This window comes from Rhinoraja longicauda, chromosome 24 (assembly GCF_053455715.1).
Source record: "Rhinoraja longicauda isolate Sanriku21f chromosome 24, sRhiLon1.1, whole genome shotgun sequence".
Taxonomy (NCBI): Eukaryota; Metazoa; Chordata; class Chondrichthyes; order Rajiformes; family Arhynchobatidae; genus Rhinoraja; species Rhinoraja longicauda.
The window spans coordinates 19,843,499-19,914,115 of NC_135976.1; the positions used below are offsets into that span (position 1 = coordinate 19,843,499).

Below are 70,617 nucleotides of genomic sequence, written 5' to 3' on the forward strand. Positions count from 1 at the left end.
AGGTGGGATTGCGGGGGGAGATGTGGGCCGTTGTGTAAACGGGGAGAGGGGCCAGAGCGCTGGGTGTGGGGGGGAGGGGGGGGGATGTGTGGTCCCCAAACCTCAGAACAGAGGTTAGCATGGGGCCAGCGATGGTTTTTATTACAGAGGGAGTTGGTCAGTGTCAGTACAGGGGACAGGGTGTGGGTGAGACCTCACCTGGGGCACGGTACACACTGCTGCTCTCCCTCTTGCAGGGGAGGGGTGGGGGGGGGGGGGCACGCATTGGGGGCAGCAGGGAAGGCTGAGCGGGTCGATCCCAGGGTGAAGGGGTGGTCTGTTGAGTCGAGGTTGGCTGGGGTGAGCGGGGCTCGCTGGAGTTGAGAAGGAGAGGCCATCTGGTCAAATCCCAAGATCATGAGGGGTCCTCAATCGGGGAGATGCTGAGAGGATGTGTTCCCCCCCCCCTCTCCCAGTGGGGTATTGAGACTGGGGGTTGGGGTCTGGGAATACGAAGCCTAGGACAAGGTCAGGCAGCGAATGGGCAGCAGGTGAGAGGGGCCTCTACACTGCCCCATCACACACTCCCAGGGCACGGGTCAGACACAGGGTGAAGCTCCCTCTACACTGCCCCATCACACACTCCCAGGGCACGGGTCAGACACAGGGTGAAGCTACACTGCCCCATCACACACTCCCAGGGAAAAGGTTTGGCCGGGGAGTTTGTGAGTTTTGGACACCCCTCCTGCTCATGCTAGAGCTTCAGCGTGGAGTAAACAACCGAGAGGAAGGCTGGCACAGTGGTGTAATGGGTAGTGCTGATGCCTCGTAGTGCCAGAGACCAGGGTTCAATCCCTACCTCGGGTGCTGCCTGTGTGGAGTTTGCATGTTCTCCCTGTGACCGTGTGGGCATCTCTGGGGTGCTCCAGCTCCCTCCCATGTCTCAAGCACATCGCGATCATGGGTTACTTGATCGCTGTAAAGACCCCAATGTGTGGGTGAAGGACAGGCCTTGAGGTGTTGATGAAAGGGAGGGTGAATAAATGGTATCAGAGTAACATTAGTGGACATGTGTTGTTGAAGGTTGCTACAGAAGGTTCCTGCAGCTCAATAAATCTATAGGTTTAGGACCAGAGGCGGGAGAGAGGGCATGGGAGTGTGAAAAAACAACAGGGAGAGGGAGATAGAAAGATGCATGCAGACAGACAGACAGACAGAGAGAGGGAGGGAGGGGGTGTGGGGGAGAGAGAGGGAGAGAGAGAGGTGCAGACAGACAGAGGAACAAAGAGAGAGAGAGAGAGAGAGAGAGAGAGAGAGGGGGGGAGCAGACAGAGAGAGAGTGCGGAGTGGAGAGAGAGAGAGAGGGGCAGGCAGACAGACGGACAGATAGACAGTGAGAGGCTCCCACACTGAGAGCTGACATCACTGTGCCTGCGGTGGATGTGGAATGGGGTGTGTCAGCGATTTAGTGACACACAGGTTTCCTTCAAGTCTTTGTTCCTTTGTGTTAGTCAGGATGAGGTGGGCTGCAAATGAACCCACCACAAAGTCATTCCCCAATTACCAGTCCCACAAACTCACCTCAAATCCATTTTCAGAACACACAGACAGTTCAGATAATCCAAGCACAGATCTCAACACAGACCGTAAACATCTCTGCAGTGCGTGTGGGAAAATACAGCAGCAGGCAAAACAGCACAGCCTGCAGAAACACAATCCCTCTACACTGTTCTGTCTCACACTCCCAGGGCACAGGTCAGGCACAGGGTGAAGCTTTTACACTGTTCCATCACACACTCCCAGGGCACAGGTCAGGCGCAGGGTGCAGCTTCTACACTGTTCCATCACACACTCCCAGGGCACAGGTCAGGCGCAGGGTGAAGCTTTTACACTGTTCCATCACACACTCCCAGGGCACGGGTCAGGCGCAGGGTGAAGCTTCTTCTACATTGTTCCATCACACACTCCCAGAGTACGAGTTAGTCTGAAGAGGCTGCTCCTCATTTTGGCTGCCTTTCAGACCCACACTGCTGATATCTCATCACCCAATATGGAGGGGGGGGGGGGGGGTGAGGGTCGGTCGTTTGGGTGGCATGAGGGGGAGGGGAGAGAGAGAGGAGATTTCCGGTCTGTTCGCTCGTGGGCCTGGCCAAGATGGTCATTGAAGGGTCGTCAGGGGTTCTGCCCGAGTTGACTGTCTGCCCCTCGTCCGGGCCTGCTTCGGTGCCCACGTGTCCCTGGAGAGGGAACACGCGATCTCCACGGGGTCTCTTCCTTGAACGATATTTGCCGCGGGGGTTGAGTGCATAGAGAATAGGGACGACAAAGTTGTACTTTGATGATTGATTGTTGTTTGCAACTGCTTATTGGCAGTATTGATCTTTCCAGTACTTTCATACAGTGATGATGTAAGCTGATTTACAGCAGCAACAGCAGTAAGATTTTGATTCATAAAGTATTGATAACCTGGTGACACTGGCGTGGCAGTAGAACTACTGCCTGACCGTGCCAGATTGCCGGGTTCGATCCCTGATTACGGGTGCTTGTCTGTATGGAGTACGTTCTCCATGTGACTGCGTGGGTTTTCTCCGAGAAGTTCGGTTTCCTCCCATACTAAAGACGTACAGGTCTGTAGGGTAATTGGCTTGGTGTAAATGTAAAAAATTGTACATACAGTGTGTCGGGGAATGCTGATGTGTGGAGATCGCTGGTCGGTGCGAACGCAGAGGGCCGAAGGGCCTGTTTCCGCACTGTATCTCTAAGCTAAACTAAACCTTTGAGTCATGGCGGCATTTCAGACCGATGCTCGTGATATTTCGTAACCTAGTACTGAGGGGTGGTTACTGTGGGAGAATTTCCCCCGTTGTCTGCTCCTGGGCCTGGCGAAGATGGACATTCACGGGTCTGGGCAGCGGGCTGTCGAGGATCCTGTCCGAGTCGACTGCCTGCCCCTCTTCCAGGCCTACCTCAGTGCCTGCGAGCACCTGGAGATGGAGAACACGGTGGCCATGTGGACTCGAGATGGCTTCCCTCAATACAAGTTGCTGCGGAAAGTAAAGTGCGTAGTGAATAAGAACGAGGATGTTGTAATTTGATGATTGATTGATCGATGTTTTCCAAATGCTAATTGGCAGTATTGATCCCTCCAGTACTTTGTTGCTGTCATTATGAAATAGAGTCTCATTTTTAAGGAAACAAAATGGCACGGGTCAGACACTGAGTGTGCTCCATCTACACTGTCCTGTCACACACTCCCAGGGCACGGGTCAGACCCAGGGTGAAGCTCCCTCTACACTGTCCCATCATGCACTCCCAGGGCACGGGTCAGACCCAGGGTGAAGCTCCCTCCACACTGTCCCATCCCACAGTCACGGGTTTATCATATCATATATATACAGCCGGAAACAGGCCTTTTCGGCCCACCAAGTCCGTGCCGCCCAGTGATCCCCGTACATTAACACTATCCTACACCCACTAGGGACAATTTTTACATTTACCCAGCCAATTAACCTACATACCTGTACGTCTTTGGAGTACGTCTTAGGTTTTAGTTTAGAGATACAGCACGAAAACAGGCCCTTCAGCCCACCGAGTCCGCACCAACCAGCAATCCCTGTGTATTAACACTACCCCACACACACTTGGGGCAATTTTACATTTACACCAAGCCAATTAACCTACAAACCTGTATGTCTTTGGAGTGTGGAAGGAAACCGAAGATCTCGGAGAAAGCCCACGCAAGTCACGGGGAGAATGCACAAACTCTGCGCAGATATCACCCATAGTCAGGTTCGACCCGAGTCTCTGGTGCTGTAAGGCAGTAGCTCTATCGCTACGCTACATTGCCAGGTTACAGAGAGACACATTGCCCTGCAGGACTGCTCCTGAGGTTTAAGGCACATGGGATCCAAGCTGAGCTGGTTAATTGGATCCATGGTAGGCTTGGTGATAGGAGGCAGAGGTTAGTGTTGAAGAAGGGTTTTCTGACTGGAAGACTGTGAACAGTGGTGTACCACAGGAATCAGTGCGGGTCCAGAGGAGGTAGTTGAGGCTGGCACTATCCCAATGTTTAAGAAACAGTTAGACAGGTACATGGATAGGACAGGTTTTTTTTTTTTTTAGGGATATGGACCAAGCGCAGGCAGGTGGGACTAGTGTAGCTGGGACATGTTGGCCAGTGTGGGCAATTTGGGCCGAAGGGCCTGTTTCCACACTGTATCACTCTATGACTCTATGACCTTTGCTGTTGTGATGTACATTAGTGACTTGGGCGTGTATGTCAGGTGTAATTAGCAAATTTGCAGTTGACTGGAAATCTGGGCAACGAGGGATGTTGTCTAAGACCACAGCAGGATGTAGATCTGGAAGGTTTGGTGGAGCTTTAGCAGATGGAATTTCATCTGGACATGAGTGAGGTTGATGCACTTTGGGAAGTCATACGTTGACTCTTCTATATATATAAGAAAATAACTGCAGATTTATTCACAAAATGCTGGAGTAACTCAGCAGGTCAGGCAGCATCTCGATCACAGAGGGGGAGGAGCGAGAGAGCATGTTGCTAAACTCTCGTCGAAGAGAGGAGGAGAACTTCTTCAAAGTGGACATACCTCGAAGAGAAATCGCAGTGGAGCAACCAGTAGTATAAGAAAATAACTGCAGATGCTGGTACAAATTATCACAGAGGGGGAACAGCGAGTATCGCGAGCAGCGACTCTTCTATACATTGGGAGGGCATACACAGTGAATGACAGAGCACTGGAATATGGGGTGAACAAAGAAACCTGGGGTTCATGTCCATAGTTCCCTGAAAATGGCAGCATGCGTGGATGGAGTGGTGAAGAAAGTGTAGGGCATGTTCGGCTTCATAGGTCAGGGCATAGAATATAACAGTTGGGAGGCTATGTTGTAACTTCACAAAACACTGGTCACGCTGTGCATGGAATATGATGTGCAGTTCTGGTCACCACACTATAGGAAGGAGGTGTTTATTTGTTTTGTCCTGAACAAAGAGTTTTTATTCCAGAGTCACTATCAACATAGTGTTACATTAGTCAAAACAACTATTTGTCTAGTTTGCAAACAGCAAATGACAACATTGTCAGTTGTGTCCAGCACGCCATCAAAGCCCGTTGGTGCACACTGTTCTGGGAAGCCTCCAAAGCTCTGCGTGCTCCCTCTCCATGGACGCACGGACGTAGGAAGGGCAGGCAGTTGGCTTAGAATGGTCGTCTGGCCAAGGAAGGGTGTGATTGTGCTGGAGGTACTGTGAGAGGAAGTGGTCGAGGGGGGGGTCCATTAATACATTAGCAAGACAAATTAAAGGGCACGCATTTAAGGTTGGAGATAGCGGGTTTAGAGGGGATCTGAGGGGTAGGTTTGTTTACACAGACTGGTTGATACCTGGAACGTTGTAGAGAAGGGGGTGGAATTGGATGCTGACATTACATTTAAGAGGCATTTAGTCAGACAGTTAAATAGGAAAGGCATGGAAAGATATGTAAGCAAATGGTATTGGTGTAGAAGGGCAAACATTTCAACATGACTGCGGTGGGCTGAAGGGCCTGTATATGTGCTGGTCAACTCTACACTATCCCATTACACACTCCCAGAGCACAGGCTCGACATAGAATGTAGCTCCCTCTATACTGTCTCACAATGCTAGGGTTGCTGCCTTGCAATGCCAGAGACCTGGGTTCGATCCTGACTGTGGGTGCTGGCTGTACAGCGTTTGTACATTCTCCCTGTGACCGACCGAGTGGGTTTTCTCCGGGTGCTCCGATTTCCTCCCACATTTCTAAGACGTACAGGTTTGTAGGTTAATTGGCTTCTGTAAATAGTCCCTAGTGCGTAGGATAGAAATGGTGTATGGGTGATCATTAGTCAGTGGGGACCTGGTGGGCCAAAGGGCCTGTTTCCACACTATGTCTTAACTAAACTAAACACACCGGGCACGGGTTAGACACAGAGCGAAGCTCCCTCTACACTGTCCAATCTCACACTTCCAGTGTTAGACACAGAGTGAAGCTCCCTCTACACTGTCCAATCTCACACTTCCAGTGTTAGACACAGAGTGAAGCTCCCTCTACACTGTCCAATCTCACACTTCCAGTGTTAGACACAGAGTGAAGCTCCCTCTACACTGTCCAATCTCACACTTCCAGTGTTAGACACAGAGTGAAGCTCCCTCTACACTGTCCAATCTCACACTTCCAATGTTAGACACAGAGTGAAATTCCTTCTCCGCTGTCCTGTCACTCCCTGCATTGCAGCTAATTGCAGCGGTGTCGACACTGGTTGAACCTGTTCCTCCAGTCACTGAACGGCGTTGTTTGTCTTGGCTCTGGTGTGCAATGAGGGTGTGAGGTATGTGCGAGCCTGGCTCCTTGTTTCCTGCTCTCCCACTGACAAGTGTGACTCACGTGGACACTCCCACCAGTTGTATTCTAGTTTCCTGTTTGCACGCCTGCCCAAGCCTGCTCCTCGTTTGTTGGATGGGGCTGGCCACTCCCCATTCACCCGGGGTACCCCACAGCCTCTTGCCCACAGCTCTGTGCCCACAACCCTCCTGCAGAGAGGGGCTCACTACTCATCCCCACCCCTACAAAGTGCAACCGTGAACACGGGCAGGTGGACAGTGTATGTTGTAGCACGGAACAAGCCCTTCATCCCCTCTCACCCATGCTGATCATTCTCCCAATTGAACCAGTCCCACCTGCCCATGTTTGGTCCAAATCCTTCCAAACCTTTCCTATCCATGTATCTGTCCAAATGTCTTTAAAATGTTGCAATTGTCCCCAGCTCTGCCACGTCCTCCAGTAGCCCATTCCACCACCCACAGACACAGCTTTGGAGTAACTTAGCAGTTCAGGCAGCATCTCTGGAGAAAAGGAATGTGTGATATTTTGGGCCGGTACCCTTCTTCAGACTTAAAGTAGAGGAGGAGGGTGGTGGGCGAACTGGAGGTAGGAAAAGACCAAAATAAATCAGGGCTGGCAACAGATAACCAAGGACCCTCCACCACCCTCTCTGTGAAAACCCTGACCTCCAAGTCCCTTTCACTCTTTCCCCTCTCACCTTAAGCACGGTGGCGCAGCGGTAGAGTTGCTGCCTTACAGCGAATGCAGCGCCGGAGACTCAGGTTCGATCCTGACTACGGGCGCCATCTGTATGGAGTTTATACGTTCTCCCCGTGACCTGCGTGGGTTTTCTCCGAGATCTTCGGTTTCCTCCCACACTCCAAAGACGTACAGGTATGTAGGTTAATTGGCTGGGCAAAAGTTGTAAAAAAATTGTCCCTAGTTGGTGTAGGATAGTGTTAGTGTGCGGGGATCGCTGGGCAGCATGGACCCGGTGGGCCGAAGGGCCTGTTTCTGCGCTGTATCTCTAAATCTAAAACAAAATCTAAAAAAATCTAAAAATCTAAACCTGTGCCTTCTAGTTTTGGACCTGCCTACCCTGTGAAAATGACAGCCCCCCACCTTTATGCCCCTCATGAGTTTGTAAACCTACGCTCCTGGGGAAAGAGTCCCAGCCTCCCCTTGTAACTCAAACACTCCATTCCCAAAACAACCTCATTAACCTCCTTTGCACCTTTCCAGTGTAACGACACTGTGCCTTGTGAGGAGTGCCCCCCGGACCTGGTTCCAATGAGCATTTCCTGCTGAGCAGGGGTCAGCCTGGTCAAAATCCCCTCAGACTCCGCTCCCTCACCGCCCTACGTGACGGGGCAGAGAGCGACTTTGGACAAGAGCCGCAGTGACATTCTGCACGAGCCTCCACTGTCTGACTGCCCACATCGCTCTGATTGGTGTCGGTGAATGTCCTAGACTCTGACTACGTTCTGGTGAAAGACTGTTCAGTTTAGTTTATTGTCACGTGTACTGAGGTACAATGAAAAGCTTTTTGTTGCGTGCTAACCAGTCAGCAAAAAGACGATACATGATTACAATCAACCCATTTACAGTGGCAAGATACATGATAAGGGAATAACGTTTAGTGCAAGGTAAAACCAGCAAAGTCAAGGACAGTCCGGGGGATATCAAAGAGGTAGGTAGAAGTTCAGCACTGCTCTCTGGTTGTGGCAAGATGATTAATTTGCTTGATAACAGCTGGGAAGAAACTGTCCCTGAATCTGGAGGTGTGTGTTTTCACATTGCTCTCCCTTTTGCCTGATGGGAGAGGGGAGCAGTGGCCAGGGTGCGACTCAACCTTGATTATGCTGCTGGCCTTGCTGAGACAGTGTGAGGTATAAATGGAATCGATAGAGGGGAGGTCGGTTTGTGTGATGGCCTGGGCTGCAATTATGGAGCTGTTCCCAAACCAAGCTGTGATGCATCCTGATAAAAATGTTTTCTGTGGTGCATTTGAGGAAGTTCGTGAGAGTTGTAGGGGACATGTCAAACCTACTAAGCCTTCTAAGGAAGTAGAGTCGTGGCTTCAATATGTATGTGTGCACAGTCCATGGGAGTTTCAGAGGCCTCTGAGAGCCGGGCTCGCGGACATCTTAGATAGGGATGCCCACGCTTTAATTTGAGAATGTGTGGAATTCTCTGCCACAGAGGGCAGTGGAAGCCAAATCACTGGATGGATTTAAGAGAGAGTTAGATAGAGCTCTCGGGGCTAGTGGAATCAAGGGATATGGGGGAAGGCAGGCACGGGTTATTGATTGGGGATGATCAGCCATGATCACAATGAATGGCGGTGCTGGCTTGAAGGGCCGAATGGCCTCCTCCTGTACCTATTTTCTATGTTTCTATGTAACCATCCAAATAGTCTCAAAGATTTTGAAAATAATTTTATTTGCATAAAATCAGGCAGAACACATCAGTCACTGACACCTCTCTCTCGTCCCCTCCCTCTACCCCCTACTGCCTCTCTCTCCACCTATTTCCACCTCCATTTCCCACCTCCCCCAAAACATCCCCACACCAACCTCTGTATCCCCCTCCCTATTACGTCCTCCTCTTCCACCCCATTACTCCTCCCTCTCCTTCCCCGTTCCCCCCTCTCCCTCCCCGTTACCCCCCTCTCCTTCCCCGTTCCCCCCTCTCCTTCCCCGTTACCCCCCTCTCCTTCCCCGTTCCCCCCTCTCCTTCACCGTTCCCCCCTCTCCTTCCCCGTTACCCCCCTCTCCCTCCCCGTTCCCCCCTCTCCTTCCCCCGTTCCCCCCTCTCCTTCCCCGTTCCCCCCTCTCCTTCCCGTTCCCCCCTCTCCCTCCCCGTTCCCCCCTCTCCTTCCCCGTTACCCCCCTCTCCTTCCCCGTTCCCCCCTCTCCTTCCCGTTACCCCCCTCTCCCTCCCCGTTCCCCCCTCTCCTTCCCCGTTCCCCCCTCTCCTTCCCCGTTCCCCCCTCTCCTTCCCCGTTACCCCCCTCTCCCTCCCCGTTCCCCCCTCTCCTTCCCCGTTACCCCCCCTCTCCTTCCCCGTTCCCCCCTCTCCTTCCCCGTTACCCCCCTCTCCCTCCCGTTCCCCCCTCTCCTTCCCGTTCCCCCTCTCCTTCCCCGTTACCCCCCTCTCCCCTCCCCGTTCCCCCCTCTCCTTCCCCGTTCCCCCTCTCCTTCCCCGTTCCCCCCTCTCCTTCCCCTTTCTCTCCCCCCCTCCCCCCAGGTGTGTGCGGGCCGGAGCTGCAGCTGGACGTGGGCACGGAGGCGCCGCTAGGGGGCACAGCGCGGGCTGCGATGCCGGTACACGGGGGGCGGCGCAGGTGACGCAGGTGACGTGGGACAAGCTGACGGACCTGGGCCCGCAGATGGTGGCGGTGCGAAGTGACGCACACGGCACGCGCACGCACCCCTTCTACGGCGCGCGCGCCCGCTTCCAGCGCGGGGACGAGCACGGCGGGGGCGCGCTGGACGGAGACGCCTCGCTGCTCATCCACCAGCTGGTGCTGGCGGACGCCGGGCGCTTCCGCTGTAAGGTGTTCACCTTCCCGGCCGGCAGCTTCGAGGGGCGACACCGGGCTCACCGTGCTGGGTAGGTGGTGATGGGGGAGCGCCGGGGGGAGCGCCGGGGGGGGGGGGGGGAGCGCCGGGGGGGGGTGAGGGGGGAGCGCCGGGGGGGGGGGGGGGAGCGCCGGGGGGGGGGGTGAGGGGGAGCGCCGGGGGGGGTGAGGGCCGGGGGGGGGGGGGGGAGCGCCGGGGGGGGGTGAGGTGAGGGAACACCCGGGGGGGGGGGTGTGGTGAGGGGGGGGGGTGGTGTGGTGAGGGGGGGGGGGTGGTGTGGTGAGGGGGGGGGGTGGTGTGGTGAGGGGGGGGGGGGGTGGTGTGGTGAGGGGGGGGGGGGGGGGGGGTGAGGGGGGGGGGGGGTGTGGTGAGGGGGGGGGGGTGGTGTGGTGAGGGGGGGGGTGGTGTGGTGAGGGGGGGGGTGGTGTGGTGAGGGGGGGGGGGGGGTGTGGTGAGGGGGGGGGGGGTGGTGTGGTGAGGGGGGGGGGGGGGTGTGGTGAGGGGGGGGGGGGGGGTGTGGTGAGGGGGGGGGGGGGGGTGTGGTGAGGGGGGGGGGGTGGTGTGGTGAGGGGGGGGGGTGATGGGGGAGCGCCGGGGGGTGGGGGAGCGCCGGGGGGGGGTGAGGTGAGGGAACACCCGGGGGGGGGGGTGTGGTGAGGGGGGGGGGGGGTGTGGTGAGGGGGGGGGGGGTGGGTGTGGTGAGGGGGGGGGTGATGGGGGAGCGCCGGGGGGTGGGGGAGCGCCGGGGGGGGGTGAGGTGAGGGAACACCCGGGGGGGGGGGTGTGGTGAGGGGGGGGGGGGGGGTGGTGTGGTGAGGGGGGGGGGTGATGGGGGAGCGCCGGGGGGTGGGGGAGCGCCGGGGGGTGGGGGAGCGCCGGGGGGGGGGGGGAGCGCCGGGGTGGGGGGGGAGCGCCGGGGTGGGGGGGGAGCGCCGGGGTGGGGGGGGAGCGCCGGGGTGGGGGGGGGAGCGCCGGGGTGGGGGGGGGAGCGCCGGGGGGTGGGGGAGCGCCGGGGGGTGGGGGAGCGCCGGGGGGTGGGGGAGCGCCGGGGTGGGGGGGGAGCGCCGGGGGGGGGGGGTGAGGGAACACCCGGGGGGGGGGAATTGAGGGAGTGCCCGGGGGGGGTGTGGTGAGGGGGGGGTGGTGAGGGGGGGGTGGTGAGGGGGGGTGGTGAGGGGGGTGTGGTGAGGGGGGGGGTGTGGTGAGGGGGGGGGTGGTGAGGGGGGGGATGTGGTGAGGGGGGGTGGTGAGGGGGGGGTGTGTGGTGAGGGGGGGTTGGTGAAGGGGGGGGATGTGGTGAGGGGGGGTGGTGAGGGGGGGGTGTGGTGAGGGGGGGGGGTGTGTGGTGAGGGGGGGGTGGTGGTGGGGGGGGTGTGGTGAGGGGGGGGGTGTGGTGAGGGGGGGGGTGTGGTGAGGGGGGTGGGGGGTGAGGGGGGTGGGGGGTGAGGGGGGTGGGGGGAGTGCGGTGAGGGAGGAGGGAGCGCCAGGGGGGGGTTGTGGTGAGGGAGCGCTGAGCGGGGGGGGGGATATCTGGCTCAGGGAGGGTGGTGAGGGAGTGCCTGAGGAAGCGCCGAGGGGGGCGAGGGAGCGCCTGTAGGATCACCTGGCTCACTGTGCAGGGTAGGGAATGCCAGGGGGAGGAGGGGTGAGGGAGTGCAGGAGATAGGGGGCAGTGAAGGTGCATGGCTGGGAGTGGTGGAGGGGCGGTGAAGGAGCGCCCTGCGGGGGGAGAGGGTGGAGGGAGAGAAGGAGAGAATAGGGTGGGGAAGGAGTGTCAGGGTGGGGGGGGTGGGCTGAGGGCAAGGATGGCAGTGGTGAGGGAGTACTGCAGGAGATCTGTGAGGGATCCATATATATTATACCCATACCCCTCTCTCTCTCCCCCCCCCCCCCTCTCCCCAGTGCCCCCTCAGGTATGGCTGGTGCCGAGCCCACGAGCCCTACTGGAGGGAGACCGCCATGCGCTGGTGGCCACGTGCATGGTGATGGGGAGCACGCCGTTGCCCCAGGTGTGGTGGGACACGGCCGTGGAGGGGGAGCAGGAGATGACGAACACGGCCAATGCCAACGGCACAGTGACAGTCACCTCCAGCCTCTACGTCCATCCCGAGCGGGACATGAAGGGGAAAGACGCCGTGTGCACCGTCAACCACTCCAGTCTGGCCCAGCCCCTACACGTCCCCTACAAACTCAACGTCTATCGTAAGTACCCTACGCAGCCGGAGCGAGTGGCACTCGTGTGGAGGGAGCAGTATAGGGGGAGATCCACTCTGTATCTGACACGTGCCCAAGGAGTGTGTGACGGGACAGTGTACAGGGAGCTTCACTCCGTGTCTGACCCATGCCTTTTTTCTCTTTTCAAGGAGATTCTATTAAATAATCACAGTTACAGATTACTAGAAAGATCAAAACTGCCCAACAGTTTGCAAATGCCAATCAATCATCAAATTACAATGTTTTCTTCCTTGTTGATGATGTACTTGACCCTTTGCAGTGACCAGCGTTCACGGAAGGCCTCCAGAGACCCTGTGGGTGCCACGTGTTCTCTCTCCAGGGACACACAGGTATGGACTGAGGCCTGGAAGAGGGGAAGGCGGTCAACTCGGCCAGAACCCTCGACCGCCCGCTACCTGTTGGCTTGAATGGCCATCTTGGCCAGGCCCAGGAGCAAACCGACAGGGAAAAACCCGCACCAGCGACCGCCCCTTTCCCCTCCAATACTGGGTGACCGAACATGGAGAGTATGGGCTGAAATGCAGTCACGGCTCCACAAAGGTTATCAGTACTATATAATCAATATTGCTGATTTTGCTGATGTAAATCAGCGCATTCCAAGCATTTAATAAGTTTACATAAACACAGTTAGAAAGTACTGGAAGGATCAATACAGCCAATTAGCAGTTTGCAAACTCAATCATCAAATTACTCCATTGTTCTTATTCTCCACATACTTGACCCCTGCATGTCAACTAGCATTCACAGAAAGCCTCGTAGACATAATGTGTTCCTTCTCGAGGGACTCGCAGGCACTGACATAAGCCTGGGAGAGGGGCAAGCTGTCGACTTATTCAGAACCCTTGACTGCCCACTGGCTGGACCCTGGACCATCTTGGCCACCCGTGTCCTGGGAGTGTGTGACGGGACGGTGCAGAGGGAGCTTCACTCTGTGTCTGGGAGTGTGTGACGGGACAATGTAGATCGTGTTTTGCAAATTCTCCATCCTTCCTTCACCTTTTAGACGTTCCTGAGGTGATGATAAAAAGATCCTCTGAGAATTGGCAGGCGGATATGGAAGGAGCGGCGTTACAATGTGAGGAAAATGGGAATCCACCAGCTACGGGCTTTGTGTGGACGAGGTATGGAATGATGTAACTTCTGGGGTCTAATCAGGTTGAAAGAATCAAGTGTGGGCAGTGTGAGTGAATGGAAGGGTGGGTCTTGGAAGTGGAAGGGATGGGATCTGTGGGCTATGGAGTGGATGGGTTTGAAGGGAGGGGATGGGGTTTGTGGGGAGTGGGTGGGTGAGTGGGAGGGGGAATCTATGGGCAGTGGGATTGAATGGTAAGGGTGGGGTCCGTTCTGATTGGAGAGTGGGGAATGGTCGCACTGGTTTGTGTTTCACATTCGCCTGTAATTGGTGGGCAGAATGGGAGATCCCCTCCCCAGCAACCTCACCCAGGACGGCAGCAGGCTGTTATTCACCAAACGCCTCACCATGGAAGATTCTGGAACCTATGTCTGTGAAGTTTCCAATGAAATTGGCAGCCGGAGTGCAAAGATGAAAATAACCATTTCAGGTTGGTGACATTTGTCGTGAGCTTCCCTGCTCACATTACCTGCTGGATCGATCCCAACCTCCTCAGCATCACAGTCATATCCTCACACCTCACAGGTGTAGGCCCTTCGGCCCATCATGTCCTGGCCAACCATCCAGTCCCCATCTACACTAATCCCAGTTACCAGAACTTGGTCTGTAACATCTGCCTTGGTGATTTAAGTATTCATCAAGATACTTCTGAAATGTTGGCAGTCTCTACTTCCGTCATCCCTTCAGCCAGTGCGTCCACCCTCTGGGGGGAAATTACCCCTCAGATTCCCTCTAAATCTCATCTCACAAAGCTATGCCCCCTGAGAAGTATTCATTGAAGACCTTGCACATGCCCAGGCTCTCTGCATCAATTGCCCCTTGATCCCTGACGTTCCCTGGTATCCCCTTGGAATGCTCTGGCTCACCCCTACAATCCTAAAATGTTTGTAGAATGCCTTGGGATTCTCCCTAATTTGGTGATATTTCCTGGTCCCTTTTCACCCTCTAATTGTTTTTGTCAGCACTCTGCCAGACTCTCTCATCACTTCGGAGTGCTTCTGTTGCCAATCATCGCTACCTGTCACTTGTTCCCTGTGTCCAGCGTTCCCTGATCTTGCCATCCTCCCCCCTCACCCTCATGGGAACATGGCTCTGAACTCTCACTTTCTCCCTCTAAAAAAGGCTACCACTTGTTGGGGGGAAAAAAAGAAAGTGCTGGAATAACTCTGTGTGTCTGGCAGCATCCCTGAAGAACATGGATTGGTGCCGTTTTGAGTCAGGACCTTTCAGACTGATTATGAGGGAGGGAGGGGGGAAAAAAAACCCGAAGACATGGGGAGCAGGACAATGTCTGACAGGTAATCGGGGAACAGGCAAGGGGGTTATTAGACAAAAGGATTGAAGAGTTGAGCTCGGTCTGCCAAGGCCTACTGGATCTCCCAGTTGCTCACTACATTAACTGCAATTCCCATTCCCATAATGACTAACGGTATGAAGATTGAATTCTCCAATTTTAGGTACCCTCTAGCAACACCTCCTCCCTTTCTCCTCCCCCACCCCTCTTGCCCCTGTCCTGTGACTACCTAGATGGATCTATTTCTCTTCTCACCCTCGCCATGCACCTTCATTCTTTCCTCTGGCTTCATAATTCACAACTCTTCAATCCTTTTGTCTTGCACCTTTTTTAATCTCTGGCGTTTGGTCAACCACCTGCCTATCAAACCCCACTCCCTCATGTTCACCTATGACCTGCCATGCGCTGTCCTGCCTCTCCGCTCTTCTAGCTTTCTCCCGCTCACCCCTACAATCTGAAGAAGGGTGTGGACTTGGTGGTCCGAAGGGCCTGTTTCCGCACTGTATCTCTAAACTAAAACTAAGCTCTCAGTTCATCAGTCTTTTGCAGTTAGACCTCTCTGTTCTGTCCAGCCCCCATCTCCTCTGCCTGCTGGACTTGCACTGTACATTTGACTATCTGCTGTACATCTTGTTCTGCATCTCAACCCCAAACCCACCAAGTTATTTTCAACCTCCCAGCAAAAATATTGGACCTGTTCAGGTGCAACCCATCCTGGTTATACAGCATCCATCATCCCGAGAACCAGTCTCAATGATTCAAGTATCGGAAGCCCTCCCTCCTGCACCAGCTCTTTGCTACTTATATATCTGCCCCGTCTTCCTGTCCCGAGATACTGATTGGAGGCTTGTGACCAGGGGTCGGTGCAGGATCTCTTATTATTTGTCATCTGCACTGATGATTTGGATGAAAATTTAGATTATGTGATTAGTAAGTTTGGAGATGACACCAGAATTGTTGGTGTTATCTAAGGTTACAACAGGATCGACTGGGACAGTTGGCAAGGAATGGCAGATGGAATTCAACTCTTACATTTGTGAAGTGATGCATTCTGTGAAGTTAAACCAGGGCAGGATATGAAGTGAATGGCAGGGCTCTGGAGAGTGTTGGAGAACAAAGTGACCCTGGAGTACAAGTACATTTGTATAAACGAGGGACTGCAGATGCTGGTTTACACAAAAGGACACAAATTCCTGGAGTAACTCAGCATCGTTACTCCAATATTTTGTGTCCTTTAATAAGTACATACTTCCCTGAAAGTTGTGACACTGCCAGACTGGTAGAATAGGTGTATGGCATGCTTGCCTTCATCAGTCAGGGCATTGAGTACAACAATTGAGAGGTCATGTTACAGCTGAACTAGACGTTGGTGTAACCAGACTTGAAGTATTGTGAGCTGTTCTGGCTGCACAGCTGCAGGACGGATGTGGTTTAGTTCGAAAGCGTGCAAAAATGATTCACGATGATGTTATTGGGACTGGAGAGTGTGAGTTTTTAGGCAAGGCTGGATAGGTTGGAACTCATTTCCCTGGAGCAGAGGAGGCTGAGGGGGTAACCATGTAAAGATTTATAGCATCTTAAGGTGTGTAGAAAAGGTGAATGATCGCAGACTTTTCTCCAGGGTAGGAGAGTCCAAAATCAGAGGGCATTTAAAGTGAGAAGAAAGATTTAAAGGGGACCTGGAATGGATTTTATAAATCTTTTTCCACACGTTGGAGGGGAGTGGGCTGCCAGGGAAATAGTCGAGGCGGGTACAATAACAATGAATAAAAGACTTTTGGTCAGCTTCATGGACAGGAAAGGTTTGGAGGCAAGTGGGTCAAATGGGACTAGGGCAGGTCGGCACCTTGGTTGATATGGATGAGGGGGTGAAGAATCTGCTGTGGCTCGATGACTACATTCAGATCGTGGCACTGGTTGTAATCTCAGGATTACAGCCTCGGACGTCCTGTTGTTTAATCTGCTCCTTAAATTCCGGTTTTCGGACCACCTTTCCCTTATCACCCCAAAAAAAACCACACGCTAAGTGCTGGAGTATCACAGCAGGTCAGGCAGAATCTCTGGAAGAAACGGATAGATGACGTTTGTAGTAGGGGGGAATAAACTTGAAAAGGGGCAGGAGCAGGAACAAGCCTGGCAATGTGGATGCAGCTGAGGAGAAGTTTGATTGGCAGATGGGTGGACAAGGCCAGAGATGATAAGGAGACAAGTCTGTGAGTTAATGAGAAGTGAAATGTGAAGGTAGACACAAAATGCTGGAGTAACTCAGTGGGGCAGGCAGCAAGCATCTCTGGAGAGAAGGACTGGGGGACCTTTCGGGTCGAGTCCCATCTTCTGAAATGTGAAGGCTTAAGGAGGGATACAGGTGGATGGAGACAGGGTGGAACGGGAGCGGGATAGTTGACCAGACGAGCGCTGAACACTAGCGCTTGGTCCGCCTAGATTGCGGGACCTCCCGGTTGTTAACCTTTGTAACTCCCCTTCCCATTCCCGTACCAACCTTTCCATCCTGGACCTCTTCCATTGCCAGAATGAGGCCACGTGCAAACTGGAGGAACAGCACCTCATTCCACTTGGGTAGCTTACAATCCAACAGTATGAATATTGACTTCTTCAATTGTAGATAACGACCCAATCCCCCACTCTCTCCCTTCGCTGTGCCCCAGCTGGATGTGTTTCCCGATCATTGCAACTCGTCTCGTCCACTCCTGCACAGCAGGGCCAACCAAGTCCCACTATCAACCCTGAGCCCCCCTCCCCCGGTCAGTGCCAGCCATGGTATGTGTGTGTTGGAGGCGCACACAGGGGATCCCTGCACCCCCTATCTAATAGGATGCTCCCCAGCGCTTCCCTGTTTGTGCAGCCATTGGTAGGTGTGGCCAGCTGCTAAATTCAAGATTCAAGATTCAAGATAGCTTTATTTGTCATCCAAAAAAACGAAATTCAGTCACCCACAGTCCAACAATAAAAGCATTAAAATAGGCAGATTACACAATGAAGCATTAAAATAGGCAAATTACACAGCCCCAAAAACACACAAAAAAAGAAACATCCATCACAGTGAGTCTCCTCCAGTCCTCTCCTCACTGTGATGGAAGGCCACAATGTCTTTTCCCTTCCCCTGCTGTCTTCTCCCGCGGTCAGGTTGTTGTGGTTGCAGGCCGCGCCGGACGGTCCGCAGCGGGCCGACCCAAGCCCCGCGATCCGGGGCGGGCGAACACGCTGCCGCTGTTGCTGCACGTCGGGGCGGTCGTGGCTCCCGACATTGAAGCCCCCGCCCAGCAACGTCCTCTTTGTTACGGATGCTCCAGCTGTGTTATGATGTCCCTTTTCCTGGGTGTGTGTGATGGGGCAGTGTAGAGGGAGCTTCACTCTGTGTCTGACCCTTGTCATGGGAGTGTGTGGTGGGGCAGTGCAGAGAGAGCTTCACCCTGTGTCTGACCCGTGCCTGGGAGTGTGTGACGGAATAGTGCAGGATGTGAGGTGGGTGAATGCCTGTGCTGACCCTGTCTGTTCCCCCTCCACAGATCCTAACGTGGCAGAGATGAGCCTACTGACCCTTGCCTTCGTGGCCATCGGAGTGGTGGGCCTGGTCCTTGTGCTCATCTTCATCGGCGCCATGATCGCTGTGAACCGCTCGCACCGCAAGAAGACTGAGCAAATGGTCTTCAAACTGTAAGCAGGCGATAGGACCCATGAACACGGGGAATGTCTTGGGAACGTAGGGAACACAAGAGGATACGGGATGTGGCAGATACGTCGAAAAACATGGGACACACAAAGAGACGTGGGAACACGTGGGACATGGCAGACACGTGGGAACATATGAGAACACGAGTGATCATGGGAGGCACAGAACATGGGACATAGGACATGATAAACACAAAATGCTGGAGTAACTCAGCGGGGCAGGCAGCATCTCTGGATAGAAAGAAACCAGCATCTGCAGTTCCTTCCCACACAGCAGATGATGATGGGTGAACAGTTTGGGGTGGGGTGAAAGGAGCAAGGAAAAACCTTGGAGTCATACAGCATAGAAACAGTCCATGCCAATGAGATGTCTACCTGAGCTAATCTCATCTGCCTGCAGTTGCTCCATCAATCTTTCTTATTCATGAACCTGTCCAAATATCTTATAAACATTGTACTCTTACCTGCCTGAACTAGGTCCTCTGGCAGCTCATTCATAGCTCATTCTATGTACCACCTTCTATGTGGAAAAAAGTTGACCCACAGGACTGTCTTGACTTTCCTTATTACTCTAATCCTCCATTCCTGGTAATATCCTGGTGAATCTACTGTGCACCCTTTCTAGTTTAATGACATCCTTCCTGTAGCTGGGCGACCAGAACTGTGGTCCAACAGTCCAAATGTAGCCTTGCCATGTCTTGTACAGCTGAAGCATGTTGTTCCAACCCATGTACCCAATGACTGATGAAGGCGGACATGCCAAATGTTAACTGAGCATCCCGTCTACCTGCGTTGCCACTTTCATGAAACCATCATTCTCCAATGCTACCCGGGGCCCCACCATCTACTGTGCTGGTCCTGCTTGCTTTGGGAGGAGAGAGGGGGTGGGACGGAGGGAGGGGGAAGGACGAATGGTGGACGTAGATGAGATGTGGGGGGGGGGGGGGGCGGAGATGGAGGGGAGGGGAGGGGATGGTGGTGGAAGAGTGGGGTGGTACAGAGGGAAGGCTGGATGGGGGTTAGACAGAGGGAAGGATGGGGGGGGGGGGGGGGCGGTGGGGGGAGTGGGGTGATGTTGATGATGTGTGAGGCACTGGCTCTTCCACTGACTCTGCCGTCTCTGCAGGGAGGAGATCTCCACCATGTCCCGGCAGCCCTCCATCCGCCGCTGTAACTCCATGTCTGCCTCTGTTGACGTCCGCCTGCAGGAGGCAGGTGGCAGTCGGGACATCGACGTGAGTGGTGGTATGGGTCTCAATACCAGGGTGGGGGACAGGTTGAGAGGGTGGGGGCGGTGTGGGATGGGTGAGGGAGGTGTGGGAGAGGCATGGTGGAGGAAAGGGGCTGCCGGGATCAGCTTGCCTTTCCCAAGAAGCCAGCACACGTGTTGAAACAGAAAAGGGAGAGTTCCTTTAGCCCCTCATTTCTGCTACCCATTTGGTGAGAACACCACAAACTGTTACCACAGCCCCACTTTCCCGCACTAACCCCATATCCCTTGATCCCTCAACATCTGTATGGAATCTCCACAGTGACTCTGGGGAAGAGAATTCCCAAGAGCCCCCCAGTCAGGACAGGGGAGACGTTTCTCCCCGTCTCTGCCTTGAATGGCCGACCCCTCACTCTGAGACGGGGACCCCCTGGTTCCAGACACCCCAGTCTGGGGAAACCCCTCCCCACTCCCAGCCTGTTGAGCCCTGGAAGGAGTTTGGAAGTTTCAGTGAGATCTCCTCTCATTCTAAGCTCCAGAGAGGACGGTCCCAGTCTGCTTCCTCTCTCCTCCTGGGACAAACCCCCCATCCCGGGAATCGATCCGGTGACCCTTTGCTGCACTCCCTCCGGCACCTGATCCTCCCTCAGGTGGGGAGCCCAGACCTGTAAACAATATTCCAGGTGCGTTTTATATAATTTTAGTGAGAAGTCTCCTCCTACACTCAACCCCTCTCGCAGTGAAGGCCCACGGACCGTCCCTCCTGACTGCTGCTCTCCCTGCAGGGGAGAGTCCAGTGAGTGGTGTCCAGGGACTCCTAGGTCCCTCTCCACACCAACACCGTCCCGTCTCTCTCTGTCCCTGTATGTGGGGTCAGTGGTGACTGGATCAGTGCCTTCCTCTCCCTAAACCAATGTCCTCGCTCACCTTACACCCTCTTCCATTCTGCTCCCCCCACCTTAGATTGGGGCCCATGTATCCTGGGGGGGGGGGGGTTAGTGGCTGAGTACTACACCCTGCCGGTGGAGAACTGCTGGTAATGGCGGACAGTCGACCTGTGAGGGTTACAACTGGAGCCTTGTACTTATTGAGGTGGAGACCACTCCTGGGTCAGGACAGAAATATGATAAATGAGCTCAGTTAGTGGTGATTGGGGAGGGGACCCCAGATCCCCCCCCCCCCCAATGTGGTCCCGCGACCTCGGTAGCTGAGGGGGAGGCTGATCAAAGCCAAGGCCTGGGGTTAAACGCCTGTCTGTTTCTGGGTGGCAGCAGCTGGAACTGGAGCCCATGATGGAGGAGATGGTGCCACCGCAGAGGAGCAGCTCCAGGGACCTGCTGGCAGTGTCAGTAGGGGGCCAGGTCCAGCCCCTGCCCCTGGGCACCCATCGCTACAGCCTGCGCTCCACGACCAGCGAGCCCAGGTACTCGCCTGCCTACCCGTTCGGCGCCTACAGGAACAGCCTGCCCAGCAACCAGCGGCACAGCCTGAGGGAATGGGTGTTGAACCACAGCGAGCGGTCGGGCTCACCGGGGGATGTGCCGGAAATCAGCAGCCGCGAGCTCACGGCAGCCCTGGAGCAGGTGAGTGAGTGGTGACCACAGTGAAGCTCTCTCCGCACCATCCCGTCAAAGATTGGTTGGGAGATACAGCACAAAAACAGACCTTCAGCCCACCTCGTCCATGCTGACCATTTGCACTTGGGCTTCGCCCCATTTTATTCTTTCTGAATCGCCCACCACTCCCCGCATTTTCTCCAACTCGCCCATGCAATTCACAGCAGCCAATTCATCCACCTTGGGGGCATGGGGGGGGGGGGGGAAACCGGGGGAAACCGACACACAGAGACAAGAAGCAAACTCCACACGGACAGCGGCAGAGGTCGGGATGGAAGCTGGTTTGCAGGGGATGGAAGGCCGATGCTCCACACATTGCCCCACTGTGTGGAATTCTGCATTATATTAATGGTATTTCCTGGAAATTTGTATCTAAGTCCCTTTTTTTTTCTCCTTCCCTCCTCCCCCCCCCCATCCCTTCTCCCCACCTTTCTCTCCCCTTTCTCTCTCCATTACAGGTGAGCTCGCTCTCGCCCCGGCCCCTGACGCCCTCCCCGTCGGAGCAGGGCTCTCAGACGGAGGATGAGGAAGAGGTGGCTGACCGCCAGAAGTCAATCCACGCTGCCATGGGACACTTCTATCCCCACAACGGCACGCTGCGCGCCAAGCCGGGCAGCAGCACCGTATACATTGCCCGCAGAGAGCACTGTGTGTGAGGGGGGTGGCGTCCGAACCCCCACCTGCACCCGCACGGCCTCCTCACGATCCCCTGGCACTGTCTGTATGGGACAAGGACATGGGAGTGCAGGGACCCGCGGCACTGTACAGAACACGCACACGCCAGAGTGCATGGACCCGCGGCACTGTACAGAACACGCACACGCCAGAGTGCATGGAGCTCGCGGCACTGTACAGAACATGCACACGCCGAGTCCGACGGAACTGTCTGTATGGGATGTTGGACTGCAGGGACCTGCGGGTCTGTACAGAGCGCGGACATGCCAGAGTACATGGACCTCGCGGGACTGTACAGTACACTGGCACACCAAATCTCATGTGTCCCGCACACACGGGATTACAGGAACCCCATTGGGATATGGCAACCATGATTTGCTATTTTCCCTGAACCACCGACAGTGGGCATTAGTGACTCCTGTACATTGCTGGATCCTGCACCACCGACAGTGGGCAGCGCGAGGCAATGGAGAAACACCATCAAACTACAGAAGTCCACTGCACGGATGGCACTGTGCTGTCCCAGGCTGATAACCCCAGCACTCACACCCGGTCCCGTCCACTGGTCAGACCATGTCGTTCACAAGGTCAACGCCAGGCTCCCCAAACACCAGCCGTCTCCCCAGCTCCACCACCAGGTGGACAGAGGGAATAAACTCAAGGATTTGTTCCCCTTGAAGAAACACAACGTCCCGCTGGCTCCTGGCAATCCCTGGTCCAGACCGCTCTCGGGGGCGGGAGCATTCGGGATGGGATTGGAATTAGGGGCGTGGGTCGGGAGATCCTGTGTGAATGGTCGAAGGAGCAAAGCATCTCAAAACCCCCCGCTCACCCGTCCCGTCAAACACCTGCCCCATGCGTTGATGAGTCTGTGGGTCCCACGCTGACATCACAACCCAGGACCCAGTGTGACCTGGAGTGGACGTGTCATCCTCGATCCCAAGGCACGGACTAATGCGGAGAGGGAGGGGTGTACTTGAACCTGATGGCAAGTGAAGCCAGGCCAGACAGAAGGCTGAAGGGTCTCCTGTGTTACAGGCTGGATAGACAGACTGAAGGGCCTGCCGTAGTGTGTAACAAGCCAGATAGAAGGACTGAAGGGCCTGCTGTCCCATGTAACCTACTCTTTGTCACGGTGTGTGTGGGACTGGGTTGTGTTCTCATTTGCTCGGGTTGCCTATGGTTGACGCGTGCTTTGTACACTTGTATATTTGTACAGACATTCTCAGTAAAGCACCAGGCTATTGTATCGAACAGGCAACGACTCTGAATTGATTGCAGTCGGAGAGAGCGGGTGTTTGGGGAACCCATCTTTGAACTTGTAAAGGACGTGGTCTGACAGCCTCCACCAGACTCCCATCCCCATTCGGGCATCACCCCTCCCTGATACAGTACAAGTAGCAACACTGGGCAAGGGCAGGATCTGAGCACCCACCTGGACCCACGACCCCCCTCCCTCTGCCCCTGCAGACCCCCCACACCTCCCTGTCTAATCCCGGCAACCCCCTCCCCCTCGGACCCAGGCAACACCGCCCCTTCTCTGCCCCTAGCGACCAACCCTTCCCCCCCCATCTCCCCCTTTACTTTTCTTTCCCCTCCCCCTGTCACTCACTGTCCCCCCCCCCCCCCCCCCCAGTCACTTTCTCTCCCAAGCGTGCCTCTCTCCCTCCCCCTCTCCTGCCTCTATCTCTGCCCTTCATTCTCTCCCTCCAGCACCTCCACTCTCACCACCTCCCCCCCTCTATCTCTCCAACGTACTCTCTCCGCTTGGTGGAACAGGACGTGGTTACCCGAGTGCCGGGCCTGCTTCCTGATGGCGACGTGAAGCGTCCGTTTGCCACACGAGCCTGTCACTGCCTGACCTGGATCGTGCCGGGAGGTCACTGGCTACACCGGGGAGGGGGGAGGAACACTGGACCCTCTGCCTCCGCACCCTCGCTCTTCCTCTATCACTCTGTCCCACCCTTCCTCTCGCTCTACCCCTCCCTCCGTCACTCGCTTCCTGCCAAGGCGGAACTGCAGCAGCCCTCGGCCTCCTCTCTGCTCTGCTCACTGCCCTCGCTCTCTCCTCCAGCCCCTCCGCAGTCCGCGCACCTCCCCCCACCCCCTCCACGGCCACCGCAAGACGCAGCGGCCCAGAGACCGGACAAGAAAGCCGTGGCCCCGAGGGCAGGGCGAGTGAGGAGCAGCCAGGGAGAGCAAGGGGTGGGGGGGGGGGCCTGGAAATGGCAACAGGTCGGTCCCAGGCTGTGGGGCCCAGCTGGGACAGGTAGGCCACAGGCTGGCCTCTACTCCCCTCAGTCACAGGGAGGGGCAGACAGGAAACCTACCACAGCAAGAGAAACAACAGGCCAGACATGAAACGCCAGAAGGGGAAGAAGAAAGGGCAAGCAAAGGAACGAGTATTCGGCTGTGATCTGGTAACACACCTGGAGGGGAGCAGACAAGACGGTAAGGTCCAGAATGTTCTTGAACCCAGTCAGTGTACAGATATACCCCTGTGAGTGAAGGACTGAGAGACAGCCTGTGAAGTGCTGTTATCATTGTTGGTCGAGAAATTATGTGGTTGCACATTGACTAGTGATTTACTTCAATGATCAGTAGTGGGACTCGTATTGTGTGAGATACATGAGGATGTACATGGTCTGACTGGTAAATGTTCTGATGACACAAAATTTGGTGGAATCATAAATAATGCAGAGCCACAGAGGAAGGGTGAGTTACTGAATGGATATTATTTGTCTGTTTACCATGGAGAAGGAGATTTAAGCTAGGTTAATCAGCAAAACTACTGCCTTGTCCTGAAATGCATCAAAATTACAATGGAGGAGGTGCTGAGTGTCTCCTTGCACAACGGTTGATGTCCCCAGGGCCTAACCCGGTGTATCCTACTACATTGTGGGAATGAGGGAAAGTGCAGAGGCCCTAACAGAGATCATCTTTAGTCACGGGTGGCACACCAGAGGAGGGCAGGGTGGCAAATGATGTAGCTTCATTTAAGAAGTGCTACAAGGAAAGGCCAGGGAACAGCAGGCTGGTGAGCCCAACATCCATGGTGGGAAAGTGAGTGGAGAAGATGCTGAGAAATAGGATCTACCTGCATTTAGAAAGACCAGGGACTGGTTAGTGATCGCACGGGTTTGTGTGTGGGAAATCAAGTTTCATAAATCTAATTGTTTTTTGGGGCAGCACAGTGGTGCAGTGATAGAGTTGCTGCCTTACAGTGCCAGAGACCTGGGTTGGATCCTGACTGTGGGTACTGTCTGTATAGAGCTTGTACGTTCTCCCTGTGTGGGTTTTCTCCGGGTGCTCCAGTTTCCCCCCACACTCCAAAGACGTGCAGGTTTGTAGGTTAATTGACTTTGATAAAATTGTAAATTGTTCCTGGTGTGTGGGATAGTGGGGATAGTGTTGGTGCATGGGGTGATCGCTGATTGACGCTGACCTGATGGGCAGAAGGGTCAGTTTCCACGCTGTATCACTATAGTCTGTAGTCTTTTGAAGTGGTAACCAAGAGAATGAATGAGGATAGGGTGGTATGGGCTTTAGTTGGTATTTATGAATTGGATGACAATATCAGTAGCATGATTAGTAAATCTGCAGAAATTAGTGATGTAGTGGACAATGAGGAAAATTATCTAAGATCAAAAGAGGATCTCAAATAATTGGGAAAGCAGGCCCAGGAATGCCAGCTGGATTTGACTCAGCCAAGTGTGAACCAAAACATTTTGGCAAGTTATACTTGCACAATAAAAGGATAAGCCCTTGGAGAGTGTTATATTTCAGACACATCTCGGAGTAGGATCATATAGCATGGAAACAGGCCCTTCGGCCCAACTTGCTCACGCTGACCAACATGTCCCATCTACACTAAAACCACCAGTCTGTGTTTGGCCTATATCCCTCTTCACCTATCCTATCCATGTACCTGTTTAGTTAAACGTTGTGATGGTACCTGCTCAACTATCTCCTCTGGCAGCTCGTTCTTTACACCCACCACTCTTTGTGTGAAATAAAAAGTTACCCTTCGGGTTCCTAATAAACCTTTCACCCCCTCACCTTAAAACTATGCTTGTTCTTGATTCCCCTACTCTGGATAAAAGACAATGTATTCTCCCTATCTATTCCTCTCATTATTTTGTACACCTTTATAAGATCATCCCTCATCATCCTGCACTCCAAGGAATAAAGTGCTAGCCTACTCAACCTCTCCCTATATGTAAATGTAAAAAACCTTTATTGTCACTACACAAAGTACAGCGAAATTAAAGCAGTCCAGATGATGCAATCACACACAGCAGACAATACAACGGATAAACCTTTATCCATAACAAGCTGAACCTAATCTACTGAATTAAACAAACTGACCTCTAATACAATATAGACAAAACAATTACAATACGGTCGAGGCAGTGTACAGTGCAATCAAGACAGCAAGTTGTTGCACAGCAATGAGAGCTAACATATTGCAAGTGCCTTTAAAAAATATTTTTTTAAATAATGTAATTAAATATAAGGTGCGGTCGGTTGTAACATGTAATAAGTTTAGCAAATGTTAAGCAATATAAGTGCAGTAGAATGTAAACGTATTAAATTGAGGCTTATGTTTTCTGACAAGTAACTGACAGTGTTCCGATCAGTTCCGTTCCTTCCATTCAGTTTTATGTGAGTGTCTGGCAGTGTTCAGCTCACGTGTGACGCTGGGGTAGAAGCTGTTCTTGAGTCTATTAGTCCGTGATGTAATGGACCTAAACCGTCTACCAGAGGGCAGCAGTTGGAGCAGCTGATGACCAGGGTGGGAAGGATCCCTCAGGATGTTGGCTGCTCTGCTGAGGCAGCGGACGGAGTAAAGTTCCTCTAGAGAGGGCAGTGGGCAACCAATGATTTTCTTTGCAGAGTTGATGACCCTCTGAAGGGCTTTCTTGTCTGCCTCTGAGCTGCTGGTGTACCACATAGAAATACAGTACGTCAGCACACTCTCGATGGTGCAACGGTAGAAAGTCACTAGCAGCTGCTCTTGCAGGTTGTTCTTCCTGAGGATCCTCAGAAAGTAGAGCCGCTGCTGTGCCTTTTTGACTGCCGCTATGGTGTTTGTGGTCCAGGAGAGATCCTCAGCAATATGCGTGCCCAGGAACTTGAAGGCAGGGACCCTTTCCACACAAACCCCGCTGATATGCTATATGTTAGGTCCTCGAGCTAATCTGATGACCAAAGCTAAATACAGTACTTTAAATATGGCCTCACCAATGTCTTGTACAACTGTAACATAACCTCCCAACTTCTATAAACAATATTCTGATGAAGGCCAATGTGCCAATAGCCTTCTTGACCAATAGCCGTATTTACCTGTGACACCACTTTCAAGGAACGATATACATGCACTTTTAGATCCCTGCTTGACAACACTCCCCAGAGCTCTGCCATTCACTTTGGAGGTCTTGGACTTCCCAAAATGCAACTCCTTGCACTTCTCTGTATTAAACTCCATTAACCATTCCTCAGTCCATCTGCCCATCTGATCAAGATCCTGCTACAATTTTTGACAAACATCCTTGCTATCTATAATACCACTCATGAGAGTGTCATCTGCCAACTTACTAATCATGCCTTGTATATTCTCATCCAAGTCATTAGTATAGATGACAAAGAGTGATGGGTCCAGCACCTAACACTGAGGCACACCACTAGTCACAGGCCTCCAGTCTGAAAAACTACCACCCATCATCACTTTCCTTCCTTCAATGAGCCAATTTTCTATCCAGTCAACTACACTAGCTCTCCTCGGATCCCATGCGATCTAATCTTCCAGAACAGCTTACCATGTGAAACGTTGTCAAATGCCTTGCTGAAATCGAAAGATACAACGTCTACAACTCTGCATTCACCAATCTTTTTGGTCACATCTTCAAAAACTCAATCAGATTCGTGAGACACTATGTCCCACGTGCAAAATCACGCTGACTATCCTTTGTCCATCTAAATGCATGTCTATCCTGTCCCTCAGAATACTCTCTAATAACTTCCCAACCACTGATGTTAGGCTCACTGGCCCATAATTTCCAGCCTTTTCCCTGCAGCATTTCTTGAATAGAGGCACAACATTTGCGTCCCTCCAGTTCTCAGGCACTTCACCAGTATTTACCGATGACTGGTAAATCTCCGCCAGGAGCAATCTCCTCTGGACTGCGAGATTTGTCTACCTTCGTACACGTTAGGGCCTTCAGCACCTCCTCAACTGTAACACTGTCTGCTCTAAAGACCCTTCCAGTGACTGCCCCAAGATCGCCCGTCCCCTTGTCTTTCTCCGCGGTAAAAACAGGAGAAATACTCATTCAGGATCTTGCTCATCTCCTGTGGCTCCACACAGAGTTGACCGCTTTGATTCCTGAGGGCCTCTATTCTCTCCATGGCTACCCTTTTCCCCTATATGTACATAAAATCTCGGGATTATCCTTGATGCCATCTGCCAGAGCTATCTCCTTTCCCCTTTCCCCTGATTTCCTTTTTAGCTTACTCCTCAGTTACCGAAACTCCTCTGGGGATGCACCTGATGCAGCTGCCTATTCCTGCCCCATGCTTCCTTCTTGCTCTTGACCCGACCCTCAATTTTCCTCGTCATCCAAGCTTCCATGTGCTCACCTGCCTTGCCCTTCACTCTAAGACATGCATGTCCTGGACTCTTGTCAGCATACTTTTAAAAACATCCCATTTTCCAGGCGTTCCTTAATCTTCAAACAACTGGGTTCCAATCAACGAGAGTGTTCCTGTCTAATACTTTAAAGTTTAGTTTAGTTATTTTAGTTTAGTTTAGAGATATAGTGTGGAAACAGGCCCTTTGGCCCACCTAGTCCACACCAACCTCCTAGTTCTATCCTACTCACTGGGGACAATTTACAGAAGCCAATTAACCTACAAACCTGCACATCTTTGGAATGTGGGAGGAACTTGAGTCTGCAGTGCTATAAGGCAGCAACTCTACTGTGCTATAAGGCAGCAACTCTACTCTGCTATAAGCCAGCAACTCTACTGCTGCGCCACTGTGCCACCCCTAAATTTGGCCGTACCCCAGTTTAGAATTTTGACACATGGGAGCGTCATTTCTCTAACCGTAACTATCTTCAACCTAATAAAACAGTGCTCTCTGGTCCCAAAAGACTCATCCCCAAACACTTCATCCACTTGTTTCTCCCAATTTCCTAAGACTAGATAAAGCATTGCCCTCTCCCGTGCAGGGCTCTCTCTACATATTGCTTGAGGAAATGTTCCTGAACACATTTGACAAATTCTGTTGTGACTAAACCTTTTACACTGTAACAGTCCTAGTCAAGGAAGTTAAAATCCTCCACTATTAGTCCTGTGTCACCTGCAATCTCCTGGCATATTTGCTCTTCTAATTCCTGTTGACTATTTGGAGGCTTGTTGTACACCCCCCCAACAAGGTGATCATCCATTTCTTATTTCTCAGCTCCACCCATATAGCCTCACATGTCGACCATCGATAATATAATTTCTGCAATTCAAACCAGCAATCCTTCCTCACTCCAGCCTCTCACCTGCCCTGGTCCTGCATAGGATCCCAGTACAAGTAAATAGCTTGCTGAAAGTGATGAGACAGGTAGACGGTGCAGTGAAAATTATGTACAGGAAAGAACTGCAGATGCTGGTTTAATTCGAAGGTAGAAACAAAATGCTGGAGTAACTCAGTGGGTCAAGCAGCGGTGAAAATTATGTTTGGCACACTTGCCTTCGTCAGTTAGGGTAATAAATTGTGTTGGTGAGACTTGTGTACAGTTCTGGTTGCCCAGTAAGAGGAGGCATGTGATTAAGCTGGAGAAGGGGCAGAAAAATGTACGTTGGGGACTGGAGGGCTTGTTAGAAAAGAGACTGAATAGGTTAGGACTTCCTCCCCAGATTATAAAAGCATGAGGAGGGGCCTTTATAAAATCACGAGGAGCAGAGATAAGGTGAATGGTCAGTTTTTTCCCAGGTTTAAATGTGGAAGGCATAGTTTTGTGAGTGGGGAAAGATTTAAAGGGACCTTGAGATGCAAGATTTTCACACAGGATGGTGGACATGTGGAACAAGCTGCTAAAGGATGTGGTAAAGGCAGCTATAATTAAGACAGAAAGACACAAGTAACAGCAGTTGCTGGTTTAGCAAAAAAGTGCCGGAGTAACTCGAGGTCAGGTAGCATCTCTGGAGGACTTAGGTTGTTTTGAGTTGGAACCTTTCTTCAGACTAATTGTCGCAGGGGGAGAGAGCTGGAAAAGAGGTAGGGCCGGTACAAAACATGACCGCACTGACAAACACCAAACCACCATCTCCCAGACCGTTACTGATCTCCAACTCTGGCCATCTTCCCTCCATGGCCACCATCCTCATCATTGCCCATTTCTATCTCCTTCCCAATAAACACAGAGGACTGCCCTGCCAGTCCCATTGTTTCCGCCAAATTTGTCTCCAAAACCTCTTCTATATTGCCGCCTCTTATCCAGTTCCTTCTGATTCTACGTCCGAGACCTCTCAAGCTCTCTTCAACACTTCAATAACTTTTAATTCCTTGGCCTCCATTGCTTAATCTTTATCATTTACACCTCTATTCCCCATAAGGAGGTGTCAGACGCCTTTGGTTCTTCCTTGAACAGAAACCTAATCAGTTCCCCTCTACTCACACACTCTTTTGCCTGGCAGAGTTTGTCCTCACCCTCAGCAACTTCTGACGTCTGTTCTAAACCTACTGACACACAGCTTTCTAGACCACACGTCTTCCCACCCTTCCTCCTGCAAAGACTCTTTCCCCCACTCCCACTTCCTCTGTCTACGCCGCACCTGTGCCCAAGATGAGGTGTTCCATGCCAGGATATCTGAAATGTCCTAATTCTTTAGGGAAAGGGGGTTCCCCTCTTCTATCACAGATGAGGCCCTCACCCTTGCTCCTCTGTGTTCCACTCTTGCTCCCCCTCCCTCCCCAGTTGCAATCGCAACATAGTCCCCCTGGCCCTCACCTTTCACCCTATCAACTGTCGCATCTTCTCGTCTCCATCCCTTTCCACTTTCCGCAGAGACCATTCCCACCTCAACTTGCCGTTTAACATCCCTTCCCACACAAACCATCCCCTCCGCTGGAACTTTCTCCTGCAACCGGGGAACTCTCCTTCCCATTCCCACACTGACCTTTCTGCCCTGGGCCTCCTCCATTGTCAGAGTGAGGCCAAACGCAAATTGGGGGAGTAGCACTTCATATTTTGCTTGGGCAGTGTATAACCTAGCGGTATGAACATTGATTTCTTTAACCAAGTAACCCTTGCATCCCCTCTCACTCCGCCCCTCCCCCATCCTAATCATCATACTGTTGTTCTGTTGAGTTTCATTGTCTGCATAACTCGTTATCACCTCGCGGCCCTCGCCTATCGTCAACAATGGGCCATTGTGGGCTCCACCTTTCCTTGATCATCATTAGTTTTGCATATTGTTCATTCATTTGTTCTATATTTCTCTATATCATTGTCCATATCGCTCGTTTCCATTTCCCCTGACTCAGTCCGAAAAAAGGTCTTTACCCTAAATGACATCAATTCCTTTTCTCCAGAGGTTCTGCCTGACATGCTGAGTTACTCCAGATTTTTGTCTTTCATCAGTTTAAACCAGCATCTGCTGTTCCTTCCTATACATTATGCCCGCCTTTTTGTTGGTTACATCTTTTCATTTCATTTAATAATTTATTTGAAAAAGGGACAATGTACATTAATTGACACTTAAACAAATGTAAGTGTACTCAAGTTAGCCGAGAGGCCAGTTTTCATCGACAGTCCCTTCGCCCAATGTTGTTAGGCATCCTAGAAAAGAAATACAATACCATATGTACAATAGTTAGAAACATAATACATTACCACACAAAGCAATACAGTTAATTAAAATGAGCAGACAAAACCCAAACAGCAGATGTAAAAATACAGTGCGAGTACAGTCTTAATTTAAAGTTTACATTTTTTAAGATTAAGTTTTAAAAGTCACATTCAAGTTGGATAAAATTAGCATCAGTGTTGACATTGAAACTAACAACCCTTGTTCCAAACGTACACTGGCACCATCCCCCAACTCTTTCTCTGCTGCATGGCCAACTGCATTGGGGCTGCCTCCTGCACCCATGCAGAACTCATTGATTTCATTACCTTTACGACTAACGTGAACCCTGCTGTCAAATTCGCTTGGACTCTGGCACCTCTCTCCCCTTTCTTAATTTATCTGTCTCCATCACAGGGGCAGACTATTGACTGACGTCTACTGTAAACCCATGCGCTTCCACAGTTATTTGGATGACACCTCCTACCGTACCTCCTGTAAGAGTGCTATCATCTGCTCTTAATTTCCGTATCTCCGTTGCAACTGCTCCCAAGATGAGGGTGTCCACTCTAGGACTTCAGGATGTCATCTTTCTTTAGTAAACGTGGTCTCCCCTTTTCCTGTTTTTGATGAATCTCTCGCCCCCGTCCCCTCTGCGTCCCACACTTCTGCCCTCATTCCCCAGACGGAACATGGGTAGAGTTCCCCTGGTCCATGGCTTTCTCCCCACCAGCCTCCGCATCCAATAAATAATTCTCTGACATTTCCACCATCTTCAGTGCGATTCTACCACCAGTCATATCTTCCTACCCCCACCGTTTTCTACCTTCCTCAGAGACTGTTGCCTCCACAACTCCTTGGCTCACATCCCTTCCCACCCAAACAAAGGTGGACCCGACTTGGGGGGGACCGCCGAGAACAAAGGGGGGTGCGAGGTGGGGGAACCATTGGGAACTAAATGGAATACTTTGTAACTTTGTTGGCGTCCTTTACGTACTTGTGTATGCAAAGCAAAAAATCTCACTGTAACATGTCATGTGATAACAAAGATTCATTCATTCATTCATCCAAACACCCACCACCCCAGGTACTTTAACCTGCAACCACAGGAGATGCAACACCTATTCCTATTCCTCCTCTCACACCATCCAGGGACCACAACAGCCCTACCTGTTGACATAATGTTCACATGTACCTCCCCCAACCTCCCCTACTGTACTCTGTGCTCCTGATGTGGCCTCCTTCACGTCGGTGTGACCAAATGTAGACTAGGCGACCATTTCACCCAACGTCATCTCTCCATGTCCTCCAGAGATGCTGTCTGACCCACTGAATTATTCCAGCACCCTGTGTTTTCTTTTTGTAGGTACAATTAAAGTGGTTGAAAGACATTTAAATACATGGGATAGGAAGGGTTTAGAGGGGTCTGGACCAAATACAGGTAAATGGTACCAGCTCATGTAAGCACGGTTGGCATGGGTAAGTTAGGCTGAATGGTCTGTTTATGTGGTATGACTCTGACTCCATAGTGAAGAAGGTTGTGAAAGGATACTGAAGGAGATACATCAGCTGCAACATTCAGTGGAGTGGTGGTAGATGGAATCTCATCTAGATATGTGTGAGGGAATGCACATTGACATATGAAATAGGACACTGATCGGACCTCTGATGTGCAAAGAATCCATTGCTGAACTGTCTCACTGTGGTGCACGCACAGTTTCATCTCTCCTTTCTCTACAGCGGCCACCCTACATTCTGAACTCTCAGCAAATGGCTGAGTCCATCAGAGTATTGGCAAACAGAGGGACCTTGAGATGCAAATCCATAGCTCCCTGAAAGTGGAGTCAAAGGTGGACAGGGTGGTGAAGGAGCCATTTGATGTGCTTGCCTTCTTAGGCTGAGGCACTGAGAAGAGCGGGGAGGATTACTGCTGTGCAAAACATTCATTTGGATATATTTGGAGTACTTTGCAGATTTTTCATCACCACGTGATAGAAATTACCCTGACAGCTTTAAAAAAAAAAAGAGTGCAAAAGGTAGTCCCCAGAGTGCCCTGGTGGTGGGCTTTCCACAGCAGGTTGGATAGACTGGGTTGACCATCCCTGGGACACAGGAGGCAGAGGGACTGATTTATCAAAGTTATAGAATGATCTTGGGCAAAGATAGAAACATTGAAAATAGGTGTAGGAGTAGGAGATAGGGAAGATAATCAGACAGATATTCCGGGGCAGGTGTAAAATTACAGAATTCTGAATTCCCACTATGACAGAGACAGAGACACTAGTCAGTGCACAGAGACACCCCTGAAAGAGAGACAGACTGAGAGACACTAGTCAGTGCACAGAGACACCCCTAAAAGAGAGACAGACTGAGAGACACCAGTCAGTGCACAGATATACCCCTGAAAGAGAGACAGACTGAGAGACACCAGGCAGTGCACAGAGACACCCCTGAAAGAGAGACAGACTGAGAGACACCAGGCAGTGCACAGAGACACCCCTGACAGAGAGACAGACTGAGAGACACCAGGCAGTGCACAGAGACACCCCTGACAGAGAGACAGACTGAGAGACACCAGGCAGTGCACAGATATACCCCTGAAAGAGAGACAGACTGAGAGACACCAGGCAGTGCACAGATATACCCCTGAAAGAGAGACAGACTGAGAGACACCAGGCAGTGCACAGATATACCCCTGAGAGTGCGGTTACCTCACCAAGTCTTGCTCTCTCTCTGGACCCCGAATCAAAACGTTGCCTACCACTTCCCGCTACAGATGCTGCCTGGCCCACTGAGTTACTCCAACCACTTTGTGTTTTGTTCAAGATTCCAGCATCTGCAGTTCCTCGTGTGCCTCTGTCTGTTTCTTGCACTCTTTATCCTCTTTGCATCGGATCAACATGCGACCTTTCCCTCAGTCCCCCAGGTTTTGAAGCTGTGTGCGGAATTCATCGAACAGCACGGGGTTGTCGATGGCATCTATCGGCTCTCTGGAATATCGTCCAACATACAGAAACTGCGGTACCACTCTTTTTTGTGTTGTCTGAGTCGATGTGCCTGCGACGCTGTGATCTTGCAAGCAAGGTCCTCCCTGTATCTGTGTCTCTCAGTTATTCGTGTAGATGACAATAAACGACTTTCGATCTCTATTTCTGTCACAGTCGTCACTCTGCGTCTCTCTCCTTGGTTTTCTCCATCTTTGTACTTCGCCACCTCTCTTCATCCCTCATGCATCCTGCCTGTCTATCTCCCTGTCCAACACTAGAGGGCAGAGCTGTAAGGCGAGAGGGGGAAGTTTAGTGGAGATGTGCCGGACAAGGTCTTGTTGCACAGAGAGTTTTAGGCCAGTGGAGGCAGATATCAAAGCGTCAACTACGGCACTCTGAAGCACCAATTGCCGCTTTTCATTGTTGTGGTTGACAAACAAAAGAAAGAAAGATAGTGAGTTTTAAAAGACTTTTAGATAGGCCATGGAAGTCCAGGGAATAGAGGGACATGGATCATGTCCGGACAGACGAGGTCTGTTTAACAAGGCATCTTGTTCAGTGCAAACATTGTGTGCTGAAGGGTCCATCCCAGGGCCGACAGGAGCAGAGTTAGGACAGTTAGGACATTCGAGTCATCGCCCACTCCGCCATTCAATCATGGCTGATCCAACTCTCCCTCTCAACCTGTTTTCTCCCCATAACCCGACACCCGTACTGCCCCATGCTACCCGGTACTGGCCCGTACTACCCGGTACTGGCCCGTACTACCCGGTACTGGTCCGTACTGCCCCGTACTACCCCGTACTACCCGTACTGCCCCCATGCTACCCGGTACTGGCCCGTACTACCCGTACTGACCCGTGCTAATGGTACTGACCCGTACTACACGGTACTGACCCGTACCACCCGTACTACCCGGTACTGGCCCGTACTGCCCCGTGCTACCCCGTACTACCCACATGCTACCCGGTACTGGCCCGTACTACCCGTACTGACCCGTGCTAACGGTACTGACCCGTACTACACGGTACTGACCCGTACTACCCGTACTGACCCGTACTACACGGTACTGACCCGTACCACCCGTACTACCCGGTACTGGCCCGTACTGCCCCGTGCTACCCGGTACTGGCCCGTACTACCCGTACTGCCCCATGCTATCCGGTACTGACCCGTACTACCCGGTACTGACCCGTACTACCCGGTACTGACTCGTGCTATCGGTACTGCCCGGTACTGACCCGTGCTAACCGGTACTGACCCGTACTTCCCATACTGACCCATACTACCCATACTGCCCCGTGCTACCCCGTACTGCCCCGTGCAACCCGTACTGACCCGTGCTACCCGGTACTGACCCGTGCTAACCGGTACTGACCCGTACTACCCATACTGACCCGTACTACCCATACTGCCCCGTGCTACCCCGTACTGCCCCGTGCTACCCCGTACTGCCCCGTGCAACCCGTACTGACCCGCGCTACCCGGTACTGATCCGTGCTACCCGCACGTACCGTTCTGTTCTCTATGAAATGTGCGGGGCAAGTTTCTTGGACAGTGAGTGGCGGGTGTCTGAACGCGCTGTCACGGGTGATGGTGGAGGCAGATACCATGGTGGCCTTTGATGGTTTTTGGTGGTAGGTGAAGGGAATAGAGGGGTGTGGGTCGTGTGCAGGGAGGTGAGGTCAGTTCAGCTCGCCATCATGTTCTGCACAAACACCATGGGCTGTTTGTGTGCTGCTCTGTGTTCTATGTTCTAACTCCCCTTTTTTACCGGCACTTTCCCCTCCGATCCCCCCCCCTTTCTCCTTCACTCAGACAGAGATTGGGTCAGACTGAGAGGGCAGAAAAGGGTGTGAAAGTGGGGAGAGGAGGTTGGGGAGCGGGTGATCAGCGGGTTTGATGAGGTGGCCGTTTGTGAAAGGGACGGAGTCCGGAATGAAGTCCCGATGTGAAGCCAGAATGAAGGCGCTGTTTGGGTTCAACGTGGGAGAGGTGGGACTGCGAGGGGAGAAGCGGGGAGTTGTGTAAACAGGAAGAGGGGGCAGAGCGCTGGGGGGGGGGGGGGGGGGGGGGAGAGATGTGGGTTCACCCGCACCTGGAACACAGGAGGACAGCACGGGGGCAGCGAGTCGCCCCTAGGGCAGAGGGTGCGATGGTCTTTATTACAGAGGGTTAAGAGCGGGTCAGTGTCAGTAGAAGTGACAGGGTGTTGGTGAGACTCCACCTGGGGCAGGGTGTACACTGGTTCTCATTATCGCGGGGGGTCCACGTGTTGGGGGCAACAGGGAAGGCTGAGCCCGGGATGAAGGGGTGGGTGGGGGCTCGGAAGGGGAGATGCTGAGGATGTCTCCCCTCCCCCCGTGGGGGAATCGAGACCTGGGGGGGGGGGGATCTGGAAATGGGGTGGCGTCATTTCAGACGGGATAAGGAGTGAGTACTTGCCGTGACTGTGAATTCTCCAGTGAGGGATTGAACGAGTTCCACCGAGTGACAGGTCTGAGGAGGAGTCGGTGGGAACAGGCAGGAGAGAAGAACGGGACAGGGTCGAGCAGTGAGTGGGCCGGCAGCGGGCAGGAGGGGCCGAACGCCCGGCCGCTGTTTCTGCTTCCAGCATCTAACATGACAGCCCGTTTGCGTTGGACCACAGGCAGGAGTTCGACACGGAGAAGACGGTGGATCTGTCCAAAGAGGTGTACCTACAGGACATACATTGCGTCAGCTCGCTCTGCAAGGCGTACTTCCGAGAGTTGCCCAACCCACTGCTCATGTACCGACTGTACGATAAATTCGCAGTAAGTCCTGAACTCCCTCGACACGGTCCCGTCCAGCCCCCGACTACAGCGGCTCAGGGGGGCGGGGAGAGAAGCCAGGTAATGCCCCGTTCCCACCTGGCATTCATGAAACCCATCAATCCCACAGGTCTCCCAAACGCTCTCTCATATGGATGGGGTCTCCATTAGTCGGGTGTTCGCGGCCCAGGAAGGATCTAAACTTCAATCCCCTGGTGTCCATCAGCGAAGCAGGGGCAGTGACCGCACGGTTGGCTGCAGGTGTCGGTGTTTCCCCTCTCGTCCTCACAGTGAGTCCCGTCACACACACCCAGAGCACAGGTCAGACACAGAGTGAAGCTCCCTCTACACTACCCCGTTACACACTCCCAGAGCACAGGTCAGACACAGAGTGAAGCTCCCTCTACACTGTCCCGTCACACACTCCCAGAGCTCAGGTCAGACACAGAGTGAAGCTCCCTCTACACTGTCCCATCACACACTCAGGTCAGACACAGAGTGAAGCTCCCTCTACACTGCCCCGTCACACACTCCCAGAGCACAGGTCAGACACAGAGTGAAGCTCCCTCTACACTGCCCCGTCCCAGAGCACAGGTCAGACACAGAGTGAAGCTCCCTCTACACTGTCCCGTCACACACTCCCAGAACACAATGAAGCTTTCTCTACTTTAGAACATAAACCATTACATTTAGACCATAAACCTGTCTCCACCGCAACCGCACCCTCCATTCTCAGTGTAAAGAACGTGTTCCACACATCCAGTACCAACCTGATTTCCCCAGTGTACTTGCATATTGAAACTCCCCATGGCCACTGTATTATCTCACACGTGTTTTCTATTTCCTGATGTAAACCAGTTCTGATCCAGACTCCGGTCCCCATGACCCTGAGCCTATCATGGGGGACTTTATCAATTGGCTCACTAAAATCCACGTGGACAACGTCCAGGGCTCTACCCTCACCTGTCAACTTCGTGACCTCTTCAGTAAGCCCAGTGGTGTTTGTAGCACACGTCCCCCTGACTCCAACCTCCTTTGTTGTCAGGATGCAGTGAACACACAGCTGGAAGCTGAGCGGCTCATCAAAATACGGCACGTGCTGCAGGAACTGCCCCCATCCCATTACAGGTAAAGACCCAGAGCCCCTCTCGTCCGCGGCCCCTCGCCGAACCCCCTCCCCCTCGCCGGACCCCCTCCCCCTCGCCGAACCCCCTCCCCCTCGCCGAACCCGCTCCCCCTCGCCGATGATCCCCTCCCGCTCGCCGGACCCCCTCTCCCTCACCGAAGACCCCCACCCCTCGCCGATGATCCCCTCCCCCCACCCGTGTCCTCCCCGCTCCCTCGCCCAAGTCCCCTGACTACTCTCGCCCACCCCACCCCTCCCGCGGTGCTCCCTCTCCTCCCGCCGCGCTCTCTCACGTCGCCTCGCCAAGTGTCCCCTCCCCTCCCCTCCCCTCCCCTCCCCTCCTCTCCCCTCCTCCGGTGCTCCCTCGCTTCACCTCCTCCGGTGCTCCCTCCCCCCCCCCCAGCTGATTGTCGGTGTGTTTCCAGGACCCTGGAATACCTGATGCAGCACCTCCTGCGAATGGCGTCCTTCAGCCCACGGACCAACATGCACGCCCGTAACCTGGCCATCGTGTGGGCCCCCAACCTGCTGAGGTCAGCGCTGCCGCAGCTGCCCCGTACTCTCACCCCAGCCCTTCCCCACCTCCTAGCCCCTCCAGTGGCAGAGCGGCTGGGGGTGGGTATAGGGGGGAGGTGACTGGGTTGGAGGGAGGTGACGGGGGGGGGGGGGTGACTGGGTGGGTGGGGGCGGTGACTGGGGTGAGGGGAGGTGACTGGGTGAGAGGTGACTGGGTGGGTTAGGGCGGTGCCTAGGTGGGGGCAAGTGACCAGATGGGGGAAGACCGGATGGGTGGGGGAGGTGACTGAGTAGGGGAGGGGTGACGACAGGGCTGGAGAGGGAATGGAGTAGATGAACTGGATGTAGGGAGTGGGTGGTGAGGAGGGGGTACAGATGGAGAGGGGGGAATAGTTGTGGAGGCCTGCGGTCGAGGAGGAGTCATGGGTGGTGTGGGACCAAGAAGGGGAGAGGAGGAGTGAAGGGGAGAGGATGTGGTTGTGGCGATGGGATGGTCGACGACAGGAAGTGAGTGGGGTGCAATGTCGTGTGGATGGGTGGGTGTTGAGGGTGAGATGGTGGGGAGGGGATGGGATGGGTGGGGACAGGGAGAGAGTGCGGTGCTATGGCATGGTGGTGGGTCGGTGTTGAGGTGGTGGGTCGGTGTTGAGGCGGGGGTCTCTGCCCATGGGGTGGTCTCACTCTCTGCTCCTTCCGCCCCCCAGATCCAAGGAGATTGAGATGTCGGGGTTCAACGGGACAGCTGCCTTCATGGAGGTCCGTGTCCAGTCCATCCTGGTGGAGTTCATCCTCAACCACGTACAGCAGCTATTCGGTTCTGGCGACCGGCAAACCGACTCTGGTAACCGTGCCGTGACTGGAAATCAAGCAAATCACAGCCGCTGCAAATCTGAGTTAAAATCAGAGTGGGAAAGGGCAGAGAGTGAGCCTGGCCGGAAACACTCAGTGGGTCATGCAGCATCTGTGGGGAAAGAAACACTCAATGTTTGAGAACTCTTTTTTTTCACCACCTTGTTTTAGAGAGGGGCCAGAGAGTCCCTGGACACCACTTACTGGACGTCCGCCCCCCCACCACCACCACCACCACCACCTAATAAAGGATGTGGTAGCGTTGGGACAGTCCAAGGAGATTCCCCAGATGAACTCCTGGGATGAGAGGTTTGTCCAATCAAGACAGACTGGACAGTTTGGGTCTGAATTAATTGGAGTTTCGAAGAGCGAGGGGTGGCCTTATTCAAAGATATAAGATCTGAAGTGGGTGGTGAGGATAGATGTTGGGCTGTTTTTACTGGTGCTGAAGTGTTGCACAGGGAGGCATAACTACAAGTCTTCTCAAAGAGGGTGGTGAACGCGTGGAAGCCGCATCGGTAGATATTGATGGCGGACGAGGATAAATATGGTCAATGGAGCTTTTTGACCTCACATGTGCAAAGTGCAAAGGCACAGTGAAATTCTTCGCTCACAAACAGTCCAGTCGAGTATTCCCATACCTAAGAACAAACCCGGTGAGCAAATTATACAGAAATGAGGCACCACATTTTGGCATCATTTTGAAAGGCCAGTCCACGCTCTAGATTTTACCAGCAGTGTCACAGCAGGCGAGCCCCAGGCTGCTGAGGGCCTTCCGCCATCACCTTCCTTGGATGTTTGGATCCACCATCGAACTGACGTCCCTCTCCCTTTCTTCCCCGGGGCCCTCCCGCAGCCGACCTTGAGGCCAGACCTTGGTTCTCTCTCCTCTCCTACCGGCCTCGCTCCTCGCTGATCTTTGCCACCGGCTCGATCCTCCCGGTCTCTGGTCTTCGGGGACGAGCTCGACGGGCTCCTCCTGTAGGCCGCGGTCTGCTGGGTCTTGCGTTCGGCCGCGAGGGACCAGCTCGGCGGTTACCTCCTGTTGGCCGCGGAGCCCTGGGAGCTTTGATAGATGTTTGTCAGACGGAGGAATTAATGGCGAGGGGAAACCGGCACAGAAGAGGGGTTGAGGCCGGCAGGGATCAGCCATCTCGATTGGGACAGCCGGATCAAAGGGCCGACTGGTCCACTCGGGTCCCCGTCCTTCATTGTTGTTCTGTGCCCTCTCTACTCAGACGGAGATGCTGAGCGATGCCAGTCGCTGCCCTGCCTCAGCCCGGGGTGGGAGCAAGCACCGGGCCGTACCCACCCCTCGCAAATCCCACGCACCCTTCACCTGGGCGACGGCCCCCCCGCCATGAGGCCCTATCACTCCATCATCGAGCTACCGGAGAGCAGGTAACGCGCGGGCAAGCCGGGGGGGGGGGGAGAGAGACGGGGTTGGGTAGGGGATAACAGGTGGGGAGACACGAGAGTAAAAACAGGAGCTGACGGAAATGGGCAGGTGGGGTGAGGGTGAGGGGGGGGGGAGGGGGAGAGGGAAGAGAGGGTGGGGTAGGGGTTTCAGAGACGGGAGGAGTTGCGAAGGTCAAAACTGAGAGTGCACAGGAGCTGACGAAGAGGGGGAGGGGAGGAAGAGGTGGGGAGTTCATATATAGAATGGTAGATCCGTGCGAGGGAGATATATCAGTGGGGGTCTAATCCAGGGTCTCAAGGTTTATATTTAGAATAACAGACTGGATGGTGTGGGTTGGAAGCTGGGACCTAATCAATGAGTTTCGGAGTTTACGTATAAAATAACAGATCCCCGGGAGCGGTTACAGGCTGTTCTAACAGAGGGATTGAGGGATCGACACGAAATTCTGGAGTAACTCAGCGGGTTAGGCAGCCACTCTGGAGAAAAGAAATAGGTCGAGACCCTTCTTCAGACTTCAGACTTCTCCAAACAATTCTTCAGAGTCTGAAGTCTCGACTTGAAACGTCACCGATTCCTTTTCTCCAGAGATGCTGCCTGACCCATTAGGTTACTCCAGCATTTTGCATCTATCTTCGGTGTAAACCAGTATCTGCAGTTCCTTCCTAACAGATGGATTGGGCGTTTTGTTTTAAGATGTTCCCTTCTCTCTACATTGCAGAAGGAAAGGCTCTTTGAAAGTCAAGAAATGGCGATCAATATTTAACCTCGGGAGATCTGGGAATGATTCTAAACGAAAAGGGTGTCGGAATGAAGGAAAAGGTAAGAATGAAAGTGTGGCACAACGGAGGGGGTGGCGGGAGGGGCGGGGTGGTGGAGAGATGAGGGGGTCGCAGAGGCAAAGAGTTTAGGAGAGCCAGCCAGGAGAATGGGACAGGGCGTATAATTGGACATTACAGGAATAAAGGATTATGAGGTTTTTTTGTAAAAGCACGAGGGCAAAACGAGTTCATGAGCTATATACCTAGCAAGTAAGGTAATGGAGAACCAACCCTAAGAGATTCCATAGGGAAGGTTAGACCACGTGGGATCCAAGGGCAGCTATCTGAACTGGATCGAGAATTGGCTTCATGGAAGGAAGCAGAGGGTGATGGTGGAAGGTTGTTTTTCAGACTGGAGACCTGTGACTACTGGTGCCTCAGGGACCGATGCTGTCCATTGCCGTTTGTGCTTCATATTCACGATTTGGATGAGATTGCAAAAGGCATAATTAGTAAATTTGCAGATGACATTAAAGTCGTTGGTATCGTAGACAGCGAAGGTGGTTATCAACATTTACAGCAGGATCTTGATCAATTGAGCAAGTGGACTGATGGAATTGTTAATTGAATGTAATGAAAATAAGTTGCGAGGTGTTGCATTTCGGGAAGTCAAACCAGGGCAGGACCTTCACAGTGAATGACAGGACCTTCGGGGGTTGTTGTAGAGCAAGGACCCCGACAGTCCTTTCAGGTGAGACAGAGGTTCACTTGCACCTCCTCCAACCTCACCTACTGTATCCGCTCTTGTGGTCTTATATATCGGCGAGACCAAGCGCATACTCAGCGATCGTTTCGCTGAACACCTCCGCTCAGTCCTCCTTGGCCTAGTGATATCTCGGCTGCTAAACACTTGAACTCCCTCTCCCATTCTATACTGACCTTTCTGTCCTGGGTCTCCTCCACTGTCAGTGAGGCCCAATGCAAATTGGAGGAACAGCACCTCATATTTTGCTTGGGCACCTTTCAACCCAGCGGTGTGAATATTTCTCTAACTTCAAGTAACACTTGCTTCCCCTCTCTCTCCGCCCCTGTCCCATCCTAGTTCTCCGACTAGTTTCAAGGTCTTCCTGGTTAATTTTGCTGATTGCATGCCTTGTTGTTACCTTCCCCTCGGCTAACAATGAACCATTCCATATTCCTTGATTTGATCTGTTCTTTTCACAACTTACCCTTCCATATCTCTAGTCTCCCTCTCCCCTGACTCTCGGTCTGAAGAAGGGTCTCGACCCGAAACGTTACCCATCCCTTCTCTCGAGAGATGCTGCCTCTCCCGCTAAGTTAATTCAGCATTTTGTATCTGTCTGCGGTGTAAACCAACATCTGCAGTTCCTTCCCATCTATGGATAAACGTACATAATAAGACCCAGATTGCTGGAGTAACTCATCGGGCCAGACAGCATTCCAGGAGAACATGCATAGCTGGTGTTTTGGGTCAGGACACTTCTTCAGACTAATTGATTGGGGAGGGGGGAGGGGGGAGGGGGGAGGGGGGAGGGGGGAGGGGGGGCTGGGTCTGGAAGAGAGGAGGAACAGGACAAAGCCTGACAGGTAATATGCTTACACAGGTGAGGAGGGTTATTGAAATGCAGATGGTTAGATAAAGGCCAAAGGTGAAAGGACAGAAGGTGTGAGACAAAGGGATTGAAGAGCTATTGTGAAGCTAGAGGAAGGAATGTGGGTGAACAGGGTAGTTGTGAATTGTGAGTAGACATAAAAGTAACTCAGCGGGACGGGCAGCATCCCTGGAGAGAAGGAATAGGTGACGTTACGGGTCGAGACCCTTCTTGTGAAGCGAGTGCATAAGAGTTCCCTGAAAGTGTAGAAGAAGCACTTGGTACATTTACTAACATTGGTCCGAAGATTGATTGCGAGAGCTGTGGTGGTACCGCTGTGTAAGACATTGGTCAGATTACAGTTGGAATATTGTGAGCCTTCTGGTCATCACACTACAGGAAGGATGTGGATAAACTAGAGAAGGGTTTGGAAAAGACGCAAGGGTGTTGCTGGGACATCCAACCCAGATGTTGCTTGAGTTCTGAGGGGAGACGGGATAGACTGGGACTGTTGTTGCCGGAGCGGAGGCGGCTGAGGGGTGACTTTATGGAGGTTTATAAAATCATGGGGCACTGATAAGCTGATGAGTCTTTAGACTGCCAGGGCATTGGATTAAGGTGAGAAGGGAAAGATTTAAAGGGAACCTGAGGACCACGTTTTCCTCACAGATCCACATGGAATGTTGGCAGTGGGAGAGAATGGGAAAGGGGTTGAGTGCGTGGGGAATGTGGGCAACGGGAATGTTGTATCTGTTTGGAATGTGGGCGAGGTTGGGCATGGCTCGGGCATGGACAGTGGGAGTGAATTGGACGTGGTTGAGTTTGTTGGGAATGTGGGTGGTGAGAGAGAATGGCCAGGGGCTAGGCATGGACAGCAGGTGTCAATGGTAAGGGGTTTGGTCTGTGAAGATTGTGACAATGGGAGTGAATGGGAAGAGGTTGCATTTGTTGGAATGTGGTCAGTGGGAGTATGTTTGATGCGAATGAATGGTATGCACTCTCTCTGCTTCTGTTGAACCCCTTCCCTGCCTCCACCCATTCCATTTCAGACCCGAAGACGTCTCCCCTCACCCTGAGGCCAGCAAAGAGCATGGATTCGTTGAGCTCAGCACCCTACACCAACGACGGTGAGTCCGACAGGGCGGGTCTGGAGCCCCCCCCCCCCCCCCCCACACTGTTGTTGCCCACTTCTCTCACAGCCTCGCCTGGGCTGCTGGGGCATTATGGGAGCGCGCTGATTGTGGTTTAGCGGAGATGTGTTGCTGGACCGGGCATCTCGTTGCTCAAGGTTCCAATATCGGATGACTGGGTTGGGCAGAACCATTGCACATCACAGTCTGATCTCTCTCCTATTCTCTCTATCACCCCTCCTGTCCCTCCTTAATTTATGCCCTCTATACCTTAATCCCTCCAAGTCCACCTCTCCCTTCCCTCTTTCCCTCCTCACAATCTGCACCCCTCTTCTCTAACCCCCTGTTCCTCCCACACACCCTCCTCTCCCTTCTCTTTTCCTCCCCCCTCTCTCTCCCTCTCGCATCTTCCCTCCTCCAACTCCACTCTCTACCGGTCTCTTCTCCCCTCTCCACCCCTCTCTCCTCCCTCCTCTCTCCCTCCCTCTCCCGTCTCCCTCCCACCTCCCCTCTCTCCTCTCCTTTTCCCATCGCTTCTTCTCTTCCCTTCTTTCTCCCCCTCCTTTTCCGCTCTCTCCTACCCTCACTGCCCCCCCCCCCCCTTCCCTGTTCTAGGATCTCCCCCCCATGGAGACGGCCGAGGCACCCTCAGCCGCCGGGACAGTTGCTCCAGCGGCTCGCTGGACCAGGCCTTCCAGCTGCCGCCGGAGCAGGTGACACGTCCCGTTCTCCGCGGGGGCCCTGACTCCCCCCGCTCGGCCAAGGAGGCGCAGGAGAGGGCCGGCCGCAGGGTTGCCCTCCACATCTCCGGCCCATACTCCGTCTCCCTGCCCTCGCACGTCACCCCCCTCCTGCACAGACCACTCGTGGGGCAGGGGCAGGGGCTGGGGCAGGGGCAGGGGCAGCCGGCAGCCACATGCCCCTCCCAGGGGCCGCAGAAGCCCACAGAGCAGAGCGCGCATCCAGCCGAGGAAACGGAGAACGAGGACACGGCGGAGGAGGAGGAGGAGGAGGAGCAGGGCGGAGAGGGTGAGTTGGGAGGGAGGGAGGGGGGGCTTGAGGGAGGGAGGGGATGAGTGGAGGAATGGAGAGAGGAGGTGAAATAGAGGGAGCGGGACTGGAAGGGAGGGTTGAGGGAAAGGAGCTGAAGGGGAGGGATTGGAGGGGGGATGGATGGAGGGAAGAGGACGGTGAGGGGAGAGGGACTGGAGGGGATGAAGAACAAGGGGGACAGGTAAGATTGGAGGAGGGCATGGAGGGAGAGGCCGGAGGAAGTGAGGAAGGGAAATGGATTGGAGGGAGAGAGGAGAGTGTGACGGATTGAGTGAAGACAGGAGAGAGGAGAAGGATGGAGAGATAGACGAACAAGCAGGTGAAGAGAACTAGATCGCGGGGGGGGGGGGTGTGACAGGGAGAGGTGGAGTGTGGAGGGAGATAGAGAGAGTGGGAGGCGGGAGACAGAGAGGGAGGGAGAAGAAATTGGGAGTTGGGATACAGAAAGTTATGATACAGATGATGAGAGATTAGTTAGAGAAAGAGAGGGAACAGGGAGAGAGGGGCAGATAGTGAGTGAAATGGGAGGGGGACGAGAGGGCTATATAGAACGAGAAAAAATATTGAGAAAATGAAGGAGACGGGCGGAGAGGAGGAGAATGGGAAAGAGCAATGTAGACAGATAGTGAGAGTGAGAATGAGAATGTAAGATGTAGGGAGAGGAGCAGAGAACGAGGTAAATTGTGAGATGGAGAGGGAGGGGCAGAGACGATGGAAAGGGGAGACACGGCGGAATGTGGGATGCTGATGGAGTGAGCGGGGAAGAGATAAGGAAGAATGTGAGGGATGATGAGGTTCAGAGAGCGAGGAAGGAAGCCAGAGACGAGGGCGAGTGGGATGCAGAGGGAGTGTGAGGAGGGAGGGAGCCACTGACGCTGCCTCTCCCCATAGCTTTGGCTCTCCCTCTGCCCGAGATGTCCCTGGAACTGCAGGACACCTTCTCGTTCCTGGACAACCAGGAGATGGGGGACTGTGATTTCGAGTACTCGGGGGAACTCGGGCAGCCCCTCCGCACGCCCGAAGAGATGGACCCCTCCGAGTACGCCCCGGCCGCCAGCGCCGGCGGGTTTGGGGGCGTGGACATGAGCATCGAGTCCGAGCTGATGGAGCGCGAGATGGACGAGGGAGAACTGCCCACCTACGTGCAGGTGAGGAGTCTACACTGGTGGAGAGTGGTGGGGGTCTCCGACTGCCCCCACTCCCACTCCCGACTGCCCCTACCCCCACCCGCCCTCCGAATGCCCCCACCCACCACTGCCCCCACCTCACCACTGCCCCCAACTCACCACTGCCCCCAACTCACCACTGCCCCCCACCCACCACTGCCCCCCACCCACCACTGCCCCCAACTCACCACTGCCCCCACCCACCACTGCCCCCAACTCACCACTGCCCCCCACCCACCACTGCCCCCACCCACCACTGCCCCCACCCACCACTGCCCCCAACTCACCACTGCCCCCACCCACCACTGCCCCCAACTCACCACTGCCCCCCACCCACCACTGCCACCCACCACTGCCACCCACCACTGCCCCACCCATTACTGCCCACCTACGCGCAGGTGAGGAGTCTACACTGTGGTGGAGAGTGGTGGGGGTCTCCGACTACCTCACTCCCACTCCCGACTGCCCCTACCCCCACCCGCCCTCCGAATGCCCCCACCCACCACTGCCCCCAACTCCGGCTGCCCCCATCCTGGCAGTTGTTTGAGGAGGTGAGAAAGGAAATTGATAAAGGGAGGGCGGGACAATAAAAAGGAACTGCAGACGCAGATGAATGTAGAGCAGCGGATGTTGGGCACATGGATTTTAGTTAGTAAAATAACTGCAGATGCTGGTACAAATCGAAGGTATTTATTCACAAAATGCTGGAGTAACTCAGCGGGTCAGGCAGCATCTCAGGAGAGAAGGAATGGGTGACGTTTCGGGTCGAGACCCTTCTTCAGACTGGATTTTAGTTAGGTTTTTGATAGGGTAGGCTGATCCAGAAGATTAAGCTGTATGGGAATCACGATGACATAGTCGTATGGATTCAGAATTCGCTTATTCAAAATTGGAGAAATTTAAGATAGTGAGGAAGATGCAGCCAGAAGATGCAGCGGCAGAAATAGCCAGAGACGTGGCAGATTGAGTTAAACCCGAGAAAGCACTTTGGGAGCTTGAATGTTAGGGGAAAGTATACAGTTAATGGCAAGACTGGTCACAGCATTGGTGTGCAGAGGGATCTTGGAGTCCAAGTTCATCGTTCACTGAAAGTGCCAGCACATGATGTGGCTCTATAGGACTTTGGTTAGGCTGGATTTGGAGATGGTTGTCCCATTACTGGAATGAAGTGGAGGCTTTCGAGAGGGTGCAGAGGAGGTTTACCAGAACGCTGCCTGGATGACAGGGCTTCAGCTACAGGGGAAGGTTGGGTCGACTTGTATTGTTTTCGCTGGAACATCAGAGGTTGGGAGGAAAGAGGATAGGTTGGGGTGGGGACTGGTTAGATGGGGACTGAGGTGATGGAACTGTATGTGTTTCTCTTTTTTACCTACTGGGTTTCCCATGTTAACCCCCCAGCTCCACCTCCAGGAGTTCTCTGTGGAGCCCCCGTGTGAGGAAGATTGGGGGCCGGACCAGGATCAGCCCCTTTGCCCGACCACTCCCACCACGGAGGAAGACGTCTCCGAGAAGGAAGAGCCGGCTTGCAGCGTCCCAGAGCCCGGCCATCCCAGCGCGGAGTCCAGCCCCACCGACGGGCAGAATGACCCCAACGAGCCGGCGGCCGGGCCTGGTCCCCCGGGCTGCGCGGGGGCCACCCCCGCCGGCTTCGAGCAGCCACTTTTAGGGAGCCCGGGGCCCGGCACAGGGGACGGCTCGACCGGGTGTGAGAGCGCGGCGCCGCGGGATGAGGCCGCCGAGCCGGATGGTTGGGGGACGGGGGACCCGAGCGCTGAGGCGGCGGCGACTGGAGCCCCGGAAAGGGGCGATACCTGGGTCGGGCGGCAACCCACCGCCGCCCCCATGCGCCTGGAGAGCAGGGTGGTGCCCTGCCTCCAGGCCCGGGCCCTGCCCGTCGTGGCCCCCAAGCCCCATTACGCCATCCTGCCCCCAGCCCTGAAGGCCAGGCCCCGGCCCGCGGCCGACCACCCGCCGCTCAGCCCCGTGGCGCGCTCCGCCGCCTGGCGCAAGGCGGGCAGCCAGTCCTTCGACGAGGCGGTGGCGCGGCGCCGGGACCAACAGGGTCTGGCCGCCTCGTCTCGCCGTCAGCTCCGGCCCTTCATACGGGGCGACTCCCTGCCCTCCCCCCGGGACAGGCTCAGTCTCCCGCCCGCAGCGCTCCTGCCCCGGGACACGGGCCCCGGATCGCCCACCCCGCCCCGCTGCCGCTCGCTGGCCCTGGAGGCGGAGGCGGAGGCGCCGGAGTGAGGGGCCAGGAGCGGGGATCTGGTGGTCGTGTCAACCGCAGGACGCGGGGGAGGGTCCCGCGGGTGGGATCGGGTTTGAGAGGGGAGGGAGGGTGGGGGGGGGGGGGGGGGATGGAGCGAGGACAGCAGGCAGTCTGAATCCGAGGGTCTCACTGTAGACAGCGAGAGCGCGGGGAGAGGTGCAAAATAAACTTTGCAGAAAGAAAATCGTCTGGTTCTGCAGTTGGTCTGTTTATCTCTATCCTCCATTCTCTCTCTCCCCTCCTCTGTCCACTCCCACTCTGGCCTTTTCTCTCGCCCCTTTTCTCTCTCCCCCCTCCACCGCGCCCATTTTCTCCCTCCCCCCGGCCCCTCTTCTCCACCCCTCCCGCCCCGCTTCCACGCCTTTTCCCTTTTCTCTCCCACCACCCCTTCTCTCTCTCCCCTCCCCCTTTTCGCAATGTTTGTTCCCAATATGATGCCACGTGACACTGACCTCCTCTACCTGTACATGATCCATATCTCTCTATTCCTTGCACTTCTATGACCATGTCTAAAAGCCCCGTAACCGCGACTATTGCATCTGCCTCCATCATCACCCCTGACGAAGTGTCCCGGCCCCCCCCCCACAACTCTTTGTGCTAAAAAAAAAACTTCCATTAAATTCCCCCTCTCTCACCTTATGCATCTTGTGTTGGACATTTCCATATTGGGGCAAAAAGGTTCTGACTGTATATCCTATCATCATTTTATATACGTCTATCGTCTCCCCTCAACCTCTGATGTTTCAGAGAAAACAACCCAAATCCATGCAACCTCTCCCTGTAGCTGACACCCTCTGATCCAGGTAGCATTCCGGATCCTTTGCACCCTTTCCAAAGCCTCCACGTCGTTCCTGTTACGGGGCGTACAGAACTGCAAGCAATACTCCAAATGTGGCCGAACCAAAGTGCGATAGGTGCATCATGACTTCCTGACTCTGAATCTCAATGACCACGGCAATGAAGGCAACCATACCTTCCACCACCTTTACCACCCTGTCCATATGCTGTCACCCTCAGTGAGCTGTGAACTTAAACTCCAAGATCCCTCTGCACGTCAATGCCGTTAAGGGTCTTGTCATTAACTGTCCACTCTCCCCTTAAATTTATGTCATAGCAGCAGAATTAGTCAATTCAGCCCATCAAGACTACCTCGCCATTCAATCATGGCTGATCGATCTTTCCCTCTCAACCTCCCAAAGTGCACCACCTCACACTTGCTCGGGTGAAACTCCGTCTGCCATTTCTCTACCCATTTCTGCAGCTGTATCTTCTGACAGCCTTGCACTTTCTGCAACTCCTCCAATTTTGTTGTTGTCAGCAAACTTGGACATTTCCAATGTCCAAGTTATTCATATATATATCTCAAACAGCAGGGGTCCCAGCGGAAGACCACTGGTCACAAACCCCCAGCCAGAATATCTACATTCCACACAACCCTCATCTATGACAAAGCCAATTCTGAATCCATGGACCAAGTCTCCTTGAATCCAGTGCATCTTAAATATTTGTGTCGCACAGCATGTGCCACTTCTCTGCACAATATTCTGTCCCTCGCTCACTCCTACAGCCTGTTACCCTTCCTCCTTGGAATCGCGACTGATGCTACCCCTCTGGGTCCTGGACTGTGATGAGGTCAGTGTGGGACCCACAGACTCGTCCACACACGGGGCAGGAGGTGTTTGACCGGACGGGTGATTGGTGAGTTTTGAGGTGCATTGCTGCTTGGACCATTCACACAGGATCTCCGTACGCTCCCGACCCACGCCCCAGTTCCCAATCCCATCCCGAACGCTCCCGCTCCACGGAGCGGTCTGGCCCAGGGATTGCCAGGGGTTAGCGGGACGTTGTGTTTCTTCACGGAGATCAAATCCTTGAGTCGTTCCTCTGTCCGCCTGGTGACCCCACCTCACCCCCCTTGTTGGAGCTGGGGAGATAGCGGCGTCTGTGCAGCCTGGTGTTGAACTTGTGATGGCTAGAGTTTGTGGGCACAGTGCTGGTGATGTGTTTCCACTGCCCGAGCTGCCCGCTGTAGGTGGTGCATGTCCTAGCAGTGGACCAGAGGGCCGGGGTCACTTGTGCCTGCTGTCCATCCCTCGCCTTTCCTCTCTCCTGTAGTCTGTCGCTGGCCTTCCTTTACACTCTACCTCTGTGTTGGCCAAATGCACACCTAGTCTGCTACCATTCCCTTCCATTCCTCCCAACCCCCCCCCCCCCCAACTGTCTGGAGCCTTGAGTGCTGTCAGCAGATCACCACACAGGAAAATCACACTCTCCCTCCGGCCCATCCCATCGATCGCCAACACCACTTATATCGAAGCGCACATGCACAGAGACATACGGGGACATAGACGCACACACACACACACACACTCACACACACACACACACGCACACACGGTCGCACACAGAGACACACATACACAGACGCACACACACACACACACACACACACACACACGGCCGCACACACACGCACACACACGCACACACATACACACACACACACACACGCACACACGGCCGCACACAGAGACACAGACGCACACACACACACACACACGGCCGCACACACACGCACACACACACGCACACACACACACACGCACACACGGCCGCACACAGAGACACACATACACAGACGCACACACACACACACACGGCCGCACACACACGCACACACACGCACACACGGTCGCACACAGAGACACACATACACAGACGCACACACACACACACACACGGCCGCACACACACGCACACACACACGCACACACACACACACGCACACACGGCCGCACACAGACACACATACACAGACGCACACACACACACACACACGGCCGCACACACACGCACACACACGCACACACACGCACACACATACACACACACACACGCACACACGGCCGCACACAGAGACACACATACACAGACGCACAAACATAAATACAAAACCACATACAGGGTGTGTTTCAAGCAGATTTATTGAATGTTAGAAATATCAAATTATGGAAATGTCAGCAGGGGGTATAAATAGATTTAGACAGACAAATTGTGAGCTATCTCAGACAGTCTATAATCACCGTGTCTGACCCGTGACCTGGGAGTGGGTGATGGGACAGTGCAGAGGGAGCTTCATCCCATGTCTAATTTAGTTGCTGGGACAGTGTATACGGAGCTTCACCCTGTGTCGAATCTGTGACCTGGGAGTGTGTGACGGGACAGTGTGAAGGGAGCTTCACTCTGTGTCTGACCCGTGCCCTGAGAGTGCGTGAAGGAGGGAGCGTTCCCTGTACCTAACCCTTGCTCCTGGAGTGTGTGATGGGACGGTATGGAGTGAGCTTCACCTTGGGTCGAAGCCTCCCTATCTCCTGACAAGCCCCTCTCACACACAGAGCCATACCGAGTGGCTGCTGCTCTGGGATGCACCCCTGAGCGGGCTTCCCTGCTCCGTCCACGCAACGCACCCTCCTCGCCACCCAGCCCACTCCACATGACACTGAGCAGAGCTGCCAGGGTCCTGTCCACCAGCATACCAGGGTAGTGGCCAGGGCCCCGCCAGGGGTGGGGGCAGGGGGAAGTGGCGAGGTGTGCTCCGGGCTGGTGCCTCGGCTGGGGACAGGACTCGGGTCTGCAGTTGGGGCTAGAGTGGCGATTGGGGTGGGGGCCGGTGTTGGTACAAGAGTGGGGTCCGGGCTGGAGACACCACCATGGTCCTGACTGGGGGCAGGGCTCGAGACTAGAGTGGGGTCCAGTGTAGGGATTGGGGTTGGGAGTGGTGTTGCCACATGAGTGGGGTCTATGCCGGGCACCAGTGCAGGGTTGGGCACCAGGGCAGGGTTGGGGCCGGGCACCAGGGCAGGGTTGGGGCCGGGCACCAGTGCAGGGTTGGGGCCGGGCACCAGTGCAGGGTTGGGGCCGGGTACCAGGGCAGGATTGGGGCCGGGCACCAGTGCAGGGTTGGGGCTGGTCACCAGTGCAGGGTTGGGGCCGGGCACCAGTGCAGGGTTGACGCTGGGCACCAGGGTAGGGTTGGGGCCGGGCACCAGGGCAGGGTTGGGGCTGGTCACCAGTGCAGGGTTGGGGCCGGGCACCAGGGCAGGGTTGACGCTGGGCACCAGGGTAGGGTTGGGGCCGGGCACCAGGGCAGGGTTGGGGTTGGGCACCAGGGTAGGGTTGGGGCTGGGCACCAGGGTAGGGTAGGGGCCGGGCACGCCAGGGTCAGGTCCTGGCGCCCCCGTCGGCTTCGCCCCCTGCCTCAGCCGGTAATATGAGTAGGTGAGGCGGACCACCCCTCGGCCCCGGGGACGGTAAACATGCAGGTGGATGGCGTGGGTGAGGGGCCGGTGGGTCAGGGCCTCCAGCCGGTCGCGGCGGGGTCCCCAGCCCGTGTACTGCAGCGACACTCCCCCCGCCTGGATCAGGCTGGGGAAGACGGTGACCCGCTCCCCCCCGTTCACCGCGTAGCTGCCGTCCTCCCGCCGCACGGCCAGGTAGGCAGAGAGCCGGGACTGCCCTCTCCGGAGCAACTGCTGCACCTTCAGCCCGGCTGCCCTCCGCGGGATCACCACCACCTCTGTGTAGTTCCCCCTGTGGGGCAGATGGACAGGTCAGGGACTGCACCCATAACTGCACCCTCAACCCCAGCACACTCCCACACCCCCACCTCATCAATCCCCACTGCGCTCCTACATCCTCCAGTCCCACCCCATCCAGTCCCACCCCCTCCTGTCCCACCCCACCTCTGTGTAGTTCCCCCTGTGGGGCAGCTAGACGGGTCAGGGGTAGCACCCACTACAAATCTCCACCCTCACCACAACCTTGCCCCCACCACACTTCCACACACCCATCTCGTCAACCCCCACCTCCACATCCCCACCCCCACCTCGCACACCTCCCTCCCCCAGCCCCACCCCACCGTGTACTTCCCCCTGTGGGGCGGATAGACGGGTCAGGGGCAGCACCATCACACTCCCACCCACACCCTCACCCCCCCCCCTCACCCACACCCTCTCATCCCCACTACCACCCCTGTGGGGCAGATGGAAGGGTCAGGGGCTGCAGTACTGCACAACCACACCCACCACCCCCACCTTTACACCTCGCCAACACATCTTCCTCCCAGATCCACCCCACCCTCACACACCCAACCCCCACCCCCACCCACATACACCCAACCCCCACCCTCACACACCCAACCGCCACCCCCACCCTCACACACCCAACCCCACCCCCACACACCCAACCCCCACCCTCATACACCCAACCCCCACCCTCACACATCCAACCCCCACCCTCACACACCCAACCCCCACCCCCACCCCCACACACCCAACCCCCACCCCCACCCTCATACACCCAACTGCCACCCCCACCCTCACACACCCAACCCCACCCCCACACACCCAACCCCCACCCCCACACACCCACCCCCATCCCCACCTCCCACCCCCACCCTCACCTCAATCTTATTCACACTGTGAGGCAGATACAGAGACCAGGGGCTGCTCCGGCCGCACTCTCACTTCCCCACCACCCCGCTCCCCCACCCTTACCCCACCTTGCTGTAGTTCACCCTGTGGGGCAAACAGAGGGGTCAGGGGCTGCAGCCACCGGCACTCAGCATCGGAGGTCAAGGGGGAGGGTGCAGGAGCCACAGTCATGTCCGTTAAGGGTGGAAGGGAAGCCCGGCCATCGTGGAGGTCAGATCAAGGTTAAATGTCAGGGTTGGAGGTTTACAGTTGAACGGTCAAAGGTTGTCCTGTCCATGGGTTTAAGAGTCAAGAGTGAGTGGGGACATAGAGAGGGGTGTGAGGGATCAACACTCGTATTTTGCAGGGTCACAGTACAGGAGAGTCACAGGTTTGAAAGGGACAGGTCAAGGGTTAGCAGAAATGGGTCGTCAGCTGGGAATCAAAGGCAGCCGAGGTCAACGTTTGAAGTGTCTGCAGAGGTTCAGTAATTTAAGAAGCATAGGTCAGAGTTTGATGGGCAATGGTCAGAGGTTGGGAGGGAGGTTTTGAAGGCTGAGGATCAGGCCAACGGGCGGGTTGGAAGGTTGAGGAGTGGTTTCAGGGGACACAGGAACCGTTTGGAGGTCGAAAAGCAGGGTTGTAAGTCGGGGCCAGAGTGTGACAGTCAGGGGTCAGTTCAGGAGGTTGATGATTAGAGTTTGGAGGTCAAGGGGCACGATTGGTGGATCAGGGGCAAGGGAAAGAGGGGAAGGCCAGGGTTCAGAGCGAGGCATGGATTCAGAGATCAGCGGCAGGTTTGGGCAGAGGTCAGGGTTTGGAGGACGAGGAAGGCTGGCTGCTTTCACTCACACTTTGCCGCGGAAGTGGTTGATCACCCTCTCGCAGTCGGTGTCCGAGCCCCCACACACTCCACATCGGCTGTAGCGCTTCCTGGAGCCGATCACCCCCTCACAGCCCGTCCTCACACACTGGCTCCTCACACACACCGCGTCACTGTGCGGGTAGCAGCGTGTACCGTCCCTCACCTGTGTGTTTGTGGGAGGGGGGGGGAGAGAGAGGGGCCAGAGGTCAGCTAAAGGGTCGCCCAGAGAGAGGAGGTCAGTCAATGGGTCACTCAGAGAGGAGAGGTCGCCCAGATGGGAGAAGTCAGACACTGGGGCCAAAGAGCGAAGAGGTCATCCATGACGGCCATTTGGAGGTGAGACGTCAGCACACACACCAGTTATGATCACTCAGCGGCGGTCAAGTTCAGCACGGTGTAGAGGTCGACTTTAGAGCTGAGGGATTGGGGTCGTTCAGGGCCAAGGGTTGAGATATCAGCCATCTGGGTCACCCGAGGGTCAGCAGGGGGCAGAGAATGAGCTCCAAAAGCCTGACCCAGAGTTGATCAAAATGCTGGAGTAACTCAGCATCTCTGGAGAGAAGGAATGGGTGACGTTTCGGGTCGAGACCCTTCTTCAGATTGATCTGATCGTGCATGGACCTGGTTTTGACACCATATTGAGTGTGTGTTGACCGCGTGTTGACTCTACATTGATCATGCATCGACGTCATTGACTCAATGTGGATCAGCATTGACGCCGCACTGTCCTGTGTTGACTTGTATTGACCCCATGTTGACTTGTATTGACCCCATGTTGACGCCGCACTGTCCTGTGCTGACTTGTATTGACCCCATGTTGACTTGTATTGACCCCATGTTGACTTGTATTGACCCCATGTTGACGCCGCACTGCCCTGTGTTGACTTGTATTGGCCCCATGTTGACGCCGCGTTGCCCTGTGTTGACTTATATTGACCCCATGTTGACTTGTATTGACCCCATGTTGACGCCGCATTGACCTTGCCTTGACCCTACATTTGGTATTGGTTTATTACTGTCACTTATACCAGGATTCAGTGAAAAGATTTGTTTGCACGCTTTCCATTCAAAGCATGAGTGTAATCAATCTGTACACATGTACAAAAGGTAGTGCAAGGAGAAAAATACCAGAGTGTAGAATATAGTGTTACAGCGTTAGAGTGTTATAGCTAGGGAGGAAGTGCAGAGTTTTAAAAGTGAAAGGTTCGCAATGAGGGAGGTTGGAAGATCGGCACTGCGCCCTGGTTTAGGGGAACGCCGTTCAGTAACCTAATAACAGCGTGGAAGAAGCTGTCCCGGAGTCTGGTGGTAAATGCTTTCAATCTTTTGTATCTTCCTCCCTGCAGGAAAGGAGAGAGGAGGGAACGGCAAAGGAGTAAAATGGTCCTTAATTATATCGGCTGCGTGAAATATAAATAGAGTTAATGGTAGGGGTGGGGTGGAAGAGTTTGGAGTCAAATTTCTGATGAATTGGGGTACATTCACAACTCTGTGTAATGTCTTACGGGCTTGGGCAGAACTACCTCCAAAACTAAGTGATGATGGATCCCAATAGTGTAAGAAAATAACTGCAGATGCTGGTACAAATCGAAGGTATTTATTTACAAAGTGCTGGAGTAACTCAGCAGGTCAGGCAGCATCTCAGGAGAGAAGGAATGGGTGACGTTTCGGGTCGAGACCCTTCTTCAACGGTACATCTGTGGATGTTAAGAATCATTGGACACCTGCCAACGTTTCTTCAACTTTAGAGGAAGTATTGGTGCGCGTTCTTGGCCATAGCTTCAATGTGGTTGACCCTAACTTGACCCTGCATTGATGTGACACTGAGCCAATGTTGACCTTGTGCTGACCCCGTGTTGGTCCACATAGGTTTAGATTTATTACTGTCATGCCGATGTACAATGAAAAGCCTTGTTTTGCTCGCCAATCAAATCATGTAATGCTGTCGATAAATGTAACTAAGACAAAGTATAATAAGTAGAGCAAAGGTGAAGATACAGAGTGGAGAATGTAGTTCCCAGCATTAGCTCGATACACAAAGTCCAATGTCTTCGATGGGGTAGAGGTGGATGAGAGAGGACCCTGGCTTAGGGAAGGACAGTTGCGAAGCCCGATAACAGAGGGGAAGAAGGTGTTCTTGGGCCTGCACGTACCGCAGGGAGAGGATACCACAGGAATGACTGGAGTAAGATGTCTTTGATTATGTTGGCTGCTTTCCGGAAGCAGTGTAAAGTGTAGACGGAGTCAATGGTGGAAACTCTGTTCTGTTTTATGGACGGGGCTACATCAACAACTCTTTGCAATCTCTTGCGGTCTTGGGCAAAGCTGTTCCCAAACCAAGCCGTGATGCAATCCAACAGTATGCATTGAGCCTGTGTTGGCCCGGTCAAGGGCAGGGTGTAAGAGGTGGGGGTTGGGGTGAGTCCCTCGTGGGCGGCCGGCCTTGCGGGGAACAGGAGGTGTAGGAGCACACAGGCGGTGTGGGGACGAGGTGAGGTGGGTCGGGAGGGGAGACGCACGAACCTTGGTGGAGAAGATTGTGACCAGGTCGGTGCCCTTCAGCAGGCAGTTGAGTTTGCAGAGGTCTGGCCAGCGGATGCCATGGAAGTACGGATCCCACTCCTGTATCGTCCCGTCCTCAGATGGGCCGTTCCTCGCCGCGCACTGCTCCTGTCGGAAACTCCCACCTGTCGGCACACGGCGGACTTCCCGTCAGACACATCCCACCCTCAGACCGCAGGGACCACTAGTGCTCATGGAGGGGACAGAGGACTGGGCCCAGGAGGGGCAGATGCGATTTGATCCACAGAGTTCAATGGAGTGGTCAGACGGTGAGGGGCATCAAAGCAGGAGCAGGGGGTGCACGCATTGCCACGCAACTTCTCCGTGAAGTGGGAAGTCGATGGGCGGTTGCACTTTAAGGCAATCTTCAGACTCTCAGGCAGATGACAAGGCTCAGTGACCCAGGATCAATCCTGACCTGGGCTGGTGGAGTTTGCACCTTCTGCCTGTGACCACGTCGGATCCCCCTGGGTGCTCCAGTTTCCTCCGACATCCCAACAATGTGTGGGTTAATTGGCTGTTGTGAAATGCCCTAATATGTGGATGAGGGGGATGGGGCTGAGGAGGGGAATCCGGAGGGGGGTGGGGGGATTGGGAGAATAAAAATAGGATTGATGTGGCATAAGTGTACATCAGGGTTGTGAGTTTGGGCTCAGTGGGCTGGCGGGTGCGTTACATTGCTCCATGACTCGATGACCATGGTTTATCTGGAAAAAGAGCTAGTATGAGGAAGTCGCAGCAGAGTACTGGGACCCTTTAGTACCTGAGGATCAGAGGAGAGGCGGGCAGTGAGAGACGGCAGTGGCGGCGGACATGCTAAGAGGGCTGCTTGTGACCGTGAACCTACCGTTGTCTCCCGGGCACGACTCCAGGTTGCACGATTGGAACCTCTCCCACCTCCCCAGGCAGAAGTGGCCGAAGTTGATGGGAGTGGGATTGTCACAGCGGCGCCGAGAGTACTGGACCCCACCCCCACATGAACGAGAGCAGGTTCTCCACGGGCCCCAGGAACCCCAGCTTCCGTCTACCGGAGTCTGGAAAACAGCAACCGTCACCAGGGTCAGAAACAAGGTGATGCTCCGTCTACACTGTTGTCCCGATGTAAACAGGGGATCCCCCCCCCAACCCTGGGAACGTACCAGTTGTTTCCAGTTGGCGGCACACTTGCCGCGGAGGCAGACGGCTCCTACCCCGCACGGCGTCCCGTCGGCGGCGGGCAGCTGCTTGCTGAGGTGCTGCCACTCTCCCTGGTGCCGAGCCAAGCACCACAGCACCGGGCACGGGTCCAGGCCCGGATGCGCCCGGAACCCTGGGCCGAAGGACAGCCGGCACTGGAAATCTCGGTCATAGTTCGTGCCGGCCAGGGGGACAGATTCGGCCAAAGAGACGGACGGTTCGTTCAAGAGGCAGTCACCTGTGCGGGGGAAAGCGGAAAGCATGAGCTGGCGGGGACAGAGAGTGTTGGAAAAATGGAGAGAGGGGGAGGAGGAGGGCAGGGAAGAGAGGTGGAGAGAAATTTCCATCTCACCGTTGTTTTCTACTGCATCATCTCAGGAATGAACATGAACATCCATATTATCCCTACACCTCACCTCATTATCCCTACACCTCATGATTCTGCCTCTATAAAGTCACCCCTCGATCTCCTTCATGCCAACGAAAACAATCTCAGCCTGTCCAGCTTTTCCTTATAATATGCTCACCATGGATCTTTCCTGCACTTTTCCAGCTTGATGACATCCTTCCCATAACAATGTAACCATAAGTGCACGTAATAAGTGTGAGGCCGCCAACACCTTTTAACTCCTGTACCCAATGCCCTGGCCTTTAAAGGCAAGCATGTCAAACTCCTGCTCCACCCTGTGTATCCAGTGTCCTCCCTTCAGGAAATGAGCATCTGTACACTGATATCTCTGTGTTCTACATTTACTGTGTGACTCCCCCTAGTTTAACTTACCAAAATGCAGCATTACCTCTCTGCGTTCAATTCCACCTGCCATTCCTCGGCCACGTCCCCAGTTCATCAAAATTCTGTTGCAATCTCACACAGCCTACCGCACACTCCACGATACCACCAGTTTTTGTGTCGTCCTCAAACTTGCAACCCATGTTAACAATATTGTCATCCACATTGTTAATATAAATGACACACAACAGGAAACCAGCGCCGATCCCTGAGGAACTCCACTGGAGATAGGTCACCAATCTGAATAACAACCCTCCACTGCCACTCTATGATTCCTTCCATCAGTTAATTTACTGTCCAATTGGCAAGTGTGGGATGTTGGATTTTGGCAAGTCTCTACCAACTCAGGACACTGAGGAAATGTGGTATGATTTTTACAAACTTCCGCAGACACATCTAAGGAAGGGTCTCGACACATTCCTTTTCTCCAGAGATGCTGCCTGTCTCGCTGAGTTACTGCAGCTTTTTGTGTCTACCTTTGGTTTAAACCAGCATCTGCAGTTCCTCCTTACACATAGAAAGCATACTGTCGGGTTGCATTGTAGCGTGGTTTGGGAACCATTGGTTTCTGCTCAATACCGCAAGACATTGCAGAGTTGTAGATATAGTTTAGTTTAGTTTATAGATGCAGCACAGAAACAGGCTCATTGGCCAACTGGGACCGTGCCAACCAGCCATCCCCGCACTATCCTAAACACACTAGGGACAATTTACAATTTTTTCCACAGCCCAATTAACCTACAATCTTGTACGTCTTTGGAATGTGGGAAGAAATCTGAGTACCCGGAGAAATCCCACGCGGTCATGGGGACAATATCCAAACTCCGTACAGACAGCGCCTATAGTCAGGATCGTACCTGGGTCTCTGGCCCTGTAAGGCAGCAACTCTACCGCGCCACTCTGCCACCTGCTCCGTCTATAACAAAGACCAGACTCCCCACTATTGACATTCTACACTTCATACTGCCTTGGGAAAGCAGCCAACATAATCAAAGACCTTTCCCACCCCAGTTATTCCTTCATATCCCCACACCCATCAGGCAGGAGATACATAAGCTTGACAGAACGCACACTGCAGACAGCTTCTTCCTCTCTGTTATCTGTCTTCTGAACAATCCTTCCATAAGCTAGGGCACAGTACCCATTCTCTAGCCTCCATAATTGCAGATTTTGGACTTTACATTGTGCACACTGTATCTTTCTTTTCGCTCTACCTATTGCATAGAACATAGAACACCACAGGAGCAGGCTCTTCAGTCCACAATGTTTGTATCAAACATGATACCAAGACCGAATCTTACATGTCTGCACACAATCCATATCAATAGACAATGGACAATAGACAATAGGTGCAGGAGGAGGCCATTCGGCCCTTCGAGCCAGCACCGCCATTCAATGTGATCATGGCTGACCATTCTCAATCAGTACCCCGTTCCTGCCTTCTCCCCGTACCTCCTGACTCCGCTATCCTTAAGAGCTCGATCTATCAATCCATTCCCTGCATATACATATGTCTAGCCAAGAGTCTCATAAATGCCACGATCATATCTGCCTCAACCACTGCCCCAATCAGCAGGTTCCAGGCATTCACCACCTGGAGCTTGTCCCACACATCTCCTTTAATTTTTTTTCACTCATACATTAAAGCTATGCCCTCTAGTATTTGACTTTTCTATCCTGGAAAAAGGCTTCTGACTGTCTACCCCATCTATGCCTCCTATTGGGCTGAATACTCTGGCTTTGTCTGGCAGGTCATGATTTAGATTTTGATGAAATTACAAAGGCGATTGATGAAGGTAGGGCAGTGGATGCTGTGGATATTAGTAAGGCACTTCGTAAAGTCCTTCATGATAGGCTGATCCAGAAGTTTAAGATGCATGGGACTCACAGTGATGTAGTAGTTTGGCTGCAGAACTGGCTTAGCCATGGAGGACAGAGGGTAGTAGTGGGAGGGAGGTGTCCTGGCGGGAGATTCGTGACCAGTGGAGTTCCGCAGGGTTAGGCTTGTTGGCCTGTGGTCCCAGGCTTTTCCACGCAGCCATTCTTGAAAAGAGGCACATTCGTCAGCCTCAAGTCTTCTGGTACCTCATCCATGGTTATCGTTGACCCAGATATCTTTGCCAGGGGCCATGCAATGGCCTCCCTAGGTTCCAGAAAGACATCCTAGAACACATCTGCTCAGGTTCCAAGGAGGGGGGCACCTCCCTCTGTTATTGTAACTACCTTAATGTGTTTAAGACGTGTTTAGGATCTCCAACACCTCCTCCTCTACAACGTGGACTCTCTTCAAGATTTCACTATTACCTTCCCCGATTTCCTCAGCATGCACGTCTTTCTCCACAGTAAATACCAACAATCAATAGTAATCTATCACCTTCCACATCTCCTGTGGCTCCACACATAGGTTTACGTTCATTATTAAGTGTACCGAGATACAGGTGAAAAGATTTGTTTTGCATGCTATCCAATCAGATTAGACAATACCATCAATAAATACAATCAAGTCAAGCTCAAGTACAATAAATAGAGCGATGGTGGAAGCTCAAAGTGCAGAGTGCAAAGTATAGCATTGTAGCACACCAGTTCCACAAACAAAGTCCAATGTCCGCAATGGAGCAGAGGTGAATCGGACAGTACCCTAGCATGTGGAAGGACTGTTCAGAAGCCTGATAACAGAGAGAACAAATTGTTTCTGAGACTGATGGCGCACGTTTCAATCTTCTGTACCTTCTGCCGAACGGGATCAAGGAGAAGAAGGAAACGTCAAAGTGGGACAAGTCTTTGATTCTGATGGCTGCTTTTCCAGGGCAGCGTGAAGTGTACATGGAGTCAGTGGTGAACAGTCTGGTCTGTGTGATGGACTGGGCTACATCTACAACACTCTGTCATTTTTAACGGATCTCTGATTTTTAACGATCCTTAGTCTCCCCTGAATTACTCTTTTCCTTTTAATATGCTTGTAGAATCTCTGGATTCTCCTTTAACTTATCTGCGACAGGAAGAATAGATTTACAGAGACAGGAAACATAGGTCTTTGTAGGATGCCAAAGACCTTGTAAAGGACGCTCTTTACACGCTCTTGTAAAGGACATTATGGATTACCTTGTCAGGAAGAACCCCTGCCAGGATGCTATTGACCACACTATTGAGTTCAACACTATGAATCATATCCATACCGACCTTGACCTTGAAGCTGTAGGGAGCGGTGAACACAGCCCTTGCTTCTATCTATCCAGTCTACCTTCATGAAGCATTGCATAAAGAAGGCTATGAGTAGCATCTGCTGTCAACTGTTTACCCTGTTAGCTTCAGGTGAGCAAGGAATTTCATTGCACGCTCTTGTAAAGGACAATAAACTAATCTCATCTATTTTATGACCTTGTTTTCCCTCCTCATTTGCATCTTGTGTACTCCTATACCCCTTCTACTCCTCGCTTGACTTCAGCGGCCAAGACAAATGCCTCCTTTATAGTGACCAGGGCCTCAATATTCTTCACGAACCAGAGCTCCTTAATCCTGCCAGCCTTGCACTTTAGCATCGAGCCTAATATGAACCTCACCGCTCCCTCACAGCCCCTCCCACTGTGCGCCGCTCCCTCACAGCCCCTCCCTCTGTGCGCCGCTCCCTCACAGCCCCTCCCACCATGTTCGCTACCTCACCACCCCTCCCACAGTGCACTGCCCCACCCAATGTGCGACGATCCCTCACTGCCCCCTCCCACAGCGTGGCGCTCCCTCACCGCCCCTCCCACAGCGCACCACTCCCTCACCGCCCCTCCCACAGCGCACCACTCCTTCACCGCCCCTCCCACAGCGCACCACTCCCTCACTGCCCCTCCCACAGCGTGGCGCTCCCTCACCGCCCCTCCCACAGCGCGGCGCTCCCTCACCGCCCCTCCCACAGCGCACCACTCCCTCACCGCCCCTCCCACAGCGCACCACTCCTTCACCGCCCCTCCCACAGCGCACCACTCCCTCACCGCCCCTCCCACAGCACATCACTCCCTCACCACCCCTCCCACAGCGCGCCACTCCTTCACCGCCCCTCCCACAGCGCGCCACTCCTTCACCGCCCCTCCCACAGCGCGCCACTCCTTCACCGCCCCTCCCACAGCGCGGCGCTCCCTCACCGCCCCTCCCACAGCGCACCACTCCCTCACCGCCCCTCCCACAGCGCACCACTCCTTCACCGCCCCTCCCACAGCGCACCACTCCCTCACCGCCCCTCCCACAGCGTGGCGCTCCCTCACCGCCCCTCCCACAGCGCACCACTCCCTCACCGCCCCTCCCACAGTGCGCCACTCCTTCACCGCCCCTCCCACAGTGCGGCGCTCCCTCACCACCCCTCCCACAGCGTGCCACTCCTTCACCGCCCCTCCCACAGCGCACCACTCCCTCACGGCCCCTCCCACAGTGCGCCACTCCTTCACCGCCCCTCCCACAGCGCACCACTCCCTCACCGCCCCTCCCACAGCGCGGCGCTCCCTCACTGCCACCCCCCCCCACAGCGCACCACTCCCTCACCGCCCCTCCCACAGCGCACCACTCCCTCACCGCCCCTCCCACAGTGCGTCACTCCCTCACCGCCCCTCCCACAGTGCGCCACTCCTTCACCGCCCCTCCCACAGCGCACCACTCCTTCACCGCCCCTCCCACAGCGCGGCGCTCCCTCACTGCCCCTCCCACAGCGCGGCGCTCCCTCACTGCCCCTCCCACAGCGCGGCGCTCCCTCACTGCCCCTCCCACAGCGCGGCGCTCCCTCACTGCCCCCCCCCACAGCGCACCACTCCTTCACCGCCCCTCCCACAGCGCGGCGCTCCCTCACGGCCCCTCCCACAGCGCGGCGCTCCCTCACTGCCCCTCCCACAGCGCGGCGCTCCCTCACTGCCCCATCTGCGCTAAGTCTCACCCCTGCCACTTGCAAAGAATCCGAGGGATAAGTGGAAGCTGCAGAGAGACCAGGGCGCGATGAAGTCGACTCTGGACAATAAGGGAGACATCATCTGATGACCAGAGGAGACGGCCCCCATCTGCACACAAATCTCAGAGTTGTCGTGAGCCATACCAAGGAGATGTCCTGCATCGAGGGAGAGAACATGGAAAAATCAGACACAGAGTGAAGCTCCCTCTACACTGTCCCAGTATACCGCAAGGTCAGACACTAACAGGGGTACTAAATAAAATCAGAAGGGTTAGTTGTCAGAGAGCATTAAAAAGTGGTGAGACTTTGGAAGGTTTTAGTGGACTGTGGGAATGGCTCATATAGTCAGGAGACTGCATGAGGGTCAACCAAGAGTTGGGAAACCTGAACCGGCTGACTTGTGGGAGTGGTGCTCAACTTGGAGTATCGCCTGGGTCGGACGGTGGGAACACACTCCAGTGGCGATTGTACAAGAGAGGAAGGCACCGCTGAGGGACTTGCAGCTTGTGTGGTCCTGTGGTGTGTACATGAGGTCATGGGTCCAGTCGTGGCATGATTTGGACCACGCTTCACCCTTCTACTCTCTGGGGAAATGGTGATGTTTCCTGGTAGCTCGTGGAGTTACCTGCAGATACTGCCACAGATCTGGGCAAGATTAGTGCCTTAACCTGGTCCGTTTGCAAGGCTGTTCTCCTTGGATCCATCCAGCGAGGAGATCTGAGGGGCCTTTTGGAAGTGCCTACCGACTGTCGGCCCAGATGTTTCCCACATCTCAATGGTCTCCTGGCACTGGAGGAGCTGACCAATGCCCAGCACCACTCAGGAGGGGCAAGTCCCCAGGGATGGAGGGGCTGTCAGGGGAGATTCCTCAAACCTGCTGAGATGTCTTTGGGGTCCTGAGGGAGAGCATGGTCACTGCGGAGATACCCCCCTGCCCCTCTGCCCCTCTCATGGCACGGTGTAGTTGTCGTCCTGCTGCCCAAGGTTGGTGATCTGTGCTTTTTAAGGACTAGTGGCCAGTGTCTCGCCTCAGCATGAAGTATACGTTCTTCTTTATCCCCGGCCAATGGCAAATGGACAGGCTCCATGCTGGTCCAGGTGATCCACCCTGGCTGGTCCTACACTGTCCTGGCCGGTTCACCCAATACAACATCCATCTGCTCCATGACCCACCTTTCCTAGAAGTTGTTCGTTCAGACTAACTGAAAGTTAGTCATTCAGTCGCCTTTCTATCCCTTGATCAGGAGAAGGTATTTGACAGGATGGATCACGACTAACTTTTCAGGACTCTGCAGGCGTTTGGACTAAGGCCGCATTTCGTAGCACAAGTCTGGCTTTTGTGAGCTACTTCAGAGAGTCTCGTAAAGGTTAACGGATCCTGGCTGGGGCCTCTTCACTGTGGAAGGGGAGTGCGCCAAGGATGTCCCATATCTGGTCATTTGTAACCCTTATAAAAACTAGATTGGCCAAGTATTTACTGCGAGCAATTAAGAGCCCAGAATTTGGTCACTTTCAGCCAGCGCGCTGCTCCTCGGGGGGAGGGGGTGTTGTGGCTGTGAGAGAGGCCAGTCCTCCCCCTGACACGATGGGTGTCAGAGAAGCTCGTGAGCGTGGAGCGATTCTGACCGGGCTTACCCCCGCTCCGCTGGAATTGCTCGCCAGACCCAAGGCCTGGGATCTTTCCAGGGAGCCGGTCCCACACAACATGAGCCGCCTCCGAGACACCCAGCGTGCCGTGACGCAGGGAAACGTTGCTGTACGGGCTGCTCCTGCACGCTCTACGCTTCCTCACCCTCGTCTCCCGTCCGGACATGCCGCGGCGGTCTGTTCCACTGTCCCACAGTGGGGAGGGTCCCCAGTGGAGGTCTCTCTCTCTCTCTCTCTCTCTCTCTCTCTCTCTCTCTCTCTCTCTCTCTCTTCTCTCTGTGGGAGTCCTCTCCCTTTATATCGGGGACCCAAGGTGGGGGAGTGTTGTACACAGCCGAGCTGTGTAATAGGTTTGTACGTCGGGTCACGGACACACCAGCCGCCTGTCACTCTGTGGCCTGGAGTAGTGTGTGTACTGTGTGTACATGGAGTGTGAGAGGTTGCAGCCCCTGTGGGAGTATCACAAGGGGCTGCTTCTCTGGTTTTGGCTGCATTTCAGCCCCACTCTCATGCCCTTTGGTTACCCGGTACGGAGGGGGTGGGTCAGTGAGGGGGGGGGGTCTCCCTGACGGTTTGGTCCTGGGCCTGGCCAAGGTGGCCATTGTCGGGTCCAGGGGTGGGCAGTGAGGTTTCTACCCAGGCCGACTGCCTGCCCATCTCCCGGGCTGACATCGGTGCCCGCGTGTCCCTGGAGAGGGAGCACACGGTGTTGATGGGGACTCTGGGGGCCTTCTGTGAACGTTAGTCACCGCGGGGGCTCGACTGTATCGTGGAGTTAAATATATTGTAATTTGATGGCTGTTTACAAATGGCATGAACAGCAGTTTTGATGAATGTAATACCATGATAATTGTGCAAAAAATATTGTGACCATGCAGAAAACTCCCCTGTAAAGGCAAAAAAAGAACTTAAAACCAGGCACAAGTGATTACCAATTTCATGGGCGATGGTGAAGGCACTCTGAAGGCCAATGTCCTGGACCACGGCACAGTTCTGACCGCTGTCCGCCTCACACACCGTCCCAATGTGCCCAAGCCCCAGCGACTCGCAGAAGTTTTCCTGACAGAGGTTCTGAGGGGTCAATGGCACCGAGGTGTTAGAGATTGTACAGACTGTGTACAGAGGGAGAGTGCAGAGAAAGAGTGCAGAGACAGTGTATGGTCAGTTTACAGAGAGAGTGCTCAGAGACAGTGTACAGAGACAGTGTGCGTAGAGAGACAGCACAGTCAGTGTAGGGATACACAGAGACGTGTACAAAGTGTACAAAGAGAGTGCACAGAGAGAGTGTACAGAGTATACAGAGACTTTATAGAGTGTACAGAGACCGTGTACAGAGTATACAGATACTTTTTGGAGTGTACAGAGACTGTGTACAGAGAATACAGAGACTTTATAGAGTGTACAGAGACCATGTACAGAGTAAACAGATACTTTTTAGAGTGTGCAGAGAGTGTCTACAGAGAGAGTGTGCAGTCAGTGCACAGAGACATATAAGGGCAATGCATCGTCAGTGTACAGAGACAGTGTACAGAGAGATTGTGTAGAGAGTGTACAGAGACTGTGTACAGAGTATACAAAGAGAGTGTACAGATACTGTGTACAGAATGTACAGAGACTGTGTAGAGTGTGCAGAATGCATACAGAGTGTGTGGAGAGAGTGTACAGCGACTGTACAGAGAGTGTGTGCAGCCAGTGTACATGGGCAAAGTACAGTCAGTGTACAGAGACAGTGCATGGAGAAAGTGTATAGAGATAGTCAGTGTTCAGATATCCCCCTGAGAGCGAGGGATTGTGAGACACCAATCAGTGTACAGAGATGAATGTAATACTGTGATAAAAGAATTATGACTATGCAAAAACCTCCCTTGTAAAGGCTAAAAAAGGATTTAAAAAAACAGGCAGGATTACCAATTTAATGAGCGATGGGGAAGGCGCTCTGAAGGCCAATGTCCTGGACTATGGCGCAGTGTTTGTGTGTGTGGTGACTGATGCAGTATTGTGGTGGGGAGGGGAGAAGAGAGGCAACTCAGAAAGCTTTGGTTCTGTCTGACCACATTGTGTTTGTCAGCAGTTCCAGAGCCTCCTTGAATTTTTATTGCTGCTTCAAGGTCCTTTGCTTAGGAATGTGGCAGAACCCAATGAACAATTACTGCCAAAAATAGGAGAGGAGAGGGGGACGGAGGAGGAGCACAGAAGAAGGGTGGAGAGAAAGGGAGAGAGTGGTGGAGAGAGAAGGAGGGGTGGAGAGAGAGGGAGGGAGGGGTGGAGAGAGAGGGGGAGAGAGAGGTAGGGCAGTGGAGAGGGAGTGGTGGAGAGAGAGGGAGGGAGGGTGGAGAGAGAGGGGGGAGAGAGGTAGGGCGGTGGAGAGGGAGTGGTGGAGAGGGAAGGAGGGAAGGAGGATAGAGGGTGAGAGTGATGGAGAGTGAGGGAGGGGGAAGCGAGAGAGAGAGATAGAGAGAGAGGCAGAGAGAGCATTGAGAGATTAAAGAGGGAAAGGGGAAAGAATGGGAGAAAGTGTTGGGAGAGAGAATCAGAGAACAGAAAGGAGGGAGAGATTGTGAAAAGAAGGGAGATAGAGAGAGAAGGAAGGAGAGATTGAGAGAGTGTGTGTTCGACCCCATGTGAGAGACCCTGACAAATGACCCTGAGCTGGGCGGCCTTGCTGTGAATGTGAGCACGGTGTCACACCATTGATTGTGAGTCCCGTCTGTGTGATCCAGGGAAGTGTGAGCATAGCAAGAGTGGTGAGCGTGAGTGATCCTGGCAGCTGGGTGTGAGTGTGACCCAGTGATGCGATGTGGTGAGTATGACCACAGATTGTGACAAGGTTAGTGCAATGCTAAGTACAGAGGATTGAGAGCAGCTAGTGTACACTGGCAGATGTGACTGCATGTGCCCCTGCAGGTGTGATTTTGTGAGTGTTAGCAGGGTGACCTGGCAGGTGTATGCAACTAGTCTGAGTATGCACAGTGTAAGCATTGATGTGCAAGTACAGCAAATGCATTCCAGTCGGCCTGACTTGGTGAGTGACTCAGGATGTGTGCCCTGGTAAGTGTTCCCATCGAGTGTGCCCTGGTGAGTGTGCTCTTGTGAGTGTGCCCTGTGGCAGCCTGGTGAGTGTGCCTGATGAATGTACCCATTGAGTGTGCCCATCAAGTGTGTCCTGTGGGTTTGCCCTGTGAGTGTGTCCCTGTAAGTGTGCCCAGGAAAGTGTTCCCATCGAGTGTGCCCTGGTGAGTGTTCCCTTGTGGGTGCACTGATGGGTGTGCTACGGTGCATGTGTCATGATGTGTGTGCCGTAGCCTCAGTACACAGGCTCCAGTGAGTGTGTCTGTGAGTGTGCCCTTGAGTGTGTTATGGTGAGAGTGGCATGGTGAGTGTGGCCGTGAGTGTGCCTGTGAGTGTGCCCTGGTGAATTTGCCTGTGAATGTGTCATGGGAATTGTGCCTATGAGTGTGCCCTTGCATTTGTCATGGATGAGTGTGCACATGATTGTGCCCCAGTAAGTGTGTCACGGTGAGTGTAACCATGAGTGTGCCTGAGTTTGTCATGGTGAGTATGCCTGTGAGTGTGTCACAGTGAGTGTGCCCCAGTGACAGTTCCCCCGTGATAGTGCCCCGTGAGTGTGGTAATGAGTGTGCCCCAGAGGGCGTGCCTTAGTAACCATGCCAGTGAGTGGGTCCCCATGAGTGTATCACTGATGAGTGCACCAGTGATGGGTCCCTATGTGTGTGTCACTGAGTGTGCCCCGGTGGGTGTGCCCAGTGGGTTTGCCTCGGTGTCTGCCCTAGTGAGTGTGCCCTAGTGAGTAGTGAGTGTGCCCTGGTGGGTGTGCCCAGTGGGTTTGCCTCGGTGTCTGCCCTAGTGAGTGTGCCCTAGTGAGTAGTGAGTG

General features: G+C 54.1%; 2 protein-coding genes and 1 pseudogene across 3 annotated transcripts; 2 read left to right on the forward strand and 1 right to left on the reverse strand.

Annotated features, from left to right (window-relative positions):
- The first annotated feature begins 2,867 nt into the window (after positions 1–2,867).
- Positions 2,868–23,008, forward strand: LOC144605558 (nectin-4-like). Its single transcript, XM_078420971.1, has 9 exons — positions 2,868–3,037; positions 9,727–9,950; positions 11,822–12,121; positions 13,158–13,275; positions 13,565–13,716; positions 18,108–18,255; positions 19,397–19,505; positions 20,752–21,063; positions 21,555–23,008. Exons 1-9 carry the CDS (start codon positions 2,868–2,870, stop codon positions 21,750–21,752), a joined length of 1,731 nt encoding a protein of 576 aa, XP_078277097.1. The 3' UTR covers positions 21,753–23,008.
- Positions 23,009–23,722: 714 nt separating this feature from the next.
- LOC144605296 (rho GTPase-activating protein 30-like) lies at positions 23,723–49,316 on the forward strand. 2 transcript variants are annotated; one of them, XM_078420407.1, is made up of 12 exons: positions 23,723–24,222; positions 34,533–34,635; positions 37,252–37,396; positions 38,439–38,521; positions 38,945–39,052; positions 39,740–39,957; positions 41,123–41,285; positions 42,023–42,123; positions 44,725–44,802; positions 45,421–45,834; positions 46,750–47,006; positions 48,423–49,316. In XM_078420407.1, exons 1-12 carry the CDS (start codon positions 24,129–24,131, stop codon positions 49,269–49,271), a joined length of 2,613 nt encoding a protein of 870 aa, XP_078276533.1. In that variant the 5' UTR covers positions 23,723–24,128; the 3' UTR covers positions 49,272–49,316. The 2 variants fall into 2 exon arrangements, with proteins under 2 accessions (XP_078276533.1, XP_078276534.1); XM_078420408.1 differs by having other exon boundaries at positions 23,725–24,222; positions 39,740–39,876.
- A 3,273-nt stretch (positions 49,317–52,589) lies between these two features.
- The window catches only part of LOC144605362 (A disintegrin and metalloproteinase with thrombospondin motifs 4-like), an 18,653-nt pseudogene continuing 625 nt past the window's right edge, over positions 52,590–70,617 (reverse strand).

Bases quoted from the DNA above. Each gene is read 5' to 3' on its own strand.
- LOC144605558 (XM_078420971.1), top strand. From the start codon at position 2,868: ATGGACATTCACGGGTCTGGGCAGCGGGCTGTCGAGGATCCTGTCCGA. The intron at 18,256-19,396 runs GTAAGCAGGCGA...CCGTCTCTGCAG, and splicing joins GAGCAAATGGTCTTCAAACT to GGAGGAGATCTCCACCATGT. The intron at 21,064-21,554 runs GTGAGTGAGTGG...TCTCCATTACAG, and splicing joins TCACGGCAGCCCTGGAGCAG to GTGAGCTCGCTCTCGCCCCG.
- LOC144605296 (XM_078420407.1), top strand. From the start codon at position 24,129: ATGAAACGCCAGAAGGGGAAGAAGAAAGGGCAAGCAAAGGAACGAGTA. The intron at 24,223-34,532 runs GTAAGGTCCAGA...CCTTTCCCTCAG, and splicing joins GGAGGGGAGCAGACAAGACG to TCCCCCAGGTTTTGAAGCTG. The intron at 34,636-37,251 runs GTACCACTCTTT...GTTGGACCACAG, and splicing joins TCCAACATACAGAAACTGCG to GCAGGAGTTCGACACGGAGA.